At 42.4% G+C, this 71603-nt stretch overlaps 6 protein-coding genes across 6 annotated transcripts in view; 5 read left to right on the plus strand and 1 right to left on the minus strand.

Annotated features, from left to right (window-relative positions):
• The window catches only part of LOC306744851 (cingulin-like), a 2613-nt gene extending 2248 nt beyond the window's left edge, over positions 1–365 (plus strand). The window contains exon 4 of the mRNA XM_079227546.1: positions 1–365. This exon is cut by the window's left edge and continues 282 nt beyond it. The gene's annotated coding sequence lies outside the window, so the exon portion shown is untranslated.
• Positions 366–20783: 20418 nt separating this feature from the next.
• Positions 20784–23572, plus strand: LOC306745157 (cingulin-like). The gene is made up of 4 exons (XM_079227903.1): positions 20784–20971; positions 21650–21758; positions 21880–22041; positions 22592–23572. The coding sequence occupies exons 1-3, from the start codon at positions 20967–20969 to the stop codon at positions 22033–22035; spliced, it is 270 nt and encodes an 89-aa protein (XP_079084029.1). The 5' UTR covers positions 20784–20966; the 3' UTR covers positions 22036–22041; positions 22592–23572.
• Positions 23573–29796: 6224 nt separating this feature from the next.
• tuft1a (tuftelin 1a) lies at positions 29797–40356 on the plus strand. The gene is made up of 12 exons (XM_079227227.1): positions 29797–29929; positions 35114–35191; positions 36153–36254; positions 36353–36439; positions 36662–36712; positions 36853–36915; positions 37755–37865; positions 38012–38235; positions 38338–38443; positions 38545–38628; positions 38862–38956; positions 39315–40356. Exons 1-12 carry the CDS (start codon positions 29870–29872, stop codon positions 39385–39387), a joined length of 1134 nt encoding a protein of 377 aa, XP_079083353.1. The 5' UTR covers positions 29797–29869; the 3' UTR covers positions 39388–40356.
• Positions 40357–40516: 160 nt separating this feature from the next.
• On the minus strand, positions 40517–44195 carry ltap1 (lipid transport auxiliary protein 1). Its single transcript, XM_079227887.1, has 7 exons — positions 43961–44195; positions 42696–42797; positions 42494–42599; positions 42332–42385; positions 42086–42252; positions 41626–41684; positions 40517–41512 (listed from the first exon to the last, which is right to left on the minus strand). Exons 1-7 carry the CDS (start codon positions 44021–44023, stop codon positions 41296–41298), a joined length of 768 nt encoding a protein of 255 aa, XP_079084013.1. The 5' UTR covers positions 44024–44195; the 3' UTR covers positions 40517–41295.
• Positions 44196–54453: 10258 nt separating this feature from the next.
• aqp10a (aquaporin 10a) lies at positions 54454–57815 on the plus strand (the record flags this gene model as incomplete). The annotated part of the gene is made up of 6 exons (XM_079227894.1): positions 54454–54537; positions 55433–55559; positions 55906–56043; positions 56216–56338; positions 56438–56651; positions 57605–57815. 6 exons carry the CDS (start codon positions 54454–54456, stop codon positions 57813–57815), a joined length of 897 nt encoding a protein of 298 aa, XP_079084020.1.
• A 7041-nt stretch (positions 57816–64856) lies between these two features.
• Positions 64857–71603, plus strand: part of atp8b2 (ATPase phospholipid transporting 8B2) — a gene marked incomplete at both ends in the record, with an annotated part of 18783 nt that continues 12036 nt past the window's right edge. Inside the window, 10 exons of the mRNA XM_079226936.1 lie at positions 64857–64965; positions 68305–68363; positions 68494–68607; positions 69604–69702; positions 69837–69898; positions 69993–70065; positions 70260–70330; positions 70436–70515; positions 71091–71249; positions 71335–71423. Coding sequence (XP_079083062.1) covers positions 64857–64965; positions 68305–68363; positions 68494–68607; positions 69604–69702; positions 69837–69898; positions 69993–70065; positions 70260–70330; positions 70436–70515; positions 71091–71249; positions 71335–71423 — 915 coding nt within the window. The remainder of the gene's footprint in view (positions 64966–68304; positions 68364–68493; positions 68608–69603; positions 69703–69836; positions 69899–69992; positions 70066–70259; positions 70331–70435; positions 70516–71090; positions 71250–71334; positions 71424–71603) is intronic.

Raw genomic sequence — 71603 nt, forward strand, 5'->3', positions numbered from 1 at the left:
GGAGGGGTGCACAGATCTGGGATTTAAATTACATATCATAGCGATTTCAGGGTTGATATTTTGGGTCAAGCACTTACGGTACCAAGTCTGGCTTTGACTGAACAATCAAAAAGACTCTATGTTGTCAGTTTACTTCCCTGTAGCATCAAATGACTGTGCTCACAAATTCTGTACCCCAGCATGCACCCATAGGTAGAGCTACTGAGAAACATGGACCAAACATTCACATTGTGTGCATTCATGATTATAAGCAAAAACACACTATCATGCTGGTTTTTGGTTTAAAAGTAACATTTCAGTATTGCAAATTATTCATATTGAATGAAATCTGGAGTTTGTTTCCGTAAAATAAAATATATTTTCTCATGTTTTTTGGAATATGTCACTTGTGTGTTTATTCCTCCGCCCAGACTTTATTGTCACATGGTACAAAGTCTAGGAATTCAGAATGATAAAATATGATACCTAAAGCACAATATGAATTACTCTAAATTTGATAGAAACCTCCTGTTGGTGTGAAGGTTTTTATTATTTGTGTCTTTATTCACTGTATCTGAAACAGTTTCCCGGTAAAAGGGCAACAGACCTTTGTTTTGTGAGTTGTATACTTTTGAGGACAGAAGTGTCCTTTGTCAGAATATCTCATAATTTACAAAAGTGGTTTTCCACTTTTCAATTAAAATCATGGCCAAAATATCATCCTGTCAAATGATATCTTTACGTGTGTTTTTGTAGAAGCTGCACAATTTCTATGCATTCCTTTATCGCAAGTCACTGAAATATATGCCTTTAAAAAACAATGTTGTAATCCTTATCTACATTTTTTTTGTAAAATGTAACTATTTCACATTATAGATTTTTTTTTTAGTCTTGAGTTTTGAATACAATTGGAACAATCACATGGAGCGCTAATAACTGCATACAGTTTGATCAAATGTAATCTTTCTTCTTATTTTTTTCAGAGAAACTGGTAATGGTACTTCATATGATTTGTGAAACTATAAGCTGAGAGTATAAACATGTTGACTTTGAAAATGCTGGCATGTACTATAATGTTCCATCCATCCATTCATTATCAGCCGCTTATCCGGGGTCGGGTCGCAGTGGCAGCAGGTTCAGCAGGCCGACCCAGGCTTCCCTCTCACCCGCAACACTTTCCAGCTCTTTCTGGGGGATCCCGAGGAGGGACGCCTCCCATTAGAGGAAAACCTCTAATGGGAGGCGTCCAGGAGGCAGCCTGACTAGATGCCCGAACCACCTCAGCTGACTCCTTTCGACACGAAGGAGCAGCGACTCGACTCCACGCTCCCCCCTGATGTCCGGGCTCCTTACCCTATCTCTAAGGGTGAGCCCGGCCACCCTGCGGAGGAAGCTCATTTCGGCCGCTTGTATCCGAGATCTCGTTCTTTCGGTCACGACCCAGAGTTCGTGACCATAGGTGAGGGTTGGAACATAGACCGCCCAGTAAATGGAGAGCTTCGCCTTCCGGCTCAGCTCCCTCTTCACCAGGACGGACCGGTACAGCGCCTGTTTTATTGCTGCAGCCGCACCGATCCGTCTGTCGATCTCCCGCTCCACCTTACCCTCACTCGTGAACAAGACCCTGAGATACTTGAACTCCTTCGCTTGGGCTAGGCAGATTGTCACCACCTGGAGGGAGCAATCCACCGGTTTCCGGCAGAGCACCACGGCCTCAGATTTGGAGGCGCTAACTCTCATCCCTGCCGCTTCACACTCGGCTGCAAAACGCCCCAGTGAATGCTGGAGGTCACGGTCCGAGGAGGCAAACAGGACCACATCATCCGCGAACAGCAGAGAGGCGAGACTCCCAAACCGGATCCTCTCCGCCCCCTGGCTGTGCCTAGATATCCTGTCCATGAAGGTCACGAACAGGACCGGTGATAAAGGACAGCCCTGGCGGAGGCCAACACCCACCGGGAACGTGTCTGACTTATTACCGAGGATACGAACACAGCTTCTCCTGCGTACAAAGACCGGATGGCCCGTGCCAACGGGTCCGGCACCCCATACTCCCGCAGCACCCCCCACAAAAACCCCCGAGGCACCCGGTCGAAAGCCTTCTCCAAGTCCACAAAGCACATGTAGACTGGTTGGGCAAACTCCCAGGACCCCTCCAGTAGTCTTGCAAGGGTAAAGAGCTGGTCCACTGTTCCACGACCGGGACGGAATCCGCACTGCTCGTCTTGAATCTGAGGTTCGACAAGCGGTCGGAGCCTCCTTTCCAGCACCCTGGCATAAGCTTTTCCCGGGAGGCTGAGCAGTGTGATGCCACGATAGTTTGAGCACACTCTCCGGTCCCTGTTCTTGAAGATGGGAACCACCACCCCGGTCTGCCAGTCCATGGGCACTGTTCCCGACCCCCATGCAACACTGAAAAGGCGTGTCAACCAAGACAGCCCAACAATGTCCAGCGCTTTCAGCATCTCAGGGCGAATCTCATCCACCCCTGGCGCCTTGCCACCAAGGAGCTTTTTAACTACCTTAGCGACCTCTGCCAGGGATATGGGAGAAACCACCCCAAAGTCTTCCTGCGCTGCCCCCTCTCCGTGGGACATGTTGGCCGGGTTTAGGAGTTCCTCAAAGTGCTCTTTCCACCGCCCGACGATGTCCCCAGTCCGGGTCAGCAGTTCCCCCCCCCCCTGCTGAGAACAGCCTGGGGTAGCCCCTGCTTTCCCTTCCTGAGCCGTCAGATGGTTTGCCAGAACTTCCTTGAGGCCAACCGAAAGTCCTTCTCCATGGCCTCCCCGAACTCCTCCCATGCCCGAGTTTTAGCATCCGCGACCATCGTAGCTGCAGCCCTTCTGGCCTGCCGGTACCCGTCAGCTGCTTCAGGAGACCCTTGGGCCAGCCAGGCCCGAAAGGCCTCCTTCAGTTTGACGGCTTCCCTCACCCCCGGTGTCCACCACCGGGTTCTCGGGTTGCTGCCACGACAGGCACCGATGACCTTCCGGCCACAGCTCCGAGCAGCCGCGTCCACAATAGAGGCTTTGAACATGGTCCACTTGGGTTCCATGTCCCCAGCCTCCCTCGGGATTTGTGAGAGGTTCTTCCGGAGGTGGGAGTTGAAGACCTCCCGGACAGGATCCTCCGCCAGACGTTCCCAGTTCACCCTCACTACACGTTTGGGCTTGCCAGGTCTTTCTAGCTGACTCCCCCGCCATCTGATCCAACTCACCACCAGGTGGTGATCAGTTGACAGCTCTGCTCCTCTCTTCACCTGAGTGTCCAAGACATACGGCCGCAGATCAGATGATGCGACTACAAAGTCGATCATTAATCTCCGGCCTAAGGTGTTCTGGTACCAGGTACACTTATGAACCACCTTATGCTCGAACATGGTGTTCGTTATGGACAAACTGTGGCTAGCACAGAAGTCCAACAACAAAACACCATTCGGGTTCAGATCGGGCAAGCCGTTCCTCCCAATCACGCCCCGCCAGGTTTCTCTGTCATTGCCCACGTGAGCGTTGAAGTCTCCCGGAGAACTATGGAGTCGGCAGGCGGCGCCCTTTCCAGGACCCCTCCCACCGACTCCAAGAAGGCCGGATACTCTGAACTGCTGTTCGGTGCATAAGCACAAACAACAGTCAGAGCTTTACTCTCTGCAAACCGTAGGCGCAGGGAAAACTCCAACATAGCGGCGCTCAGCCTGGGGCTCGTGAGTATCCCGACTCCCGCCCGGCGCCTCTCACCCTGGGCAACTCCAGAAAAGGACAAAGTCCAACCCTTCTTCAGGAGCTTGGTTCCAGAGCCCATGCTGTGCGTGGAGGCGAGCCCAACTACATCTAGCTGGTACCGCTCCACCTCCTGCACCAGCTCCGGCTCTTTCCCCGCTAGCGAGGTGACGTTCCACGTCCCTAGAGCTAGTCTATGCTGCCGGCGATCGGCTCGCCCAGGTCTCCTGCCTGGCCCGCCGCCCGGTCTGCATTGCACCCGACCCCGATAATTCTCCCCGCGGGTGGTGGGTCCACGGGGTGATTGCTGCTCCATGTTGTTTCTTCGGACTGAGCCCGACCGGGCCCCATGGGCGAAAGCCCGGCCACCAGATGCTCGCCGACGAGCTCCCCTCCTGGGTCTGGCTCCGGGAGGGTGCCCCGGTTTCCCTTGTTCGGGCGAGGTAGCTTTAGACCGTGGGCTGCTATTCATCAGGGTTTTTTTGAACCGCTCTTAGTCTGGGCTCTCCCCCGAGACCTGTTTGCCTTGGGAGACCCTACCAGGGGCTGATGCCGCGGACAACATAGCTCCCAGGATCACTGAGCCACTCAAACTCCTCCACCACGTTAAGGTGCCGATTCAATGGAGGAGTACTATAATGCTGACTGGAAAAATTCACCCTGTGACTGTACTTCACTAAATAGATAATCTTTCTATTGCACATGAATTTAGCTCCAATAAAAGTTAAACGATTTAAGTTACATTGATCAATGTTTATTGTCCTTACAATATTTACAAAATGTTTATCAGTTACTTTTACTCCAACGTTTTGTTTGTGCATGTATCAGGATGTTGAGTTTCCTCACAGTTTTTGTTCTTTCTCTTTAACAGGAGTCAGATCAATAATGCGTATAAGGTTCTAAGCAGAATCACATTCAACGAATACTCTATTTGCTCCATTCCCATGTTTGAAGGAGCATTTATGACAAAAGAACAAGATAATAGAGATGGATCATGTTGTTGCTGCAGGGCAGTGCTTGTCTGGAGTTTGAGGTTTGCAATCTAAGCCTGAGTTTCAAAGAAGTGTGTTGCTGGAGCTCGCTAATAGTTATTATCATGGTGTCATCAACATGGATTATAATGTGTGTGTGTGTGTGTGTGTGTGTGTGTGTGTGTGTGTGTGTGTGTGTGTGTGTGTGTGTGTGTGTATGTGTGTGTCTGTGTGTGTGTCCTGTACCCTGCCACAACACCTGTGTGTGTGCACAGGGCAGTCTGATTACAGTTGTGTCTCATTCTCATCCTAAACACTGGTTTTCAACAGACAAATTACATTAAGAGAATCAGAATCAGAAACCGTTTATTTGCCAGGAATGTTTACACAAACATAAACATTAGACATGAGACGTTAGACGAGACAAACAACTATCAACGACAACGACAGTGCAATGGGTATTACATTAAGTATCAGATAAAGTGTAATATGTCATCAGGAAAAGCACAGTAACTTTTTCCATTCATTATTGGATTATTATTACACCTTTCCCAAGGTCCTGATATTGTGCATGCTGCATTGGAGCACTTAATGGATTTGAGCCATCCCGTGTTATTATTCATGCCTGTGTGTTTTATGCTGTCAAAATGTTCTGCTGTGGAAAAAAAAGGTATTTAGATTCATCCCTTAGATGTATAGATTTCTAAAATATTGACATGCCATTCACTGAGCCTGCTGCAGCCACAGCTGGGTGGCAGGGTTGTTGTTTCACCCTCTTATCTTTTGTTGCATTATTATTGTTGTTCATCATGAGTGATATAAGCATCATGCAGGCCAGAAATAAACTAGGCTGATGTGTTGATACAGGAGAGCCACATTCCTGTTTATGGACACAGGGATGTGATTATCACGCACACCTGGATAAATAGTTCCCTGTAGCACAGTGGTCAACGAACCAAAATAGCTAAATATACAATAATACATGCTGTCCCCCAACATGCACAAAACCAAACGACGGTAAGCGTATTGCCTCACTTCCGGCTACCACCTGTCTGTTATCCGATAGCGTACTAGTCCCAGCTGCAGCTGGGTGACTGAACAAAGGAAGCAGAAGTCGAAGCAGCCCACTGGACAGCACCAGCTCTTCACGTGTCTGACCGGTTCTCCCCACTCAGCGACACACCCGCTGAGAAACCAACTTTGGTTATCGGCAGCTCCATAGTCAGAAACGTGAAGATGACGAAGCCAAATGTATTTATGGGGGCAGAGCGGGCGACGTTGAGGCGTATTTCAAACTATTGGCCAAGGATACGCTTAAATACAGTAAGATTGTAATTCACGTCGGCGGTAATTTAATTTCGATACGCGTATACTAGGCATTACGCTTTTTTTTTTTTTTTCCCTCTCGACTTCCGACAAGAACTGTTGATAAAAGTGATTTGACGGTGTTTTTTTTTTTTCTCAGCTTCCATTAGATACTATACATACTTGGCTTGTACGGTGGCGTTGCGACTTAGTCCTGCGCCTGTCACACCAGCGGCCCGGGTTCAAGACGCGCTTGGGCCACACCTCCCTGTCGGGTTACTCTGCGGAGCAATCTCTAGAGTCCGAAGCGGGAAGAAATCGGGTGTGTGAGTAGCTGGTCGAGTCTGACTAGCCCCACAATTCGCAATTAGCCGGTGTGATTGCGCAATAAGTAAGTTGGCACCCAGACCGTGTATATATGTATGTACAGTGATTACACTGTATGTTTTCCAGCGTAAGAAGCCAGTGTAATATACACCATACCAGTGTAACATACACTGTATATATACCAGGGGGTAATAAGACAGCTTACAAAAAATACTTTTATTTTATAAATCTAAAATATAGATTTATACATTACTAATTATGTATACATTATTTATGTATGTTTATACATTATTAATTATTTATACATTATTTATTATATATATTATATATTTAAAAAAAGACGGTTGAGATATAATATATATGCAAATTAACCATGAACATTAAATATTACTACTGTGGCTCAGTGAGAAGAGCAATCTTTAACCACAAGGCCAACTTCTCTCTAAATCCACGCCGTCATGCCAAAACATGTATATGACTTCAGGCATATTTGAGACTTGAAAAAGAACTATTTGAATGGTAAAGTCTTTACTTGGAATAAATATGTTGCCATGGTGTCACACCTTCAATATTTGCTGTAGAACCAGATGCTGCGTTCATGATACTACAACTCCCGTCCCGTGTCACCAAACCTGTACAGTGCCAACATGTTGTGCACGGGACCTGTTTTGCTAGAAACTATGAGAGAACATACTTTCCAAATTCTGTACCCCAGCATGCACCTATAGGTAGAACTATTGAGAAACATGGACCAAACATTAACATTGTGTGCATTCATGATTCTAAGCAATAACACACTATCATGCTGGGTTTTGGTTTAAAAGTAAAATTTAAGTATTGCAAATTATTCATATTGAATGAAATCTGGAGTTTGTTTCTGTAGTGTTATGTGTATATAAGCTTAGGAGACCGTTGTATCTTCGGCTATCTTCATTAGCTCAACATTAGCACAACACCGAGACTGTGACTGACAGGTTTGTATGACTCCGACAGCGGTATGCGGACTGAACACGAACCCCATCCGATATCACACACTGATCACTCCGCTCTGTATGTCTATTAAATAGTACCATTACATTACATCACCCTTCCTTTGAGTCATTTAAGACATGCTGCAAAAGGGCGCGATATTATCATCGGTCAACAACTTCTGCATGACTAACTGTTCTTTGTAAAACTCAGAACACATGTTATATTAGGTAACAGTTTCATAACAACATACATTTACTTTCAGGATTTAAACTTAACAGTTTTATTGTAGCGATCCCTGTTACACCACGAGTCTCGGGCAGCACAAAGAAGGCAGCACACTGTAGTTGGCAGGTCTGTAATGAGCTTTATTTCGGACAGTTAACGTGCAGGTATGGCTGGTCGTCGTTCCCTCGACTGTCCGCCGTTCCACCGTCTCTGTGACCTGTCCCCACTCCTCCTCAGCCACTGCTTATATGGGAGACACAGCCCCCCCCCCCCCCACACACACACACACACAAACAAACAATTCCACACAGCTGAGGCTGATCACACTGATCACACCTCATCCCGGCACCTGTTCCCTGAGTCGCTTCTCCCCTCCGCCTCTGCAGCTGCGCTAACCACGCCCCTGCCACCACATACCTCCACCGCCCGTCTTAGGCCGGGGACCCATCCGGCCTCCCCCCGTGAGAGCGGGAGAGGAAGTCGGCCACAACCATCTGCCTCCCCGGCTTATGGATCACCTTGAAATTAAAAGGCTGTAAAGCCAGATACCACCGAGTAATCCGGGCGTTAGTATCTTTCATGCGGTGGAGCCACTGGAGGGGGGCGTGTTCCGACCAGAGGGTGAAAGAGCGTCTCAGGAGGTAGTAGCGCAGGGAGTCGACCGCCCACCGGATGGCCAGGCACTCCTTCTCCACTGTGCTGTACCTGGCCTCCCTCTCGGATAGCTTCCGGCTGATGTAGAGGACCGGGCGGTCAACCCCCTCTACCTGCTGGGACAAAACGGCCCCCAGCCCTCTGTTCGACGCATCAGTCTGCAGAGTAAAGGGAAGAGAGAAGTTAGGAGTGTGAAGGAGCGGCTCCCCACAGAGAGCATGTTTTACCTCCTCAAACGCCAACTGGCACCGCTCCGTCCACTGGACCGGATCTGAGGCACCTTTCTGGGTCAGGTCAGTCAAGGGGCTGGTCAGCTCTGCAAAGTTCGGGATGAAGCGCCTGTAATAGCCCGCCAGCCCCAGAAACTGCCTCACCTCTTTTTTAGTCTTGGGCCGCGGGCAGGCCGCGATAGCGGCGGTCTTGTCCACCTGAGGGCGCACATGCCCGCCGCCCAAGTGGTACCCCAGATACCGTACCTCCCTCCGTCCAACTGCACACATCCCCGGGTTGTGGGTGAGCCCAGCCTGCCTCAGGGACTCCAGCACCGCGCCCACCCGCTGCACATGCTTCGCCCAGGTGGTGCTGTGGATGATTACATCATCCAAGTAGGCGGCAGCATATGCAGCGTGCGGACGCAGCACCCGGTCCATGAGGCGTTGAAAAGTGGCTGGGGCACCGAACAACCCGAAGGGAAGCGTGGTGAATTGGTACAAACCAAACGGAGTGGAGAAGGCCGTTTTTTCCTTAGACTCTGGCGACAGAGGAATCTGCCAGTAGCCCTTGGTCAAATCCAGTGTCGTGAAGAAACGCGCAGTGCCCTGTCGGTCCAGGAGTTTGTCGACCCGGGGCATTGGGTACGCATCAAAACGTGACACATCATTCACCCTGCGATAGTCAACGCAGAACCGTATAGACCCATCCTTCTTGACAACAAGAACAATGGGGCTAGACCAGGCGCTGTTGGACTCTTCTATTACCCCCATCTCCAGCATTGCAGCCAATTCCCTCTGAACCACTTTTCTTTTGTGTTCAGGTAACCTGCAGGGTCGTAACCGCACCGTCACGCCCGGAGGAGTCTCAATCTGGTGAGTGATGAGGTTTGTGCGTCCTGGCAGGAGAGAAAACACATCAGCAAACTGATCTTGCAACTGGGCAATGTCTGTTCTCTGGGTCCCGGAGAGACGGTCTTAACAAAGGAGCGAGGCCGGATTGGTGGATTTTGGGACCTCAGGCCCCAGCTCCTCTCTCTCAGAAACCGCAGACACCAGAGAAACAGACTCCGCCTCTCTCCATGCTTTTAGGAGGTTGAGGTGGTAGCACCCCCCGTGGAGTCCTGCCGAACAGCAGTTCAAAGGGAGAAAATCCTGTGGAGGCCTGAGGAACCTCCCGCACTGCAAACAACAGAGAATCAAGCCATTTGTCCCAATTACGTTCATCATCATTAACAAATTTACGGATCATGGACTTCAAAGTCTTATTCAGACGCTCCACCAGACCGTCGGTCTGTGGGTGATAAACACTGGTCCGAATAGATTTAATGCCCAGCAACCCGTAAAGTTCTCTCAGTGTACGTGACATGAACGAGGTGCCCTGGTCAGTCAGAATCTCTTTCGGGATTCCGACTCGGGAGATGACCTGAAACAGAGCCTGCACGACACTCTTCGCAGAAATGTTGCGCAACGGCACTGCCTCCGGATATCATGTTGCGTAATTCACCAGGACTAACACAAAGCGATATTCGCGTGCGCTCCGGTGAAATGGCCCGATGAGGTCCATGGCTATTCGCTCGAACGGCACCTCCATTAATGGCAGAGGGTGCAAAGGCGCCCTCGGAATGGCCGGTTGATTCACCAATTGACACTCCGGGCAGGACGCGCACCAACAGCGCACATCCCTCCGGATGCCCGGCCAATAAAATCGGGTCATTATCCGGTCTAGTGTTTTTTCATATCCCATGTGACCAGCCATCGGGTTATAGTGAGCCGCCGGGAAATGATTTTCCAGGCGGCTCACTATAACCCGATGTGCTGTCCAAGAGCCAAAAGAAACCCCTGTGCAGTTTCTAATTCGCACTACGGACCTCAGACAGAAAGTTCTGTTTGCATCAGAAAGAGCCAAGGTAGGGCTGAAGTATAACCCTGAACTTATACAGACCCAGTTCTTGCATACATTGGTGACAGGATTACAAGACGATGCTGTACGTTCCGGTATTAAGCCTTACCTGCAGGATCCATCTGTACCAGATGAAGTGTTACTCGAGAAAATGAGCGCTGCTTACAGTATGGAACAGCAACGGAGAAGCAAACTCTTTTCTGTCTCTAAACAAAAAGTAGTGAGAGTGGCCATGGTTCAAGAGGAGAACACTGAAGTTGAACAGTGTAATGGTGAGAAGAAAAATAAAAGCCACACAGCTAAGCCCAACACCAAACTGGAGAAGCTTGATGCTGGTAATAAAGTAATCTGTGAAGCTTTGCAGAACCTCACTACACATGTTGCTAGTCTCAACCAAGGCCATACAAGAAAAGAAGAAGACAGACCATTTCAAACTATGCAGAACAACTCTGGTAGTGCTGTACGAAACCCAAGAAAGTGTTCTGACTGTGAGAAATTAAACCGTGAGGGCCGATGTACACACTGTTACAAGTGTGGCAGCAGTGAACATCGGGCCATTGGATGTCGAAAAAGAAAAGATATGACTGCCAGAACATGCAAAATAGAAGTGGCTGATGTTAAGTTGGACAATGTTGCTATACTAACTAGTCAGACTTCATTGACAAGAAAACAAGAAAGAACAGCAAAGTTAGTGGGACGCAAAAGTCTTGTCCAGTGTAACCTTGGTGGAGTTCAGACTACAGTGTTATGGGATACAGGATCCCAAGTTTCTATTATTGACATGGACTGGAAAAAGAGACACTTACCAGATGCTGAGATTCGACCTGTACAAGAGCTCTTTGATGAGGGAAAATTGGATCTTTCTGCTGCAAATGGTACAAAGATACCATATGCAGGATGGATAGGAGTGGAGTTCAGCCTACTAGCAAACAAGGACAGTGAACTACTAGTGCCGCTATTGGTGACCACTAGCCCACTTGCAAAACCAATAATAGGGTTCAATGTTATTGAAGAGTTAGCACAGACTAGCATATCTGCTGACAGAACAGTGGAAGGCAAATTTGTGCATAGTCTTGGATCAGCCCTGGATGTCAGACAAAAAACAGCAAGAGCAGTTTATTCTGTTTTGAAAAAGCAGGAAGGCTTCTCCGAAAGTCAGATTGCAAGGCTGGGAAGACAGGATCTTATTATCCCAAAGCACAAGATGGTAAAGGTGGTCTGTGGGAAACTCAACAAGAGCATATTATGGGAGCAGTATGCAATACTGGAACCGAATGAAGATGCACCATGGCCTGCTGGACTGGATATAAAGCAACCGTTAGTACAGTTACCCAGTGAAGATAAAGCTATCATTTTAGTTGTGATTGAAAACAACACAGAAGATGATATCTGACTTCAAAACAGAACTTTACTTGGCTGGTTGTATGCTGTAGATGCTGTAAAGGAAGCTGAGGAAAAAGCCACATCTGATCCACAAAAGGAAAATGCAGGTTTGAGTGAAAATTAACAAATAAAACCATGTCAGAAAACAACAGTCAGAGGTTTTAATGAAAGTAAACCTGAAAAGCAACTCTGGGACCCACCTGTCAATCTTTCTCATCTGACATCAGAACAGCAACACAAAGTGACACAGATGCTGAGGGAAGAGAGTGAAGTTTTCGCAAGGGATGATTGGGACACTGGATGTATTCCTGATCTACAGATGAAAATACGTTTGAAAGACGACATCCCAGTGACAAAGACATACAATTCCATCCCACGTCACCTGTATGAGGAAGTGAAAAAACAACAAATAAATGATCTCTATAGATTATATGCATCTAGAGAGAAGCAAATGGGGTGTAGAATACATTTTGGTAATAGTTGACCACTTTACAAAGTTCGCACAGGCTTATGCAACACCAAATAAGTCAGGCAATACAGCTGCACGCAAGATCTTTGATGACTTCATTTTGAGATTTGGCTTTCCTGCCAAAATTCACCATGACCAGGGAAGAGAATTTGAAAATGAGTTGTTCAAGAAACTGCAATGCTACAGTGAGATAAAACATTCAAGAACGACTCTGTATCATCCCCAGTCTAACCCAGCTGAGCGATTTAACAGAACTTTGTTGAGTATGCTTCGGACACTAGAAGAGACACAAAAACCTAACTGGAAAGACTATTTGAACAAAGTGGTTCATGCATATAACTCCACTGCCCATGAATCAACAGGGTTTTCCCCTTTTTTCTTGCTCTTTGGTAGAGAGCCTACCTTACCCATTGATCTGATGTTTCCCAGAGAAGAAGCAAGTCCACAGTCTCATGCTAAATATGCTGAGAAATGGCGAGAGTCAATGCAAGAGGCCTATAACATTGCACAGGAAAACATGAGAAAAGCTTGTGAAAGAGGACAAAAACACTACAACCAGAGAGCATGGAGTTCTGTACTTGAGCCTGGAGACCATGTACTAATCCGGAACCTATCCGAGAGAGGAGGACCAGGAAAGATCCGAGCTTATTGGGAAAACAAGGTGCATGTGGTCAAAGACAGAAGAGGAGCGAACAGTCCTGTGTATGTGGTCGAACCTCTGGATGGAGAAGGTAGAGTGAGAACCCTCCACAGAAATATTCTGTTACCTTGTCCTTACCTTACTGATGGACAGAGCACCAAAGATAATAAAGTAAGAAATGAAGATCAGAAGAAAGAAAAGGACAACACGCTAAAACCAAGAGTAAAAACTCAGACTTACCATGGAGACTCTGAGAGTTCAAGCGGGGAAGAATATGCTTTTTGGGTGCCTGGACATCGTCAAAAGACTCACCTTAACGCTCAAGCCCCAGTCTTCAAGTCCACAACGAGACGACTTTCCAGAGTAGAAACTCAGGCTGAAAGACCCATTCAGAACGAAAGGAGCCAGCCACAAGAAGAGGACACTACTCAGGACAGAGGTCAAATGGAGGAGACAATGCCTCAGGAGCAGGAGATGAGTCAACACTCTGATGCTGAGGAAGTACCAGAACCAGAACACCAAGTGTATGAAGAAGATACAGTGTCTTCAGAGGACGAATATGAACCTGAGAGAGTCAGACGTTCTACAAGGACACGCCAACCAAGATGTATCCTTATGTATAATGAGTTAGGGAAACCTAGTTTTACACACCTGTGAAAGGAATGGAAATTAAAGTGTTTGAGTTCATCAAAAACACAGCTAATGCTAATTTGAATATTCATATTTGTTTGAATGATATCTGTTCGGTAATACAGTTGCAGTAAGTCATAAGTCATTATTCAGAAATCCATTTTTGGAAACTGAAAAAAAAGGTTATTTGCAGAAAAGGTGGTGTTACAATGTAACAAGGTGACACAAAAGGTATTCTGTAAGTAATAGTACTACACATTGAAGCATGTATAATGTTAAGGTACATTAAGTACGTTGGAATGATAGATATTGCCAAATGTGACTTAATGGATTTGGGAGGCCTGCCAACATACCTATAGATTAAGACAATACAACCAGACAGGAAAATAAATAGTTGCCTATCTATCCTGTAGTCATGCTGTGATAGTCATCAGATGTGTAGCTATTGACATGTATGATTGTGTAACTGTATACTAGTCAGTACTCATCTCATGAGGTTCAAAAGTGTTATCTGGTCGTTAAACTAATGTTGCAAACTCATGAGGGGATAAAAAGGGTGACACCAGGGTGGGGGTGCGGCGGCGCGGCGGCGTTAAAGCACGGATCATGACAAATTGTTTAAACATATTGGTTTAAGTCACCCACCCTGTAGGCCTAGAGGTAAAGGCTAAACCACAGTATCCTGAACACATCCATTGGAATAGAATGGTAAGAACAATAATTACAAGTATACATTTTCACTATATACAATCAATCATGAACCAACTTTCTTTTTTTGGCCTGAACAAGTCCTTCAAGTACTCGTTTGCGCTTCTTAGCCATGTGTCTTTTCATTGCAGTCTTTTCTGCCTCTACCTCCTGCTTCCTTTTGTCTGCAGCAGTTGATGTTGTGGGCTGACAGTCAAGCACCATCCTCCTCTCTCTGGCTATGCGCAACTTTATTTGTCTCTGGGCCTTGTCCCTTGTCCCTGCTGTACTGATGTTGCTACAGAGCTTCCTGTCGACTGCCCCGTACTTCACTCTGCTGTCTGGACTGCAAAGTGTACTTTACCGTCTGGATGGCAGAGAATGTAGAAATGCTCATAGATGTGGATCTAGGGTCGATGACATCCCCCATCAGGTTGAACGATGCCTCCACCAAGGGACCGTGAAATATCGAAAAGGCTGATTTTACAGCCTGGCACAGGCCTGGATATTTCCCAGAAGAAAAGACAGAGGACCACCATGTAACCACATCTTCTTCCTCTTTAAAGGTGGGCAGGGTTTGATACACGTTGGACTGCAGGATCTCCTGGTGCGTGTCAGCAGTAGGCGGCAGCAGGTGTGACATCATGCGAGTCAGCTTCTTCAGTTCCATCCCAGTCTTGGAGTGCCCTCTCACAACAGGATCCAAGGCAGACAAGCACTGCAGAATCTTGCTCTGCAAAGGCAGCTTTTTCTGCAGGTATTTGGCACACGTACTGTATGCCGTGGATACCTTCTGTAAGAATGGCTTCAGCAGCTGAAACAGAGATCAACAACAGTTAGCACACATACACTACTGTACATGTAATTATACAAGCCTGGCTGATGTTCCAAACGATCATTCTAATCACAGTATTTTAAAGTACTCACAGGGTGTTGTGGATATGCCACCCTGAATCGATCAGCCTCTTGTCCCACATACATCTCTCTCAGAGGTAGCAGCTTATGATCCAAGTCCAGAGTGGCCAGAGCTTTGGGCATCGAGTTCAGATGTTCTGATTTTACGAAACATGCAAGAAAGTTGGTAAAGACTTGCAGTTGCTTGTCATGTAATTTATGGACCAGTGTCTGACTGCCCCGTGAAGAAAATAACATGAAGTTGTGGTTAAATTAACATACATGCACATGAGAAATGCATACAGATGTTAACTCAGGGTGTTGGCAGGTATCACAGTTATATTTATAGTTAAGATCTGTGTAGCAGTAATTTGTGATCTTTGGAAAACATTTTTTACCTGGAACACCATGACATACTCTTTCAAGATTGGCAGCACTACTGTGTAAACACTGAGGTGCAGCTCAGTTGTGGTGGCTTCATGCCACACCTTCTGAACCACCCTCCTCTTCCGCTCTTTTCCCAGCTGTGTCATTCCTGGAAAAATCAAGGGCTCAATTAAAAACAAAATACAAATGCTTAAAACTAATTTGGTTAGCATAGTCCATGTAGGCAATAACAGAACCAAGGAGAAACAACTGTGATGAGTTACCTTTTTTGCTGAGGTCCTCATGAAAGGACCGAATCTCTGCCTGTGCCCTTTCACTGACGCTGTAATCAGCAAACAGCTGCTTCAGGGGGTCCTTGTAGAGAGCCTTGTCCTCCTTATCCATGAAGCCATAGTAAAGGACTTTAGTACAAATAGCAACATCGTACGCGAATAGCCAGCGGTGCTGAACAAACCTTTTTGGGACTGATCCAGGAATGCTCAAGATGTTGCATATTTCTCTGAGGTACGTCAACTGAGAAAGGATCAACGGTTTCCTTGTCTGTGTTGAAGTAGCTAACCAGGATGGAAAGCACTTTTTTGTTCCCATTCGTAGTGCTCTCATCCAGGTTGATCGAAAATGGATACCTCTGCATGTTGCCGAAGATCCTTTGCGAAAACGTGTACCCCAATCCATGCACCATTTTGTATGCTGCTGATGTGCGTGACAGCTTCAATCCTCAGAGCTACCTTGTCTGAAGCTAGAGCCTGAGCCAGCTTTAACATCACAGGTGCAAAGGTAAACGGCAGCGAATGTTCAGCAAGAGTAGCGAGAACCATCGCCTACACACAAAAAAAGTGATTAGTTTTCATTGGTAAACCCTGTTACTGTATGGCTTAATATTAATAGACTTCCACTATTACTATACAGCTGTTAGAATTGTGACCAATCTTCTATTCACAATTAATATGCATTCAATCCAGTTATATTAAAATGATCATCTACTCTGGCTAAGGTACCTTATCAATAGTAAAATAACAGCTGTGATTTAACTGCAAGCTTCCAATCTACACACCTCTGCATTTGCAATCTGAAATGTAACCTCTGGCGCCACTCCGGCCACTGATCCGGGCGAGAGAAGTCAAAGTTTTCTGGAGGTGGGAATTTTGCCATCTTCTGACACCATGTAGTGTTATGTGTATAATAAGCTTAGGAGACCGTTGTATCTTCGGCTAACTTTATTAGCTCAACAATAGCACAACACCGAGACTGTGACTGACAGGTTCGTATGACTCCGACAGCGGACTGCGGACTGAACACGCCCCCCCTCCGATATCACACACTGATCACTCCGCTCTGTATGTCTATTAAATAGTACCATTACAATACAGTTTCCGTAAAATAAAATATATTTTCACATGTTTTTTGGAATGTTTTTTGGAAAGCACAATATGAATTACTCTAAATGTGATAGAAACCTCCTGTTTGTGTGAAGGTTTTTATTATTTGTGTCTTTATTCACTGTATCTGAAACAGTTTCCCGGTAAAAGGGCAACAGACATTTTTTTTGTAAAATGTAACTATTTCACAATATAGATTTTTTTTTTAGTCTTGAGTTTTGAATACAATTGGAACAATCACTTGGAGTGCTAATAACTACATGCAGTTTGATCAAATGTAATCTTTCTTCTTATTTTTTTCAGAGAAACTAGAAATGGTACTTCATATGATTTGTGAAACTATAAGCTGAGAGTATAAACCTGTTGTGTCACGGATTCCCCGCCATATTAAGTGTTTTCATCCTGTCTGTCAGTTCTAACCACTCTCCTGTCATTCCAGATCCTGCCACTCACACCTGATTACCCCTCATCACCGTCACCTGGCCTTCACGCCCATCTCACCTGCAGCCCGTTCCCTCATTAGCTCACTATTTAGGTCCCCTCACTTGCATGTGTCCTCTGCCAGATTGTCTTGTCCATTGTGCCGAAACGCTCCAGCGTATCGCTGTACTTTCTGCCTACCTGTTCTGACCCTGTTTTTGCCTGTCTTGCCGACCTTGGATTTTGCCTGCCCCTTATCGGATTTGTTCGCCTGTTTGTTTGATCTCCTGGTTTTGACCCTTGCCTGAATACACGACTAAAGAACTTTGCCTGCCACCTGCCTCTGAGTTGTGCTTGTGAACTCGATTGTCCACTGTGCCTCACATGTTGACTTTGAAAATGCTGGCATGTACTATAATGTTGACTGGAAAAATTCACCCTGTGACTGTACTTCACTAAATAGATAATCTTTCTATTGCACATGAATTTAGCTCCAATAAAAGTTAAATGATTTAAGTTACATTGATCCATGTTTATTGTCCTTACAATATTTACAAAATGTTTATCAGTTACTTTTACTCCAACGTTTTGTTTGTGCATGTATCAGTTTTTGTTCTTTCTCTTTAACAGTAGTCAGATCACAAATGCGTATAAGGTTCTAAGCAGAATCACATTCAACGAATACTCTATATGCTCCATTCCCATGTTTGAAGGAGCATTTATGACAAAATAACAAGATAATAGAGATGGATCATGTTGTTGCTGCAGGGCGGTGCTTGTCTGGAGTTTGAGGTTTGCAATCTAAGCCTGAGTTTCAAAGAAGTGTGTTGCTGGAGCTCGCTAATAGTTATTATCATGGTGTCGTCAACGTGGATTATATTGTGTGTGTGTGTGTGTGTGTGTGTGTGTGTGTGTGTGTCTGTGTGTGTGTCCTGTACCCTGCCACAACACCTGTGTGTGTGCACAGGGCAGTCTGATTACAGTTGTGTCTCATTCTCATCCTAAACACTGGTTTTCAACGGACAAATTACATTAAGAGAATCAGAATCAGAAACCGTTTATTTGCCAGGAATGTTTACACAAACATAAACATTAGACATGAGACGTTAGACGAGACAAACAACTATCAACGACAACGACAGTGCAATGGGTATTGAATTAAGTATCAGATAAAGTGTAATATGTCATCAGGAAAAGCACAGTAACTTTTTCCATTCATTATTGGATTATTATTACACCTTTCCCAAGGCCCTGATATTGTGCATGCTGCATTGGAGCACTTAATGAATTTGAGCCATCCCGTGTTATTATTCATGCCTGTGTGTTTTATGATGTCAAAATGTTCTGCTGTGAAAAAAAAGGGATTTAGATTCATCCCTTATTTTCTTAGATGTATAGATTTCTAAAATATTGACATGCCATTCACTGAGCCTGCTGCAGCCACAGCTGGGTGCCAGGGTTGTTGTTTCACCCTCTTATCTTTTGTTGCATTGTTATTGTTGTTCATCATAAGTGATATAAGCATCATGCAGGCCAGAAATAAACTAGGCTGATGTGTTGATACAGGAGAGCCACATTCCTGTTTATGGACACAGTGATGTGATTATCACGCACACTTGGATAAATAGTTCCCTGTAGCACAATGGTCAACTAACCAAAATAGCGAAATATACAGTAATACATGCTGTACCCCAACATGCACACAACCTAACGACGGTAAGCGTATTGCCTCACTTCCGGTTACCACCTGTCTGTTATCCGATAGGTACTAGTGACTGAACAAAGGAAGCAGAAGTCGAAGCAGCCCACTGGACAGCACCAGCTCTTCACGTGTCTGACCGGTTCTCCCCACTCAGCGACACACCCGCTGAGAAACCAACTTTGGTTATCGGCAGCTCCATAGTCAGAAACGTGAAGATGACGAAGCCAAATGTATTTATGGGGGCAGAGCGGGCGACGTTGAGGCTTATTTCAAACTGGCCAAGGATAAACTTAAATACAGTAAGATTGTAATTCACGTCGGCGGTAATTTAATTTCGATACGCGTACACTAGGCATAAGGTTTTTTTTTTCTTTTTTTTTCTCGACTTCCGACAAGAACTGTTGATAAAAGTGATTTGACGGTGTTTTTTTTTTTTTTCTCGGCTTCCATTATTTTATTTTGAAAAATGCTCGTTGGAAAACACCAAAGCGGTTGAATTCGGTGAAGCGGTGAATTCCTTTTGGTTCTCCAGGTTAAATGTCACAATGATACTATACATACTTGGCTTGTACGGTGGCGTTGGGACATAGTCCTGCGCCTGTCACACCAGTGGCCCGGGTTCGAGACGCGCCTGGGCCACACCTCCTTGTCGGGTTATTCTCCGGAGCATTCTCTAGAGTCCATGCCCGAAGCGGGAAGTAATCTGGTGTGTGTGTCTAGCTAACCCCGTTCAAGGTGGGTTTCCTGGTCGAGTCAGACCAGCTTTCCCCCACAATTCGCAATCAGTCGGCCTGATCAGCTGGCGTGATTGCCCAAGTAAGTTGGCACCCAGACCGTGTATATATGTATGTACAGTGACATGGTAAGGTATATGGTATGTGACACTGTATGTATTCCAGTTCGCACTGAATATATACCAGGGGGTAATAAGACAGCTTACGAAAAAGACTTTTATTTTAAAAATATAGATTTATACATTATTATTAATTATATGCATTATTATTTATACATCATTTATTTATATATAATATATATATTATTATATATATTATTATATATTATATATTATAATATATAATTATATATATTATATATTATATTATATATTTAAAATATATATATATAATTATATATATAATATTTATATATATAAATATATTTAAAAAAAGAGTTGATATATAATATATATGCAAATTACCATGAACATTAAATATTACCACTCCTGTAGTCCTTTTTATGATAAGTACAGACTGAAACATGTTTTCTGCAGTAACCACACAACCATAAGGCAACATATTTCAACTAAACAGTAGCATGACCTATCTCTAGCAATGTATCTGCAAATGAATCTGTGGAATTTAGTGAAATAATAATAAACACAATAATAAACACGCAGGAAAGATTATATAAACAAAATAAGTATACTGGCAATTATTGTATATTCATTTTGTTGAATTAAATCCAGTGAATCTCCACTAATAAATGTTTTTTAAAAAACATCTTTGAAAGTGCTTTGAATGTAGCAGCGTGTTTTCATTGTTTTGCAGGTCAATAGGAGACAAACAGGTTCAGTCAGAGGTTAAACCTTATGAATAAATTACAAAGGCCTTTTGGTAAACTGAGCAGTGTTTGCGCAGCATTAAGCGGGAGTTGACCATCTTGTACTGCCTCTCACCGTAAAAGGATTTCATCCAGTCTAATAATGATACAACCACCATGTGAGGCTCATGATTTATCGATGCAGAAGTTGTGGTACAGGTGAGTCCTCTCGCCCGCCCCTCCCAGAGATTCCGAGTATCCCCAGTTCCCTATTTGGCTGTTTCGGTCGGTTTGTGGGCGAGCTGGTTTTTGTGTGTCACGCCCACAGTGACGTGATGAGAAAAGTTCGTACGGGAGGGACACACACAGGAGCAGCCCGGTCTGAAGACTGCTAACAGCAGCAGCTACAGCGGACGAGCAGCAGAGAGACGGAGGGAAGTTCTTCAAACAAAGGGAGCTTCATAAAGTTAACTTTTATTTATTAATTTATGTGTTTGAGTCGTGTTTATTTCTATCAAAGATGAACGGAGTGACGAGAAGCATGTGCACATTTGAGGACATCAGAAATCAAGAGCATGGGGTAAGTTACTCCTTATTCACATGTTTGTCGCTTTTCTTTCTTATTTAATGGTGAAGATAATGTTAATAGTGTTTTTCAGTTTTTCAGTTTACTTCCTGTATGGGTGCATTATGTTTAAACAAGCAATGTCTGAATCATGCAGAAATGTAGAGGTAAAGAGCTCAGTTGTTATTTTTGTCCACTCTGATTTGTGGAACTGCTGGTTCCTTTTTCAGATTCAAGATATTTCACTTTTTGTTTATTTTCTTATTTTTCTTTGCGTGACTCTTCTCAGTTGTGTTGCCTCTATTAGATGATCTGTGTGATTGCTTGCTTCTGTTCAGGCTTCATCTCCTCTAAGTGGTGTATTTACTATTAAGTCTCCGGCCTGGTTCTAATTAAAGTATTAGACCCTAAACCTCCCAAGTCCCAACACACATAGACAGCAGCTCAGATTCAGTCCTGATAACATCTGTGCCTGTCACAGTTGCCTTGTGCCCTCATCATTTAAGGGCTTACAGTTGCAGTTGTGACAGACAGGGAAGGCAGCTCCAAATCTCTAAACACTTTTCTTGTGCAGTGGATGCACCACCTGTGCGTGAGACGTTTACTGAAGCAAGATTAAACATTAAGATAGGGTTAGTATTACTCATGAGTTATTCATGTCTTATGCTCTGTTCCTCTCTTTTATATGTAAAGGGAGATGAACTCAGTGTTGGCATCTCAACAACGTCTGGAGAGGAAACTAAAAGATCTCAACATGACGTTGGATGAGGAGAAACAAACACACACCAAACAGAGGGACCAGGTAAACAATCTTCACCTCAAAATGCGTGTCATATTTGAATTTACTCTTTGTCATGGGAATACATCAAAATCAAATGCACACACTGAAAAAAACTATACTTTAACCTCATCCTGTGTTGCAGCTCACGCTGAGAGTGAAAGCTCTAAAGAGGCAGGTGGACGAAGGAGAGACGGAGCTGGAAAGGATGGATGGACTGAGGAGAAAGGCCCAGAGAGACATGGAGGAACAGATGGAGCTCAAAGAGGCCTTGCAGACCAGTCACAGCTGTGGAAATTGAGCTCAAGTAAGCATTTCCTTTTCTTTGTATCCAATTTTGTCTCTCATCCAATCTGTTACTCACTGTGCGCTTATGCAAGACACTTTCTGGCAGCCACATTTTCCCAGCAGTTTGTGAGAGTGAGTAAGAGAGAGAGAGAGATCTCCTCCTATTTATGTCACAGAATGAATAAAACTGCACGTAAATTACGTTATTACCAGCAATTCCAGATTCCTTATCGGTTACACACAATTAACAGGCACCTGGTTGAGATTCATAGAGCACCCTGAGGTGCAGTATTTCACAATGTGATGTGTGTAAAACACATCAGCAATCACTCACTTGTGACAAGGTATTTAATTAGACTAAAAAGGCTCATTACTCATGTACCACAGGGGGAATTATATGACAGACACACTCCCACTAGTAGCAAGGAAATGCATGTGGTTCCCTTTTATTGTCAGCAGAGGGAGCACTATGCCCACCTAATATTTGTGGATAAAGCAACTGTGAAATAAAGTGGGTTTGAACAGTTAATGATGACATTGGAAAAGTCAATGATGATTATGTGTCACAGGAGAAAAACCCAGGCAGCAATGCGCCCAGCTTTGGATTCATCAACTCTCAGTTCAGATGATGACGACAGCCTGTATGATCCCTCCGCCATCACCTCCATCCTCACTGAGAGCAACCTCCAGACCAGCTCCTGTTAAAACGGCACTTCAGGGGCAGGATGAGAGTGGGGAAACATAGCACTGTTAAGGAAAAACATGGAGGGGCGTGTAGGTTGCTTTTTAGACTGGGAGTAAAGACAAAAGACAGAATGGTACACTACAGGCAATGACTATGGTACACTACAGGAGGGGTGCACAGATCTGGGATTTAAATTACATATCATAGCGTTTAGCAGGGGGATCAGTTTCCACACCAGAGTGAATGGAAGGAAACAAAACATCCTCTGCATTACAGGGTACGTCCTTCAGTCTACAATGTACTCAGATGCACTCCATGGTACGGCTGGAAGACCTCCAACATACAAAAACTCACTACAGCACTCGGAGAGTAACTGAGCGACATGAGGCGAGAAGCACAGAAAAATATAAATAAAAAATACCTCTTGCATTTTTTTAATACAAATTCAGTCTGTCAAACCTTTTCAAGGTTGATATTTTGGGTCGAGCACTTACGGTACCAAGTCTGGCTTTGACTGAACAATCAAAAATACTCTATGTTGTCAGTTTACTACCCTGTAGCATCAAATGACATGTCATGCTGGTTTTTGGTTTAAAAAGTAAAATTTAAGTATTGCAAATTATTCATATTGAATGAAATCTGGAGTTTGTGTCCGTAAAATAAAATATATTTTCACATGTTTTTTGGAATATGTCACTTGTGTGTTTATTCCTCCGCCCAGACTTTATTGTCACATGGTACACAGTCTAGGAATTCAGAATGATAAAATATGATACCTAAATTACTCTAAATGTGATAGAAACCTCCTGTTGGTGTGACGGTTTTTATTATTTGTGTCTTTATTCACTGTATCTGAAACAGTTTCCCGGTAAAAGGGCAACAGACCTTTGTTTTGTGAGTTGTATACTTTTGAGGACAGAAGTGTCCTTTGTCAGAATATCTCCTAATTTATAAAAGTGGTTTTCCACTTTTCAATTAAAATCATGGCCAAAATATCATCCTGTCAAATGATATCTTTACGTGTGTTTTTGTAGAAGCTGCACAATTTCTATGCATTCCTTTATAGCAAGTCACTGAAATATATGCCTTTAAAAACTAATGTTGTAATTCTTATCTACATTTTTTTTGTAAAATGTAACTATTTCACATTATAGATTTTTTTTTTAGTCTTGAGTTTTGAATACAATTGGAACAATCACTTGAAGCGCTAATAACTGCATCCAGTTTGATCAAATATAATCTTTCTTCTTATTTTTTTCAGAGAAACTGGAAATGGTACTTCATATGATTTGTGAAACTATAAGCTGAGAGCATAAACCTGTTGACTTTGAAAATGCTGGCATGTACTATAATGTTGACTGGAAAAATTCACCCTGTGACTGTACTTCACTAAATAGATAATTTTTCTATTGCACATGAATTTAGCTACAATAAAAGTTAAATGATTTAAGTTACATTGATCCATGTTTATTGTCCTTACAATATTTACAAAATGTTTATCAGTTACTTTTACTCCAACGTTTTGTTTGTGCGTGTATCAGTTTTTGTTCTTTCTCTTTAACAGGAGTCAGATCACGAATGCGTATAAGGTTCTAAGCAGAATCACATTCAACGAATACTCTATATGCTCCATTCCCATGTTTGAAGGAGCATTTATGACAAAATAACAAGATAATAGAGATGGATCATGTTGTTGCTGCAGGGCGGTGCTTGTCTGGAGTTTGAGGTTTGCAATCTAAGCCTGAGTTTCAAAGAAGTGTGTTGCTGGAGCTCGCGAATAGTTATTATCATGGTGTCATCAACGTGGATTATAATGTCTGTGTGTGTGTCTGTGTGTGTGTCCTGTACCCTGCCACAACACCTGTGTGTGTGCACAGGGCAGTCTGATTACAGTTGTGTCTCATTCTCATCCTAAACACTGGTTTTCAACAGACAAATTACATTAAGAGAATCAGAATCAGAAACCGTTTATTTGCCAGGAATGTTTACACAAACATAAACATTAGACATGAGACGTTAGACGAGACAAACAACTATCAACGACAACGACAGTGCAATGGGTATTAAATTAAGTATCAGATAAAGTGTAATATGTCATCAGGAAAAGCACAGAAACTTTTTCCATTCATTATTGGATTATTATTACACCTTTCCCAAGGCCCTGATATTGTGCATGCTGCATTGGAGCACTTAATGGATTTGAGCCATCCCGTGTTATTATTCATGCCTGTGTGTTTTATGATGTCAAAATGTTCTGCCGTGAAAAAAAAGGGATTTAGATTCATCCCTTAGATGTATAGATTTCTAAAATATTGACATGCCATTCACTGAGCCTGCTGCAGCCACAGCTGGGTGCCAGGGTTGTTGTTTCACCCTCTTATATTTTGTTGCATTATTATTTTTGTTCATCATAAGTGATATAAGCATCATGCAGGCCAGAAATAAACTAGGCTGATGTGTTGATACAGGAGAGCCACATTCCTGTTCATGGACAGTGATGTGATTATCACGCACACCTGGATAAATAGTTCCCTGTAGCACAATGGTCAACTAAACAAAATAGCTAAATATACAATAATACATGCTGTACCCCAACATGCACACAACCTAACGACGGTAAGCGTATTGCCTCACTTCCGGTTACCACCTGTCTGTTATCCGATAGGTACTAGTGACTGAACAAAGGAAGCAGAAGTCGAAGCAGCCCACTGGACAGCACCAGCTCTTCACGTGTCTGACCGGTTCTCCCCACTCAGCGACACACCCGCTGAGAAACCAACTTTGGTTATCGGCAGCTCCATAGTCAGAAACGTGAAGATGACGAAGCCAAATGTATTTATGGGGGCAGAGCGGGCGACGTTGAGGCGTATTTCAAACTATTGGCCAAGGATAAACTTAAATACAGTAAGATTGTAATTCACGTCGGCGGTAATTTAATTTCGATACGCGTACACTAGGCATAAGGTTTTTTTTTTTTTTTTTTTTTCCCATTCTCGACTTCCGACAAGAACTGTTGATAAAAGTGATTTGACGGTGTTTTTTTTTTTCTCGGCTTCCATTAGATACTATACATACTTGGCTTGTACTGTGTCGTTGCGGCTTAGTCCGGCGCCTGTCACACCAGTGGCCCGGGTTCGAGACGCGCCTGGGCCACACCTCCTTGTCGGGTTATTCTGCTGAGCATTCTCTAGAGTCCATGCCCGAAGCGGGATGTAATCGGTGTGTGAGTAGCTGGTCGAGTCTGACTAGCCCCACAATTCGCAATTAGTCGGTTTTAGCCGGTGTGATTGCCCAATGTGTAAATTGGCACCCAGACCGTGTATATTTGTATGTACAGTGATGCCAGTGTAATATACACCATACCGGTGTAACATACACTGTATATATACCAGGGGGGGGGGGGGGGTAATAAGACAGCTTACAAAAAAAGACTTTTATTTTAATTGATCTAAAATATAGATTTATACATTATTAATTATGTACACATTATTTATGTATGTTTATACATTATTATTTATGTATACATTATTTATTATATATTTTAAAAAAGACAGTTGAGATATAATATATATGCAAATTAACCATGAACATTAAATATTACTACTGTGGCTCAGTGAGAAGAGCAATCTTTAACCACAAGGCCAACTTCTCTCTAAATCCACGGCGTTATGCTTCATGCCAAAACATATATATGACTTCAGGCATATTTGAGATCCATTTGAGAAAGAGATGAAAGTCAGCACCCTGAAGAGACTTTACCAACTCCTGGGGTTATTTATAGGTTTACATCCTATTTGGCACACGTAACCAGATTGTGTTTGACTATTTTCAGACAACACTGTGTCTGCGCCTCAGACGTGTTCAGATCTCTTGCTGGTCTGTGACCTCCTGTGGTGCTATTGTGTGATTGATCTACAAAATACCTGAAAAACAACTATTTGAATGGTAAAGTCTTTACTTGGAATAAATATGTTGCCATGGTGTGACACCTTCAATATTTGCTGTAGAACCAGATGCTGCGTCCATGATACTGTAACTCCCATCCCGTGTCACTTAACCTGTACAGTGCCAACATGTTGTGCACGGGACCTGTTTTGCTAGAAACTATGAGAGAACATACTTGCCAAGGGTGGGATTTGGTTTCCATACTATTCCAGCTTTCCAGGCACAACCCCGAGAGCTGATTTGTCAAGAGCTGGGTGTGTTGTGCTTTGAAATCATGGTGTGTTTGCCACATATGATTGCCCAGAAAGAATGCAGCCCTACCGTGCACATATTTCCACCTGCCTCCAGGTGTTCTGCATTTGAGAGCACATGTCCCTGAGGCTTGGATGCAGTTCAGACATAATAACAACATTCTTTACTTTATTCATCTGCAGTATGATTAAGGAGTGGTTAGTGCTAAATATAAATATATTGGTCATCAACAGTATGAAGTGTCGCAGATATTTTTTTACACTGAGGTCATGACAACACAAAGAAAGTCTTTAAAATGTTTAAATATTTGTATTTTTTATCTAATTTGATTAGCTGGGTATTACAGTATACCACACTACTCACTCCAGGAAACGTACTAGAAAATTATAAGGAACATACAAACCTGTAAAATGAAGGAACTGTTTTAATCCAATATATTAATTTCTTAATATACTTTATTCTATGAATTATATTTGAGTGGAAAATTAAGCAACATTAAAAAGATTATTAAATAACTCCATCCATGTTGCTGAAACTCCCAAAGTCACAGAACAAAACATACAGCAATCCTCAGTGTCCTCATTGCAACGGAAGGTCGGGCTCAGATGATAATAATAAAGGAGTGAAAAGAACTATATGACTATAGTTATAGTGTCATACTTGTTTTCCAGAAAGCAGCATCATTATTTTACCGCACACTGACTCTGTCACCATAGTGCACTTTTGACACTTTGTTCCCACACAACCAAAATATGAGCTTTTTCTGCCTTTTACGCACTTCGGTTCAAATCATCTGATTTGATCTTTATAATGATCCCACCCATAGTTAGTGTTTTCTGCACTAACACCAACAACACACATGTTTACTTACTATTCTTTGATTGTGATCCTCTATCAAACAATTGTGATTTCCATTTACAGTAAAAATGCACATTCAAAAATCTCCTTCTTTTCTCTCCATTGAGAGGTGAAATGAAAGACATTTGGGGTCTTTTTATTGACGTAAAAACGTTAAAATATCACTAATGGTCACACTAAAAGTAAAAAAAAAAACTGTTACACGTAGTGCACTTTTGTGTGGATCAGATTTGCTCTTTTGTGTGGTGGTGAAAAAGTTCTTCTTGTGGTATTCTACAAAACACTTCTGACATTCAAACACAATGAAGTGTTTCCTATACACTTCAATCGGTACACACTTTTTATGTTTGTAATTCAGGAAACTGCAGTGCACCATGGGATTTTTTTCCCACAGAATGCAAACTTCATAAAAAAAATTAAGGACTAATTCCCATTAACACAGCTGTAGATCAAACTGTACCAAACGGTTGAGAAGAACATTGAGTGTGGACACTGGATTGTGACTCACGGTGTATAGTCTCAGACTTGTGTGTATGTAAACACACAGACCGCTCACAACTGTCTGATTTGTGGATCAGTCCGTCTGAGTGTGGTCACCTGTGGGATGTAAACACATAGTTATGACTCATATTATGGTTTAGTCCCTGAGACACATGAGGACATATGTAGCACGGTTTAGGTGTGTGTGTGTTGCATGTGGGATAACCTCATTCCACTTGATAAATCATCCATTAAACAGCAACGCCCTCCCAAGAGTAAACCACATTCTTGATTAGTAATCTATTGCACTTTTTAGGATATTTTGTCATTAGTGTCTATTGGATATACCATAGAAGGATTTATTTCTATCTGTGTGTGATTTGATTCTCGCCCCTGTTTCTAATTCACTTAGTGTCATCCCTTGTCTGCCACCACGAGCTGTTGTTTGCTCCTCAACAGCCAGTAATGCCGTTAAGGTCTTTATCCAATTTGAGGTCTGTTGGCCTGGATCAGCCGGCAGAGAGACACGGTCTCTTACTTGTGCTGTGTCAGCTTTTTTCCTTTAGCGTGACCTCGTTCAACTCTGGAAATATGCCGTTTGTCTTGTGTAACATTAATGCTGTATAAACATAAATAAATATAGACAAAAAAATTCACATCACTGATTGATTTGGTATGTTTTACTACATATTTTTCATTTTTCTGTTGACAACTTACCAAGTACAGAGTTTAATTTTTCTGAATGAGTTTCTAGTGGTTTACATTTATTTTTCGTTCAAGTTGCATTGTCCTTTTTATGATAAGTACAGACTGAACTGAAACGTGTCTGCTGCAGTAACCACACAACCATAAGGCAACATATTACAACTAAACAGTAGCATGACCTATCTCTAGCAATGTATCTGCAAATGAATCCTATAATCTGTGGAATTTAGTGAAAGAAAACACAATAATAAACACGCAGGAAAGATTATATAAACAAAATAAGTAAACTGGCAATTATTGTATATTAATTTTGTTGAATAAAATCCAGTGAACCTCCACTAATAAATGTTTTTTAAAAAACATCTTTGAAAGTGCTTTGAATGTAGCAGCGTGTTTTCATTGTTTTGCAGGTCAATAGGAGACAAACAGGTTCAGTCAGAGGTTAAACCTTATGAATAAATTACGACAGTCTTTTGGTAAACTGAGCAGTGTTTGCGCAGCATTAAGCGGGAGTTGACCATCTTGTACTGCCTCTCACCGTAAAAGGATTTCATCCAGTCTAATAATGATACAACCACCATGTGAGGCTCATGATTTATCGATGCAGAAGTTGTGGTACAGGTGAGTCCTCTCGCCCGCCCCTCCCAGAGATTCCGTGTATCCCCAGTTCCCTATTTGGCTGTTTCGGTCGGTTTGTGGGCGGGCTGGTTTTTGTGTGTCACGCCCACAGTGACGTGATGAGAAAAGTTCGTACGGGAGGGACACACACAGGAGCAGCCCGGTCTGAAGACTGCTAACAGCAGCAGCTACAGCGGACGAGCAGCAGAGAGACGGAGGGAAGTTCTTCAAACAAAGGGAGCTTCATAAAGTTAACTTTTATTTATTAATTTATGTGTTTGAGTCGTGTTTATTTCTATCAAAGATGAACGGAGTGACGAGAAGCATGTGCACATTTGAGGACATCAGAAATCAAGAGCATGGGGTAAGTTACTCCTTATTCACATGTTTGTCGCTTTTCTTTCTTATTTAATGGTGAAGATAATGTTAATAGTGTTTTTCAGTTGTTCAGTTTACTTCCTGTATGGGTGCGTTATGTTTAAACAAGCAATGTCTAAATCATGCAGAAATGTAGAGGTAAAGAGCTCAGTTGTTATTTTTGTCCACTCTGATTTGTGGAACTGCTGGTTCCTTTTTCAGATTCAAGATATTTCACTTTTTGTTTATTTTCTTGTTTTTCTTTGCGTGACTCTTCTCAGTTGTGTTGCCTCTATTAGATGATCTGTGTGATTGCTTGCTTCTGTTCAGGCTTCATCTCCTCTAAGTGGTGTATTTACTATTAAGTCTCCGGCCTGGTTCTAATTAAAGTATTAGACCCTAAACCTCCCAAGTCCCAACACACATAGACAGCAGCTCAGATTCAGTCCTGATAACATCTGTGCCTGTCACAGTTGCCTTGTGCCCTCATCATTTAAGGGCTTACAGTTGCAGTTGTGACAGACAGGGAAGGCAGCTCCAAACCTCTAAACACTTTTCTTGTGCAGTGGATGCACCACCTGTGCGTGAGACGTTTACTGAAGCAAGATTAAACATCACACTCGGCTAGATAATTGTACTGTAAATGAATGATCAGCTGCCTGCGTCACGTACCGCAGATGAGCTTTATCCTCTTTTGTCTGTGGCAGTAGAGGTTTAATCATTTACCTCGCCTGAAAAAGGAAACTGTTATCCTGCTATGTAGTTTATGAGGTTGCAGAGCAACATGACACTTTCACCTTATCAGCAGCCTGCTGCTGAGTTCAATACCTGTAGCCGCAACAGATCATATCAGATGAAATTCTCTTAAGAAGGGCTTTACAGGGAATGTTCTCCACCATGATTATGTTAGATTAAATAACTGAGTGGGATTCAAACAGAATTTGACAGCCAGATTTTGTGTCAATGGTCTAGACTTAAATATCAGTTACTGTTGTGTAACTACAAAAAGGTCAGAGTGTACAAAGGGCAGCGCCACTCGCACACCTAATAAACTGATTATTTTGTGTGAAGAAATATGTGAAACTCAGCTTCTACTTAATCTATAATACTTCACATTTTAATATGCGACTGACATTTGCATGAGCGTCATACATAAAACAAACTCATATTTATCACAGTCAAATAGTCCACCACCTTCAGTTATTTACATATCTGATAAGGTTATTCAGGTCAGCCTAAATGAAACAGCAGAACTATTTAACCTCTACATGTAACATTTCATAGTGACTTATTAACAAAAACATGAAACCCTTCCTGTTTATCAGGCAAGGGAGGTCAGTCCATAAGGATACATGAGGAGAGGAAATGTGCCTTCAGTGGATGTTTTGTTGAAGGGTTTCCCAAAACTGAGATGATATGATCTGGACACAAATTGTTACTTTACACTGTATAAACGCGACCAAAATCCAGTTATCATTTTTGAATAATTTGAAACTTGTGGTACAATCTTTCCTCCCTAAAATCCCAGTGTATTGAGAAGATTGTTTTCTTCTGTGAGGGCACTTTTTGAGTAATGCCCCAATTATCCCTCCAGACATTGCATCTCCCTGTGACTGAACACATTCCTTCTGTCTTTCCTCATCCTCAGACACCATCTCAGTCAGGAGTGAGTGACGTTACTGGCTGGGAATGAGCCAAACATGACATATCCTAAATGCGCAAATGTAGAGGAACGAATAGAACATGTCAGATTGCACCCTAGAGCAGGAAAAAATCCAAAGACAAAATAATTGATAGTAAGATGATTGTAGAAATTAGAAAATGTGAGTCTGTCCTGATGACTTCATGACTCAGATCCTGGATCTCACCTGTGGTAGTTATACACACGCGATAGTTATACACATGTGATAGTTATACACACGCGATACTTATACACACGCAAACCTCCCAACGCTTCACTTAACACCTCAGTTTGTGTCTGCCCTTTAAAATGTACTTGCTCTTTAACTTAACGCTTCAGTGTGTACAGACTGCTGACTGCCTGACGGTCAATAATACCCATCACTATACTGGCAACTACAGCTCAATATAGGTCTAATCTCAAAATAGGATAAACTAGGGCTGCAACTAACAATTATTTCCATTATTGACTGGATGATTTTACTTGACTAATCGATTCATTATTGAGCCACTGAAATGTCAAAGGTGGAAGGTGAAAATCACAATTTCCCAGAGCCCAAAGGCCCATTTTCAAGTTGCTGGTTTTGTCCCACCAACAGTCCAAAACCCAAAGGTCATTAACCATCATATACAACATAGAAAAGCAGAACATCCACACATTAAAGAGGCTCGAACTAAATAGTTGCCAATACATTTTCTTTCAGTTAACTGATAAATTAATCGACTGATAATTGCAGCTCCTGTTAAGCAGTGGCTATTATTATTATTATTATTATTGTTATACAATTGACTGTCAGTAACGGTTAAGTATCAAAAGTTGGCATTGAATTCTTACATTCTTAGTCTTGTTTCTTATTCGTTAATCAAATGTTTCCTCAGCTTAGTCATAACGTTGACGTTTATTTCCGCAGTTTCTCTAACAGCTAATGTTAAGACGACTTTAAACTCAAATGTAATGAGGAGTTTGGCAAATTTTGCTAATAAAAAGGTATTGTATGACATGTTTGTATACCTTTTCCTTGTATAATTCAGGTTAAAAAAAAACCTCAGGTATCATGTGGGCACTGGTTTTGAAACATGACCTGCAGCTCAAGTGTTCAGCCCGATCGGCTCGCACCTGTGGCCTCAGAGGCCGAGGTTTGTAATGTAGCTGGACAGAAGTAAAGGTGGCATCTGTGTAGCAGGTATAGGAAAGCAGCATTTGAGAGGGAAAGAGTGATTTAATGTGTGATGAAGGACACACATTTTTTTGTGGAATGCAGGTGCAACACCAGCAGGCACCAGAGTGTGTTGCTGTTTATGGGCATGATGCCTGCTGCTGCCTGAGTTCAGAAGTCTGAACAACGGGTACTTTTCCTAAAGTGGCTCAGAGCTGCAGCTCTGTCTGTTTATCAGCAACATTGGCAGGTTGGCAGTCTCGCATGATTTACAGGCCTCAGGAAGCCAAAATCCAAAACAAAAAGCGGCTTCATACCTTAAAGCCTTTCAGCCCGGCCGTACCCGGTGATCTATTGTGCTCTTTGTCCGTACACCCAGCAGTGCGGACACTGTGTGTGCGTGCTTGGTTTCAGGTTTCTGCCCTTTTATAGAGGTAGTGTGTACTTTGTGTTTGTGTACTTTTATCGTGTGTATATCTGTGCAGCAATTTTCCCGTGTGCGTGCACACGTCACCTTTGTCTGGGTTCCCGGGAAATCTAGTATGACAGGTTGTCTTTGAAGGTGGTATAGGCAGCATTTTTGAGTGTGTGGATATAAAAGAGAAAATAAGCAGAGAGACTAGTGTGTAAACAGTCGATGGCAGAGTCAGGATTAGCAAAGTCTTTGTTAGGTTGTTTGGTTAGGTTGTCTACAAAGAGCCAGAGAAGTTGTATAATGATGGATTCCTTCTTAACAACCCTCCCACTGTTCTCCCTTTTTCTCCCCTCCCCTCTTTTCCCTTCTAATGGCTGTGTTCGGGCTTACAGGTGTCTGTAATCTGAGAGAAAAGCATGTTGTACAAGAGGGGAATGTTTGGCTTTCTCTGAGTTTTGTTTGTCGTAGTTGGGCCCACAACTAGGCTATTTCCTCTGCCTTTTTAATTGTTTTTCAAGAATTTCAGTCCCATCTGTCTCTCTCTGCTTTCTCCTCCATTACATCTCCCTGAACAGATAACCAGCTATAAAGGCTCTCTGTACACATGGCCTTTCATTTATAGCCTCTCTCCGGTCTTTATCTCTGCATTACACAACACGACCCAGTTCACTTCTGTCTGGCTCATATCAAGGCTGGAGCATTCTGCATATCAGACATGGTTTATATGCAGAGGGAGAGATGCACACTTTGACTGCCACTTGTATGGTCAACTGCAATAATAGAACTGCTGTAAGAAATATTTCCATTATTGATTTGATGGTTTCGTCCATCAAAACCTTAAAAGTCCTTTTGTACTGCAAGTTATGTACCAAAAGAAAACTAATAAAAGTAATACTGTTCAAAAGGTTCAAATAAGGACAAATTACGCTGGACACACACACACACACACACACACACACACACACACACACACACACACACACACACACACACACACCCACACACATTGTTAGCCTACCAGACTCATTACCTATTAAGCTTAAGTATAATTGACAGTGTTATAGTGTGTGTGTGTGTGTGTGTGTGTGTGCGCGCGCGTGTCTGTGCGCGTGTGTGTGTGTGTGTGTCCGTGCGTACACATGCGCATTCTTCTGTGTAATTGGTTTGCGTGTGCGTTTGTTTGTGTTGAAAGTATTTTACCGCTAGAGAACATTGCAGGCATTTCTTTGGCTCTCTTTGCCTGTTCTGTGTCTCAGAGTTGACATGAATTAGACTCCAGGAGGACACAGAGAATGCATGCAGAGAGATAAACAGAACAAGATGTGTTTGGCTGGAACGAGTTGTGTAATGTCCCTGACCTTCTCTCCCTCACATCCTCTTACGTATTCTTGCACACACACACTGGGTATCACATTTAAGGGGGTTCCCTGTTATGGAGGACACACACCCAGGCACATCCTGCTCAGGACTTTTGTTTTTGTGCATTATTTTGCCTCTGACTTACTCCTCCCTCTCACATTGTTGGCGCGCCAGAGTCTATGGCTACTGTGAGGATTTGTTTCCATGGAAATGTTCTGCCTTGCTTGGCATCACATTATCTGCCCACTTTCCCAGAAATCCAGCCACTGCTTCCAATTGGCTGTGAGCGCCTGGAGAGTTTACGCCTAAAGTCCCTCTGACGTCCGCAGCACACAATTTAATTCAAACAATCTGTCTCTGTGCAGCTGTGAAAGCTTTTGCTTTTTTTTATTACGCTCATATCCCTCTCTCTAACTGGTTAGACTCTCCCTCCTCTGTTTCTGTCTGTGAGTATGACTCAGTCTCTCCTCCTCTTTTTCCCCCTCCCCGCCTTAAAATATTCCTCAATCAGTCTCTCCATCACATAACGGTCTTTTTGTGGATTCACTTCATCGTCTCATTTCTTCGTTGCCTTTTTCAGGAGGGGTGCAGGCGACTGCGGCTCACTCTGCACGACCAGAGGCAGGCATCTCAGAGCACGGAGCAGCACAGAGACAAGGTAAGAACTTCCTGCACCTAATAACTCGGGTTATTACCTGGACTGTCACACCAGCGGAGAGAGGGAATCAGAACGGTAGGAGATAGAGGAGAGTAGCAATGCAAAGAATTGCATGTAATAACATTCATCACTGTTTTAGATGCATGATTTGGACACTTATATTATGTTTTGCTTTATATTTAAATTGACCTTTAATCTTTAATGGAAGACATTCGGACAGATTTGTTGTAAGATAAAGGGAGAAGGATCTGTGAGAAAAATAAACAGAAGCAACAGCAGCAGGTGAAAGTGCTATCATTCAGGCCATATTTGGATCTGAAAGTTCAGACGGTTGACCTTCCCAATGATCCTCAGAGCTGCCGTTCATCCACTCAAGTATCACGGCACATTCCTAGATTCTCAAACAGCTCAGCTTTTCAGTTGCACGATTTTAACACAAACCACCCAAAATGTTTCAGGACAACCCTTGTTTTCCCAAAAACAATACCAAAATTAGATAAAAAAAAAAAAAACTGGACCACCAGAGCAGCAGAGTTACATAAGGTCTTCTTCTGCGTGTCTCTGCTAATGGTTTAGCCTGAATATTATTTCCAAAAAAGGACCAGATGTTTATGGGTTCGTCTCCATAGTGATTATGGCGAAATGTTTCTGCCTACTGATTATAGGAGACTCGCATTCAGTCACACGCAAACATGAATAATTTGCTCAGGAAAAGAAAGTATGTATTCAGTTTAGCCCGTTGGTAGTTTAATAACATTGTTTATAGTCATTTTTAAACAGCTCTATTCCTGCCTGTCCTTCAGAATGTAGTGTTGCAATATTCATTAGAAACATGCTCCAACTCCTCTTCTCTTCTAGTGTTAGCTAAACACCGTGACGATGTTCGGTAAATGTATCACACCCATCCTAACGCCACACTGTGCACGCCGCATTGTTAACGCCTCTACTCTGTAATCTCCAGCCAATTGGACGTGCGTTTGCTCTGGTGCAGCCGGCCACTGACCGGACATCTCTGAACCCTGAAGCGGTCAAATCTAAGGAGGAGCAGGTGGAGGTTATTAAGGTGGGCGAGGCACACCATTGGCAGTTGCTTTTGAAGAAATAAATGGTGTGCGTTTGTTTCATGGTCCTGTCGGTGTTTAACATCTGTGTCTGTTCCAGGTTTATCTAGAGGCCCGTAAACAAGACCAGCAGAAACACCAGCAGAGCCTGGATATGCTCTCAGACGAAGTTTCCCAGATACAGGAGGTCAGTCTCTGGACAGTCTCCACTGTGGCTCTTACACATTTTAAACCCACACACACAACCCCGACTCCTGGATCATGTAACAATTTGCATATTTGCAACATGTAAATTCCCCTTGTCTTCCAGAAATATTTTGTCTTGTGTCTTATCACTTCATAGAGAACATACACATGTTAAAACATTATAAAACATCAGTAACTCACAACATGTCTGTATTTCTAACAGGTGAGGTATTGCCTGAAGACACTGAGGGAGCAGATGGCGGCCAAAAACAAGGTATGTGTATTTTGAGCTGCTTTGTTGTGCCCTTTGTCATTGTGAACCTTGCATCCTGTGTGCTAAATGGCATTTCCTCAACCTCTTTCATTTCCATCATTCACCCTTTCCTTGCTGACTTCCTCCTTTTCTCTCCCCAGCCACTCACAAACGGGTGGAAAGTTGGTCTTCCCTTCAGAAAGAGTTCTAAAGCGGACACACAGGTGAGCATTCAAAGTTAATAAATAATAATAAAGTAAATATACAGCATGTGCGTCAGCAATGCACATATCAAATCGCGCCTGCATATCATAGCCGCTGTGTTTTCCTCTAAACAATGTGTGTTCTGTGTGATGCCTGTAAAGCGATCGCCTGCCAGAGGCACACGGGTATTAAGGTATTAAGTTAAAAAGAGAGACAAACAGAGATGTGATTTAGGAGAACAGCAAGAGTATATAGCACCCCAGTGTGTATCAAAATGTGTGAGAGAGCCGTACCAGCACACTCTGTTCCTCTCCCTACATGTGTTATTGTGTTCAGGCCCGCCTCATTGTTCCCAGCATTCCACAGATACCTCTCCTTTAATAGTTTTGTTGCTGTCGTTGAGCCACACACTTGTTGCAACTATCTGCACGTCAGTAATGTTGTATACAAATACAAACAGAGCTGGCACCATTGTGTTTGTTTCAATAGTTTTTGAGCCAATTATAGCATTTATCTGTGACTCACGCTGTGGTTCGCTCACAGAAGCGTTGCACAAATTAGGAGTAAACCGCTGGTCGTGATCCAACTGCTCAGACACGCCTGGTTTCTTGTGACAGCCAAACCCACTGAGCTCATATGAAACAAAAGCCATATTTTACATTATATCATCATGAAAGCATCTATCTGTCTATCCATCTTGAATTGTTGTTTTTTTTCCCCGTTCCTGTGTACAATTAACTATATCAAATTGTATTGTTTTACTGTTTTTGAGAATAGTTAACGGAAAATGACCTCTAATAAATAACAATATTGACAAGGAGATCTAAAATACATATAATCTTCATTCTTTCTCTTTCAGGAAGCAGATGAAGAAGCCGAGAGAGCCAAGCTGAGGGAAGTCAGTAAGCGTTTATATGCACAGCTAGAGGAAGCAGAAAAAAAACACCAAGAGGACAAAGAGAGGCTGCAGGTAACACACATATACAGAGCTTATTTTTTACATACATTATGAATCATCAAAAATAATGTACACTGCATTTTGGTTGCACTGAAACTACATTTTAAACTGAAATAATTAAGCAACAAATGACTCTTTTGTCTCTCTGTCTCTTCCAGGCTGAAAGCCGCAGGCTGAGAGAGTGTCTCAGCGACGAGGAGGAGAAGTTGAAGATCACAGAAGAAGCCAGCGAGAGGAAAGACCAGCGCGTAGACGAGCTCCAGAGGTTGCTGGGAGGGATGGAGCAGGAGAGCGCCAGCCTGCGAGAAGCGATGCGCAACCGCGAGGACGAACTGCGCGAACTGAGCAAGATCAGAGAGGAGGGCCAGAAAGGGGAGCAGAGGTCAGCGAACACAAACGCGTTAACAGCACGAATGATTCAACTACCAATCGGCGACAATCAGATCATGTGGCGCTTGTTCTAACTCTCTGCGTGTATTTATAGGACTGAGCAGTTGGAGAGGGAGGTGGCAATTCTCAAAGAAAAGATCCACCATCTGGATGACATGCTGAAGAGCCAGCAAAGGAAAGTCAGACACATGATTGAACAGGTGAGGCGCACATGTGTGAGGCTCTGTAAAGCAAACACATTATGTCTGTGTTCGTATTTGTGCAGGATTTACTGACTCTTTGACTGTTTTCTTGTCTTTAGCTCCAGAACTCTCGCATGGTGATCCAGGAGAGGGACCGCGTGATCAAAGAGCTAGAGGAGAAAGTGTCTTTCTTGGAGGCTGAGGTGAGCACTGCTTATTGTCTTCTCCTAGAAAGAATATGTTATTGCTTATTAGTCAAATTTAGACCCAGGAGGCGCGGTTAATGGAAGTGATGGACGGAGAAAGGAAATCAAATATCCGCAGATAGAGCGGAGATATGAAAGGGAAGGAGATGCAACCGCTGTCTGTTTTATGGCCACATCAATTATTTCTATTGGTGTTATGGTGACTGACCCCTGACTTCCTGTTTGTGCAGAACCGAGAGATGCATGACCAAATGGATTACTTCCTGGGAGGGCAACGGTCAAATTCCTACCTTTCATCAGAGCGCAACCCCCAGATTGTCTACAGGTAGGTTTCACCCACTTTTGGTGAATTTGGTCGAATAGCTCCCAAAATACAGTACATGCTAACACACATGATAGGGTGCCGCAGGGATGACATATTTTTGTAAGCCAACCTCGAAAGTTGGCATCACCCTGGTTCCCTGAATAAAAAGCCAATGGGATTTTTCATTGGATTTTGGATAATTGCAGATAATACTGCCTTTTTTAAGACACGAGGAAACCGGTTGTTTTTTCCGGTTTAAGGACTCATTCCTGCTGCACTGTATTATACTCGAAAATCTGCATGTGATGCAAACCGATTACTAGTTTGTATACTGTTTCAATATACAAACGACTCATGTCTCTTCCTCCTGTCTCCTCAGTAAACCAATCAAGTTGTCCAACTCATCCAACAAACAACTACCTTTCATCAAAGTCATTGAGATCAAGTCATGAAGTGACTGTGACAGAAAGACGGAAATTGTCAAGAACCACCATTTGCAATGCAGACTAAAACTGAACAGCAGCCCTACGACCACATCTGATCGCTTTAATAGTTGTGGTGTCAGAGTTGAGCTTCCTGGACTGTAACTACACTACAACACTACAACACTTACACCACAAACACTCTTGAAGGAAACTGTGTGGTGTTTGGCGGCACACACGCATCGGGGCTTGCTGTGCATCTGTGCATACTGAATGTGTGTGTGTGTGTTTCAGCTTTAATGTAGATGCATTAAGCACACTGATTTAGCTGATATGCATTTGAAGTTTATAAAAATAGTACTGCGTGCTGTGTGCAAGTGTTTCCTTGTGCTGCCCTGTTTTGATTGCTTTTTAAACCTTTGGAGTTGAGCAAAGTGCAGGATGGCAGACCTTTTGCCAAAGTGGGTTCTGAAATTATCAAGAGGATATACAGTTATGTAGCAAACATAGCTAACTAAGCTAAACGTTTCATGTAAAAAACTGATCATCTAGTTCCTGTGTAAGCATTAGTCACTCACCCATGAGGCTGTTCACTTGTGAACGGGACTTAAACATGTAAATATTGAATATAGTTTATATAAGGTCAACACCCCGTGATATTGATAAATAATATGGTTTTAAGCCCCAAACAACAATAAGGCATTTCATGAGACTATGATGAAGCAGAAGGAAAATTACTTCATAGACGTTTCACTATTTTACATATTTCTGGTAAAGCATTTCCGTTCCCTCTTATTGATTGTGTAAACAGCCAGCTTGTGTTGTACTTAATTTTAATGAATGTGATTTCATGTTTTAATTTCTACCTAACAACTTTCTCCTTTGTATTTATTTATATATGAAAAACACCTTTAGACAGATTGTGATAGGAGGCTTTTTTATGAAGGACATTCTAATCTATTTGTGTATCTGTGTTTGTGGTTCTCAGAATAAATCACTGAAAATGAATGCAATGCTTTCTTTGACTTCTTACTACAATGAAGCAAGCTTTAAGAACTTGTAAAAAGATTACTCAGAAAGGACCGCCCTCTGCTGGACTCACATTGCCATATTATGCTGACCAAATGTAAGAACATTGTGCACCTTCTTGTCTGTATGTCATTGTTTTATTTGGATAGCAACTTAAACAATAACAACAACAAATACAATTATTCACCTTATGGGAACCCTGAATCACAAAGGAACCTCATAGTTCAGGTATCTGGAGGCCAGTCTACCTTTTACAAAAGACAAAAGTCAAGAGAAGACTTCCCCTGGTGCATTAATGTACTGGTACTTTTGAATTGCATTGCACTGAGAGAACTGATACACAAAAATGTAAAGAGCACTTAATCATCAAAATTCATTAAGTCAAGTATGGCTTCTGTAAAACAGACGTTTAAGGCAAAAAGAAAAAACAGGCTGTCAATTTTTACAGAAAATGAACAGTAGTGACATACATGTATGTAAACATAAGTGACATAAACAGTGTGTGTTTTTCAAACACTAACACTGGGTTTCTCGACAAACATTTTTTTAACAATAAGCCTGTTTTAATCCAGTTGGGTCATTTTAACAAGTCTGCATAGGCCTTTACATTGTGCAATAAATACTGATTGTCTTATGCCATTGCTAAGCCCCAAAGCGCTGGTTTTGGTCAAATCAACCATACTTACTTACACTGCTTATGCATTATTACAGGATATATGCATAGGCTACACTTAGATAAAGAGCACTGAGTCTGATATGCAATAAGCTGTGAAGTAGGAAATACTTTTGGGTATATGAAGGCAGTGTTTTTATCATTACTCTGAACTATCTGGTGACCTGTCGCCATCCGTAGTCACTTTAATCAATGACAGCACTACGTTGTCTATCATCTTTCTTTTGGACAGTATTTCAGAACGAACTGTCCAAAGTGTTGTAGTTGTCTTTGAAGTTCTTCAGCTCCAGGAAGTGTCTGGGCCGCTTGCTGCGCTGCTGCATTGAAGATGTGAGGTAGGTAGTTTGGGTGGGGGAGGAGGAGGAGCTCGCAGGCTCCGTGGTACTGGTCAGGTCTTTGGCTGCGGACTGGTGGTACTGGCTCGGAGAGTTGCTACTGCTGTGAGACTTGACCCTGAAACAGCAAAGGGAGAAACAGATTGTTCCCATAATTAACATTCCACAATGGGATTAGCATCAAAGTGAAGCTGGAAGGGAGCACTGTGAGGAAATAGTGGTTTTACTCACACAGAGGTCAATTCAGTCAGAGCTTTGTGGTATTTAAAGAATTCTGCTTCACCAAAAGCCTTCAGACACAAACAAAAGCCGATGACAAAACATCCGACATTTGTCAACTTTTCATGCAATCACAATATACGGAACATACCAGGATGGGTGACTTATTCATTTATGTAAAATGTCAATATAAATGTGTAAAGACTTACAGAAGTGTGATGTACGGTAGGCTGCAACACATGCACTTTACTGATAACCATTACATATGCTAAATCAAGTGCGCCATATGGAAATGGATGCTTATGGTATTGAACTACAAGGCACGGTGACATCATACGTGACATGATATTTCCACATATTTAAACTCAGTTTTCTTGTTATCGCTTTAGACATGCGGACCGTGTCACACAATATCACAATATCGGCAGGATGTGTTTGATGAGAGACAACCGCACACAGAGACCACACTGACCTCTGCCCCGTGACGTGCTTTGTTGTACCCGTCCAGCACCGTGTCGATGAGCGAGCTTAGGCTGTCTCGGAACACGCAGTGGGAGTTTCTCAGCTGGAGAAGCCACGTCCGAAGTCTTTTACCCGTCACGGCGGTGGATGTGCCGCCGAGTTCACGGAAAGGGAGATCTAAAGTGCAGGTGGTATTGTCACAGTATCATGACAACAAAACAAAACCGGGACTCAGTTAAGTGACGGCAAAGCTCACCAGTGTCTCTGACGGCATCCAGTGCTCTCATCCTGTACAAGTAGTCATGGGAACCTGCAACACACACACAGATTGTTGTGTACACTTGTGCATAAACATGATGTGTGTGCGTGTGAGTGCGTGTGAGTGTGAGTGTGTTTGTGTTTATGTGCCACTAACCACACAGTTCTCTTTGCTTTAACCGGTCGTCATCTGGGTACAGCAGACGAGGCTCAAAGTGGATTTTCTGGACTTGGCACAGTTTGGCTTCAATTTCCTGTCTCAACTCCTACAGCACACACATAAGAAACACTAAGATATAATAAATAATCAGCAAAAACCTGTACAGCCTCTCACTTCTGGTTCATTATAGTGTGTGTGGTACCTTGGGAGCATTGTGGCCAAGGGGAACATGTGGTCCTCTACGAGACTTCATGGCAAATCGCATTATTTGTCTTTTGACGAAGATGAATAGCAAAACAAACACCTAGAGGGAGGAGTTAGTAGAAAAAACAGAAACAAAATATTAAAACAAGAGACACACTATGTAATGAAAATACACAAAACATTGATATATTATACGAATGAATGTAACAAATTACATACACTCATGTTAATCGAACAACATATCTTTTTGTGTAGGCTTGTTCTTGTATTTTTTTTATATTATCTTACTTCAGTAGTATTAATACGTTGCTATATTTCAAGTCATAGGAGATAATTGAGCACAACAACACACTGCCGAAGTCTCCGGACGAGAAGGTCAGCCACCACTTTGTTGTCTAGCGACGTAGTACATGTGTGTCTCTGCTTGGCTTTAATGTAACTAACGTTACTGTTGATCCTAACAATAGTTTCGTCGTGGTGTCCATGGCTCGTTTTGTTTATTTGTCTTTTTATTTGTTTGTCTAAGTTTAGTCTCTTTTTTTGGTTAGTATTTTTGTATTGTATCTAGTTTATAATCAGCCGCCCTGTTGGTTTGGACAAAAGGGTTCTTGTTGCTGATGTTGTTCCACTTGTGCATAGTGAGTTTGGCTTTCTTTTTTAAAGTGTTAAAACAGGGCTTGACTTTGTTACACTAGTTCTAATGAATGCGTCATTTTGAAAAGATTATCAGGTTATGAAGACAGTAGTGCATATTTGTTAGTATGTATATAGATCTCAGACCATATTGCTATGTTTATCAGGAAGAATAATAGACAGGACATCATAACTTTTAAACTTCGTATGATAAAACTCGATGATACATAATGTGCAAAAAGTGCAAAATACGTTAAGTTACTTTTGAAATGATGAAGAGTAAAATATTCTTTTTGAAAATATCATTTCATTTATTGATCATATCTAGTAAAACATTATGTGGTTTCAACACAACAGGAAAACCATTCCTTTACTGCATAAGCAATGTTTGCAAACCTGTGTCGCATTGATGTTAGTGTGTATGTGTGTGTTTGTTATAATGACTCAGCACAGGATTTTGTGTTGTGTACTTAGTGTGTTGCATAGTAAGAATGCAGTCAGTCTGTCTCTTAGAAGCAATGTTAGAAACGGTTGTAAAATACTATATTTAAAAGGGCTGTCAACGTGAGATTTACCCTAAACCTAAACTGGACTTGGACGTTACATCGTTACAAAGTGAAGCAGACTCACCAGACTGCTGTAGGCCATTACGAGCACCACGTTAACGCTCGAGAGGAGAGAATCGTTCCGCATTGTGACACGGTACGTTCAAAGTAAACTAACTAACGTCGGCTCACTTAAATGACGGAAAGTACGTCCAACATGACATTTGAAAGGCAAGTGCTCGTTTTTTACAACGCATTAAATCCGAAAACGTTCAACGACAGACAGAGAACAAGGAAGTAAACAAAGTAAAGTGCTTTTCGTTTTTATATTTCGCTGCCCGCCCGGTTTGTTGACTTCCGCGGTGGTCACGTGACCGGTAGAGGCAGGAGTGACGTCAGATCTGACGGTTCCCTGGCCTCTTCTGCCATCTGCTGTCGAAAGCGACTTCACGACGATGCAACCAGCAAACAAATCAACAAACAAACACAAATGTCAGAAAATAAAGGCCAGTATCCATACATTTCTAGCTCGGAAAAGTTAGAGATAATTCAATTGCTCTATTCCTGCTGTTTATTTCTCTGTTGATTGACACTGAATTGCCTGCAGGCATATCCACTGTGAGCCCTCACAAAGCCCTCTGAGTCCTACACCCTATAGAATGAATTTGCAGAACCAGTGTGTCTCTGTGAGCAGGACAGTGGTTTGCATCCATCCTGCAGAGACACTGAGAGCCATTCTTCCGTCAGGAACAAGGGTGGGTGTCTGTGGAGTCGCACTGGAGATATTTGTCCCTACTCACAGACTGATCTCTGTCCTGAGAAGACCATGCAGCCCACCAGCCCTCTCTACGGCTAATCACTAATTGGATCATTAATGTCCTAAAACTTGGCCTTGGATTAATGTCTCTGACTCTGTTTGTCTTGGCTTTTGACAGACACAGGGAGACGTTAAGACACCCCTTCTTGTTGCAGCGCTCTGATGTAGCAACCACAGTTTCCTCTGTCTCAAAGGAAGCAGGTGCATGCAAAAAGCACATGAGCCTCTGCATGACAACCAAAACTGTAAGTGCTTATTAGATATTTTAAAATGTTAAATACATGTCTGCTTCCGCTTTGAACGACCCAACGGCTGTTTGTTCACATTCCCACTGTGCAGAATTTAGTTTTTGAAAATAAAATTCTTCTTCTTCTTCTTCTTCTTCTTCTTCTTTGTGTTTTCTTCTTCTTCCTCTGTGTGGATAAAAACTATCAGCAATCTCAGGAATGTCTCTCCTTCAGTGGGCATTACAGTCCCACAGATTCTCAGTGTGTCTGAAGTTTTGTTTTCTTGAACACATGTCATACGAGAGGTGTACCTTTTAACAATAATAATCCCTGCTGGTATTTCTGGGTCCACATGAGCTCTTTGTCATCTCTGGTCCCAATTAAAGGCACTCTGTTATTCTGTATTTTGATACCTGCTCGGCCTAGAGGATTTAACTTTGGTTTGTCTTTAGGTGGGGTGATATAATAAGCCTGGGTTGGGAAATGTCCTTCTTGTTCCGTTTCACACAATCATCTCTTAAACTTGCAGTGTCAAAAGGGTGTTTGTGTGTGTGTGTGTGTGTGTGTGTGTGTGTGTGTGTGTGTGTGTGTGTGTGTGTGTGTGTTTATGTGTGCGCGTGTGCGCGCACTCCCTGTTGAGCAGTTTAGCTGGTTACGCACTTAACTGAAGTCAGGAATGCTACCCTGTGAGAAGAGGAAAAGAGGGAGAAACAACAAGGGGAGGGGTAAGAGAGAGAGAGAGAGAGAGAGAGAGAGAGAGAGAGAGAGAGAGAGAGAGAGAGAGAGAGAGAGAGAGAGGATAAACCAGTGTGGCAGGTTTGCGTCACTGTACTCCCTCCATCATGCAAAGCTGATGGAAAGAGAAGAGGGGAGTTACTGTAGGAGCTGATGTCACTACAGAGCGCTGCCTTCATTATGAACCCGCGTCAACGCAGTGCTGTAGGACAGATAACGAAGTCCCTCCAAGAGAAGGTAAGGCGCATGTGTTTGTGAATAGTAAGATCATTTGTAATCAAGTGGGAGAGTAAATGTGTTGGTTTATTTTTTCGGATGTCTGGGTGCATTTGTATCTTGTTTGCTGTTCAATCGGAGTTTAAAGAAAACTGTGCTGTGTTGCCCGGGTTACCCAGATGGGAGTCTTTGTGAGCTCGCCGAACAGGTGTTTCTGTAAACCGACACTCGGACTCACCTGCATTGGAAAGCACCAAAGCTGTCGCCAAAAGTTACACGCTGTAACCCACATAAACGGCTTCATAGCACTTCAGGCACTGCTTATTTGATTCTTTTGTCCTATTGTGTTTGTACAGTAAATCAAAAGCTTCCACTATTTGTGTTAGATTTAAAAAGAGATGATTAGATCCTAATTCTGACTTGACGAATGATCAACAATGGTTTCACTGCCTTTCAGACAGTGTCTGTTGTGTGTGGCTGTGAACTCCCTGATGAGCCATTGTCCATCAGTAATGCTATCGCTCTCTCAGCAGGCTGTATGTAAACCAAAGTGGCGCTTATCTTTGTCCTTCTTATCTGATAATTTCACCTGAAACAAAGGTTTCAGTCTGTCATTGTTTTTCTTTGGTTTTATGAGACCGATACGCGCTGCACAGAGACTCATAGTGGATCTTTAATGCATTGTTTTTGCTGGGTGGATTGCTGTTGGGTGAGTTTTTCCAGTTTTTGGTTCAGGTTTAGCTGACAGTGACAGGTAGTCATGAGTATGTTGCTTGTGTAAACATCTGTTATGATGTGTGTGTAGAACAGAGGGCATTGTTTATCTGAGTCCCACTGTTCTTTGAATGGGCTCATTGAGTCAGCGTGAGGGGACTGTCAGAGGAGCACGGATGTGTTGTAGACCGGCTTGAGGATATTGTCGTGTTTTTGACTCTTCATGCTCTTCTGTTTCATTTTCATATCTCATCCGTTCACTGTTCACTTTATGCTTCCCTATAACGTGTTGTGTTCACTGTTCTCAACCACTCTGTGTTTCTGTCTGACCATTTCGAGGAGCCAGAGCAACCACAATCCACGTATCATAACATTCCAGCCCAACCCGTTCTCAGGATGTAAATTTGTACATTTTTTATGCTTGGCAGGCAACGGGAGCTGTTTGCTAAAGTCGTGCTGAGGGAACCAAAGACTGCAAGGGACAGAACAACAAGAGATCAAGAAGAGGAGCCCAGAGGAGTCCTCTCTTGGGGAATACAAAACAGAGAATCATCAGGAGCGCCGCTGGAATATTACTTTTTTTTTTTTATGCAGCATTTGTTTCTGTGCAAGAAACTGATGAGGGCTGTACTTGTGCCACCTTTTCACAGCGTTGTACACACTCGCAGCTGCTGAATTCAAACAAAGTGCTTCTAGATTTACGTCTAAAGGACAGTTGCTTGGAATTGCTTCAAGATCAAGTTCACTCTTCCACTCTCTTTTGGGGATTTGGCACTTGACAGGAGATCATTAACTTTGTTTACTCTCAGACAATGGACCTGTCCACGCCGCCTCCTGCGGTGAGTGAGTATGACAACCAGAGGACAGAAGCACGCTTCACTGTGCGCTCAGCGAACTCTCCCTCGTACAGCCTCACTTCCAGGCCAGATGTTAGGAAACCTCTTTTTTTTTCGGAGGAGGGGAAGAGTGCTGAGGAAGTTGACAAGAGAGAGAGATACACGGGCACAGATGGTACAACCAAAGTGGAGGATCACACAGTCACTGGTTATCAAGCCAGGACTGGGAGTCGCAGCAGGGTCAGAGGTCAGTGTGAGAAAGAGGATACCTCAGGCTATAAAATATCTCCCGAACTGAACCAGAATGGCACAGCAGTCAAAACTATCACAGAATTTGGCACTGACGGAAGTAGAAAATGTAACCCTGGGTCTGAAAGCCGAGGCAGGACAGACTGGAGGAGATACGACCTGCCAAGTAGAAGTAAGAGTCTAGATTGGAGAGCAGGGACATCAAGCCCTGATAGTGGCAAAATGCCCGACATGTTCGTGTTGCCAACTAAACGAGGGATGGACAAAAGAAGGATTGGAGTTGAAGGCTTAAGGGCCAGGTTTACCTCTACAATACAGTCCCATAACTCCGCTGGTACAAGTAATGTTGAGAAGAGCCCAGGAAGTCACATGCGTCAGACTTTGGACAGGGTCAGTAAAGGTCATTCTCTCCCCACTAGGTTGAGGTCCCTGTCTGGACCTGGCTCTTGTGTCAGAGACACAGCTTCTTCGTTTGGGCCCAAAGGAGGTCAGAGTATAGTGGAGCGGATCGAGAAACTCTATGGGTCAGCTGGTTTCAGTAAAACAGAGGATTTCAGTACAACTAGGGACTTCTCAAACCCTGCAACGTCCCATCACAGAGAAACAACCACTGACTCCCTCATTTCGCCACAGCAGAAGTTGAACGATTGGGCTTCCGGGGGAACCTTCCCCAGGCGTCTCTCATCCGGAGAGAAAAGGAGCCTCAGTCCAGGGCAAAGCAGGACATCCTTCACCTGGACACAAAAAGACACTCCAGGTTCTGAGACGTCACTTTTACCACAGACAAGCAGGACCTTGGGGAGATTGTCAGGGATTCAGTGGCAAGGACAGATACAGGGCAGGTACTCAGAGGCAGGGGGAGTTAACTTGGGCAGAGGGTTCGAGGAAATGGGCACAAGGTCTCTAGATAGAGCCAGGAGCAGGTACTCGATAGCAGCTCAGATACGAGCTGCAAGGGCTGCAGCAGGAATTACTTCACCCCCACATTCAAACAGTTTTGTAGAAGAAGAGAGATCAGTTTCTTTGAGAGATTTGTCTGGTTTAAAGGAAGGACGAGCAAGTGGGGATGGGAGTGCAGATCAGGACGAGATGAAGGGCGAGACTAATGGAATACGAGGGACATTGAGAGAACGAACAGAGTGCCAACCAGATGATGTAGCAAAAGCAAAGACGGAATTAAAGAGTAGCTGCACTGATGAAGATGTGTTTGATCTTGACCCGCAGAACGTGACAATGAAATCAATAGAGAGGAAGAAATTACCAGAGAAATTGTCGGCCAGTGTGAGAAATAAGATCAATCAGTTTGAGGCTCTCGCACAGAGAGCCCATGGTTTGGCTACAGAACAGCCCCCGATGCCCAGAAGGGCCTTTTCAGTTCCAACACATCTCAGCTTGGCTCATGATGGAGTGAAAAAGAGTGCGTCAGAAAAAGCGATAGGTGGATTAAGATACAAGTGGGAGGGATTAAAAGAGGGAGGGGAGGCAGGTGATGGAAGTGAGGAGAAAGTGACAGGAGGAAGAAAGAAGCTCGGGGCAAATAGATCTTTATCAGTGGATGAGATTGGACTAAGATTAGGGAGGCAAGAGAGAGAAGGGAATGATTTGGTTGAGAGTGAAGGAAAGGAAATGGATAGCATTAACAATTGTGCAGATTTTGATAAACAAAGTCACAAGACAACCCTAGAAATCCCAATAAATGGAGGCGCTCAAAGAAAAAGTAGAAACTCTTACATAGACGAGATAGATTTTTGCAGAACCTCAAGCCCTGAGGATGCAAGTGAGAGACCACCATCCTCGCGACTGTCCAAAACAACATCCCCTCGGGTTACTTCACCTGTTAGTGATGAAGACAAAACTCCAACGAACTCTCCAAGCAACTCACCCTTTCTTACACCTGCCACACAACCAGAACACTTCATTCCCATTGCTCACAGTACAAATGAAAGTACTTCTATCCTCACACAAGCATCCAAAATCTCCAAACAAGATTCAACGCTTCTCCATCGTCCCCTTGCCACCTCCTCCCACAGCAAACTCCCTGATCTCATCTCCCCAGGAGTCAACACAGCCCATCTAAATGGGAAGAAACAGCTGATGGACCTGAATGCCTGGGTAGCTGGCTTGAAACCAAATATTATGATCTGGAATGATGCTGATGAAGATGGTTATGAAGATGATGACGATGATGATGAAAGTACACAGAGGGATGAGGATTCAAACTATGATTCAGACTCCGGAGAGTCCTCGGTGACCATCACTAGTAACATGAGCCAGTCAGATCACAAGAGCTTCTGTGTCAGGTGGGTCCTGTTATACATCACATTTCTGGTTGGGATTATTCCTTCCGACAATTTCTAAATAATTATAAACTCATAACTCTCGTCTGTAATCCCTGCAGTCTTTCAGACCTGTGTAACTTTGCTGGAGTTGACTACGAGTCGGAGAATGATATCAATGAGTGGGAATCTACCAGCCATCGTCGGACTGCCTCGCTGAGCTCAGACATGTCGGCCATGTCCTGTGTGTCTGTGATGCCCAGTGAGGACCTCGACAGGCTGCTGGAGGACGTCAGGAGCATGGGGGACAGCACTCTGCAGGTACAGTGTAACTTTTTGTAGATTCGAGTCAACAGTTTTAACATCGCCATGGAATAGGGTCAATTTCCCCATGCAAGACACCCCAAATACATCGGACAAAAAGAGTGTAACTTTCGTCTCATTCTCGCTGCCTTCTCTCTGTGCAGGACTATAATGATGTGCAGGTGGTGGTTCTCCATAAGGACATCGCTGTGGGACTGGGCTTCAGTGTGGCGGGAGGTGTGGACCAGAACAAGCCAGTCACTGTGAGCAAACATCCCTTCTTGCTTCTCTTAAAAAAAATACTTAAAAGCATCGTCCTCAGTCAACATTTTTTGTCCATCGATTTCTTCCTCTCAGGTTCACAAGGTGTTTCACTCGGGTGTTGCAGCCCAGGAAGGCTCCATAAGGGAAGGGGACCAGGTCCTGTCAATCAATGGCACAGTACTGTGCGGCTATGCCCACTGGGAGGCCCTGAGGGTCCTGAGGAGAGCAAAGACCCGGGAGATGGGGGTGGTGGTCCTGAGGAGGGGAGGCATGAGCAGTGTCCGTAAGGGTAGAGCGCAGACGGATAAGCAGGGACAAACACAGACTCAGTTCACTGAGACAGGTGAGAAGTGGTACTTTACCAGAGTTTAGACATTAGTCGTAAAGCTGTTTAAAGTTTAAAGTGAGAAACTTCTCACTCAATCTGTGTTTGTGTGTGTTTGCTGGTGTCAGGTCAGCATGTGTGTGTGTGTCTGGAGAAGAACACCAGGGATCTGGGCTTCAGCCTGGAAGGAGGTGCAGACTCCAACCGTGGGAACCGACCACTCACTGTACAGAAGATCTTCCAGGGTGAGAACTGAAGCGCAGTATTTCAGATCTTCATTGAATACAGAACTGCAGAGGAATGCAGAGATTTGGAAATAATTTTTAAAACACTTGCCCTCAACTTACCCCTCAAAAAGTTGGACATTTTATACGGCAGAGCATAAAAACATCCGATTGTAGTGGGCCATTCGGCCACAATAGCATTAGTGAGGCCAGGCACAGACTTTGGGTGATGAGCTTTGCCAATTCATCCCAAAGGTGTTGGGTGAGGTTGAGGTTTGGGATGCCTGCAGGACATGCAAGCTCTTCCACTCCCAACTCAGAAAACCATAATTATGGAGCTCACTCTGTGCACAGGATCACAGCTATGTTGAAACAGAAAAGTTAGAGATATCCCTTTTATAGTCTCAAAAAATGAAACAATGATGTGTTTGGTTTATTAAATTAGTAAAGTTACTCTAGTCTATTGCCAAATTAAGTCTTGAAAGAAAGTCATGAGGAAGAGACATGTGACTATTGCCTTTTTAAGTATTTTTTATTTTATTTGTTTTGTTACTTGGATATGGTGGTTCTAGTATTTTTCAGATTCGTTCATTACAGGTTAAATCAAATTTGACATATTTTATGCAACCCATCAGGTTAGGTGTCCATATTTAGATATCATTATAGACATGCTGCATTACCCTTTCTTCATGACGGCTGCGAGTTTACCTCTCTTGTACACAACCTGTTTCAGCTTCCCCATTCTGGGAGGCGCTACAGGACATAAGACAGTTTCTTTCCACCCGTCACTGATGAACAGTTTAATAAGTCTAACACCAACATATCCACTGCTGCCATTATAGATTATCATTTTACAGTTTTGAATGCACAATTTGTTCTTTTAATACGTACATAACACCTGTCACTGTCAATATATATCCTATATGGTGTATATACAGTATATAAATATATTTTCAGCATGTATATTCATTTATTTGCACTATTATTTTAAGTTACAGAGTATTTGACATATAGATGTTTTTTTTTCCTATTTTATAATAATGTCTATATTAACACCTATTTTAGCTACTTGTGTAGATAACTGTCCTGCCTACTCTCAACATGTATCTGCCCAGCTGGTACCTCGCTGTTATTTCTATTTCTCGTATATACATCATGAGAGATGGAAAAAAAAAACGAGTCAAATTCCTTGTATGTGCTCGGCCAATAAAGCCGATTTTGGATTCTTTGTATACAGACTTGTTCATTAAATCCACCTTTTCCCTTCAGGAGGTCCGTTTGACAAGGTGCGTCCTGGTGATGAGGTGGAAGAGATTGAAGGAACGAGCGTGGTGGGGATGAGGCGCCTGGAGGTCTGGACTTTGATAAGAAGACTGCCCCCTGGGCCTGTGGACGTGGTGCTTCGTCGCCCTGTTAAACATCTGGAAACATGAGGATTGTTGAGGTGCTAAAGGTGGCTAAAAACCAGACATGATTAAAGTCAGATACCTGGGCCGTATGCCATTAAAACTATTGAACAATTTGTAGCCATTAAACAAATCCCTAAATTAAATATAATCTTACAGACAAAGTCAATTTTTTTTACATTTTTCTCACTTTATCTACAGGATTACATCTACCTCAAGGCCTGTGATATTACTTTACCAGCCCATAATTAAAATGCACTGATCGCTCATACAAACATTTATCAAGTCAACCAACCTTTGTAACATAATGTGGCGCCTGTACATAAATGCCTGTGTTGTAATATATTGTGAATAGAAGAAGCTCATTGCATTAAGGGTTTTTATTGCTTTTTAATAAATCATAACTTAAAGTGATGCTTTTTGTTCTTATGTCATGTCGAGGTTGATAGTGAGATATGATGTTATCTTTCTATCAGTTTGCAAAAAATAGACAAAACTCCAAAGCAGGGTAAAGGTATCTGTCCTTTTACACATTACCAAACAGAGATACTCAAAAGTTGATGCAATAATACAAGATACTCCACACACCATGTCAAGGTTTATGTTGTCGAAAGATAGAATTCACTTCACTTTTACTCAGATTCCCAAACTCAAAATATACCCTTATAGTCGGTTTTCAGATGAAATATAAATTTGAGTTCTCACCAGTAAAGATGTAAGATCAACTTGTGTCAAATAGTCTTCATAGCTCATCTGATTTTTGTACATGCCACAGTCGTGTGCCTATCTGCAAATTATCAGCAATAAGACGGTTGTTTCCTCCTACACAGCATTTATTTGGGTTACACAATCCATTAGGAGTCCAGAGTTCAGTGAAGAGCAGTTATGGGAACATCTTCCCTATCAACCGCCTTGCCCAACACCAGAAGGTTACACCACACCATTAGATTTTGTATTACATGTATTTATGGCTTCTTTTTGGACTGGAATTCCATAGAGATAATTTACCAATTTTGACATTACAATTTCCAATACCCACAAACCAGAGAGGTTAAAGCCAGACTGTATTACATTTTGGGGTTTAAACACAAAACTGTATTTCTGTGTGCTTTTATTAGTTTATCTGATAGGGACAGAGAGAAGTTAGGAACATCAGCATTAAAATAAAGATGTAAACATGCCAGAGTTAGCAAGCACGCTAATTTACATCTGTAGTCCATAGGCAGGTAACAAAAGCAGAAACATTACAATATAGTGACAATATACAGATACAAATATATGTATAATACACAAAAATAAAATACTTTTACTATTGAGGTATACTATTTTTTCATAAAGACTGTACAAACAATTGTATGCACACTCAGTTGTCAAATAGGCACCAATTATTTTACATAAATTACTCTCTTAGTTGGTTAGGCATTCTGACGAGGAGAGTCATAATAAGGTAAATAATTGTGCTGGTGATTTTGAGTGCTAATAGATGGTGTATTCTAATTTATTCCGTATATAATTGTTACCTACCGGCTTTCTTTCTCATGGAAACACAAACACCAGATGTGTGTGTGTGTGTGTGTGTGTGTGTATATAATTTTACGTATATACATATACATTCTGTGTGTTAATGGCCTCTGTCACTACTAGCAACACATAATCTGACTGTTTATGGCCTCTGCCGATGTAACCTCTAACAGGTTAGACACATTACGCGCTTTGCTCCAGCCAATCCCAAAGTGACTACCTAATAAATGGGTAATAATGTTTGACCAGCTGTGGATAAAGACAAGGCAGACAAGAGGAAGAAGTGAGATACAGAGCGCAGGTCCTTAGATGCTCTGGTGGAAGTTGTGACAGAATATTTTAAAATTGCATTAGCGCTGACACCTCCACTCACATCAGCTCCTTGACAGACAGACCAGCAGCTGGTCCATCTGTCAACAAAATCAGACTTTAGTGTGAAATGAGAAAACGGATTAAACTCCAGCAATGTTGAACAGACGTGTGGTGAGAGTCAGGAATGCCCTGGTGCGAGAGTGCCTGGCTGAGCTCTTGGGAACTTTTGTCTTACTGGTAAGTGACAATCAGATTTTTAAGTTGTCTATTTGGATATAATAGTACAGTTAAAACTGTTTCGGAGCATTTGGAATTTCTTGACATGTCTTAAATTTACAAAATGTTCCGCTCTGGAGAGAATGCTGTATTAACAACAGGCATCAACAGGCATCCACATGATCATATTAAACAAAGCCATAAAGATACCACAAGATAACACTTTTAACTGGTGTACAACAATTAAGACACTTAAAAAAAAAGAAAAGTTATTATGTTTCCTCTAAAAGAGAAAGTATATGTATAAAAAAACATTTCTGATTTAACAAACTATAAAATTAATGAATTTTCATGATCCATGTTTCATTTACATGATTATCTATGCAGGCCTTCCACATGTCATTATGTCACCGGCACGTTTTTCATCAAACTACTGTTCTACTGCAAAAAACTTTCATCGCCTCAGCATTTAAATGACTTGTTAAGATACCATAACTTCCTTTAATGTCACCTTGACCCATAATAAATGTATACAACTACAATGTTAATTAGTAATTAAAGTCATAAAGTCGTACTATCAGATATTTATTGCAGGTGTGGTTATTATGAGCTAAACACATAAAATGCATGTGTGTGTCAGGACATCTTTGCATCTGTGCGCATTTAGATGAGAAGTAGACAGTTGCATTGCAAAGTCTACATTAATGAGAGGATATTATATTATTATCACACTTTAACAATCGCAAGTGTGTATATGACCACTTAATTGTTTGTTTGGCTTATAAATAATTAATCACTCAGAGAGCAATGCGGTATTACTTAATGTGCACATGTATTTTTGCCTGTGCATGGATGGATTGTTTCTTGTTTCCTGACGTTTCATTCCTTTTGGGTTTTCTCTTCTTCTTCTGTGAAGCTCTTTGGCTGCTCTGCTGCAGCGCAGGTGAAGACAAGCAGAGAAACTAAAGGCCAGTTCCTGTCAGTCAACATGGCCTTTTCTGTGGGTGTGATGTCAGCTATGTACCTCACCAAGGGCATCACAGGTAAATTCTATTCACTCAATAATATCACAACACCAAACTGGCAGCCTTGAAAGATGAACACACAGTAAAATGCAGCAGCATTCCATGTTATGCCTCACACTCTGAGTTAAGACTCACTGCAGTGATTCACTGATCTGAGCGCTCTAGATTTATCACACTAATATCTGCCGCTCTCTGAAAAGAGGCCTCGTCCATTTTTCCAAGGTCTTCAGTCGGATATCTAGTTAGTTGACACACTATACAGCTACAAATAATCTAATATTTAATTACCTTCCAGTCTCTCGAACTGTAAATCACTTCTGTCTTCCTCTTTCCTGTCTTCTCTCTATCTCCTATTTTCCTCTAGGTGCTCATCTGAACCCAGCGGTGACTCTGAGTTTCTGTGTGTTGGGCCAGGTGCCCTGGGGGAGGCTGGTGCCATACTCCCTCAGCCAGCTGCTGGGGGCTTATCTGGCCTCAGGCCTCGTCTACCTGGTCTACTACGGTTAGTCTTTCTGGCTCTTTAAACACTTTACCATTGACATGAAGATAGAGTGATTCATTAAAGAAAAGACCTCAATAAATGTGTGGAGAAATATAACAAATGCAGAAGCTTTTTTCATATTTTCATTCTCTTTGTTTTCTTGTTTTCTACATTTCTCCTGTTTCTGTCCCAGATGCTATAATGGAGTTTAGTGGAGGAGTATTGACTGTTTATGGCCCAAATGAAACAGCATCTATATTTGCCACATATCCTTCAGAATTCATGAGTTTGGGCAGAAGTTTCCTTGACCAGGTCAGTGGGAGGATTTGTGTAAACTTAAATCAGGACTTTAACGGCGGGTTCTTTACTGAACTCGTTATTTGTTGCTTTTATACTTGTTCATTTTATTAGGTAGTGGGCACTGGCATGCTGATGCTGTGCATCCTGTGTTTGAATGAAAAGAGGAACACTCCGGCTCCCTCAAAGCTGATTCCTCCTATAGTAGCAGTGATCGTCCTGGGGATCTCCATGTCAATGTCAGCCAACTGTGGTGGTGCAATAAATCCTGCACGGGACCTGGGACCACGCCTCTTCACACTGACGGCCGGCTGGGGCACTGAGGTCTTCACGTATGTATCTTATCAGGCGCACATGCACAGCACCAAACACATACAACTTTACATGTTGATAAGCCAAGAATGCATATTTCTTATCAATCATTTTAGGGCCTTACTGATGGAGATACACAATTCATTCAAACCGTTCAAACCGACAATCCAATGGGGACAATGTTTGCCTTTCTTACAGGTTCACCTTGTGATTCTCAGACAATCACATATGTCAGGGTTTATCAGTGGCAGAATCAAAGGAACAAGTGTCAGCTTGTTACAGAACATCTGATTATGACCTTTTGTTTCACGATGCAACACGTTGCTCTACCTTGAAGATCCTGTGTTTGTTTTTTTTTACCTCTGCCTCCACAGCTGCTGTTAAATATTCTGTGTGCTTAAGATAATATTTAAAGCAGCATTAGTGGATTCTGGCCCACTAGGTGGCAGAATATCTCCAAAAGGTCCTGGACAATTGGTTCAAACACACATCCCTAACATAGTATGGCTTGCAAAGCTGTTTTGAGGAAGGTCTTAGGAAATAATTGCATACTTACACACATACAGCAGACAGAGAGCAACGTTTATCATCCCATCGGCGTTGTGTTTCTAGGCACCTGACAGGTGCAGGTCCAATACTCACTGGTCTTTTTATAGCAAATTGCCACCAACTGAAAAAAATAACTGCATGCTAATATTGTTTGATATTAGCAAGCAGCTGATTTATAATTATTTCTATATTAAACAACAAGTCAATAGTTTGTTACGTAACTTTGTTTGGTGCCAGGCAGCTTGATTGCTTAAAATAGCTGCTTCGGCCGCGGTAGAAGCGCTATGTGTTTGTTAGCAATCCCTTTTAACACACATCCAGTGTCAAGATAGCAAAGTTTAATAAAGGCCAATTTAAATAAACAAACCCTAATCTATTTAAATAAACAAACCCTAATCTGAATTTCTCTCTGTTTGCTTTCCAGGTGTTACAACTACTGGTTCTGGGTGCCCTTGGTGGCTCCACTTATTGGAGGTGTTATCGGTACTTTCATGTATTTGATCTTCATTCACTGGCACCTGCCTGACCCAGAGCCCCCTGAGAGCCTCTCCATTCTCTCCACCATCAGTGACAAAATCAAGCAGCCCGGTGTCACGTGGGACGACGGAGTGGAGTTAAAGGCTTCACATCTCTAAGTGTTACTGTCATAAGAAGATGTCACCATGACCAATACTGACAGTTAAACAGTTATCTGGTTGAATTATGATTGAGAAAGCAGAATCTGAGTTTTGCCGTTGTTAAGACGCACACACATACTGTGTATCTGTTTTCTTCTGTTGGAGAAATAAGAGGAATGTCTTATTTATTTACTGTATGAGTGAGCTTCCTTGATACGGCCAGTAGACTGGAGGCAACTAAGACAGATTGTATTAAAATGCTGTTTACATTGATGTCTATATTGTTTATAATAGAGATTGTATAAATTATATTCCTGAGATGTATGTACTTTTTATGAAAAACGACTATTGAGCACAAGTTAAACTGCATGATGAAATAAAACTTTACCGTGAAAAAAAACTCTAAAACTCTAAATTAAAAATGTTATATGTTATAATATCATGTTATTATACATATTAGACAAAATATGTATATATATATGTATGTATATATATACATATATATGTATATATATATATACATATATATGTATATATATATACACCCACACATGCTATGCAGTGTTGCTTTATTTCTATTGCTCTTATTTTTCTATAGAAATATTACATTTCATCGCTTCACCCTGATTGTTTGTCTGACTTATTGTTTTAGGTCTCTTAGGATGTTTACTCTACTTTATGTAATAAGAAGAGGGTCAGTTCAGAGAGCCACTGCAAAACACACATGTCTACATTGTGAATATGTGATTCCTCTCATCAGTGTTTTAGATTGGTTTGGTCACTTGAGTCAATCTGGAATACATTCAACAGAAGATTGTGAAATAGGTTCTTTACAGAGGCATGTTCACAAAGGTCAAGACTGTATTGAATTGGTGGTCTGTACCATGTGACAGAAATGCACAAGCAATAATGGAACAAGAGAGCAGAAAATGACAAGACAACACTGTCAATGTCAAGGGTGTTTGATAGCCTGTACGTTTTTCTCAAAATATATTTTTTTAAACCTGGTTTTACGTGACCGTGTATACCTCCTCAGCGTTAAACAGAATACAGGAAAGAAATATAATGAAAGCAACATGAGACTATCTCCATTGATTGTCAATGAACATATTTCTGCATGCCACAATATTATTAAACAATAACTTTATTTGAATTGTGATAAAGATTTCTGATCTACAAAAATTAATATTAACGTAATTGTAATCTTTAATGAAGTGTGGGTTCCCATAACAGTGTTTTAGTGAGTATTGAAATATGTTGGGCATAATACAGATTTAGCGGTGCACAGATCAGATAATGCTGAAAAAAACAGTAGAGGTCAGTATGACATAAAAGGAGAGAAAAACACACATGGCTATTCATAAATGGCGAGTGTGTGTTAAAAGATGTTGTAGCATGTGTAGATAAAAAAAACATGCCGCATATATTTAAATAATACAACTGTTGTGTTTGCTTTTATTAAAGTGGTGTTTGCAGACAGTGGGCATACACTACTAGGAGATAGAGAGCAAATGTCAGATCCTCAGTGAATGTGCTTTAAGGTATTAAGTGCGGGAGGTTCAGATGGAGGTGGAGGGGGAGCTGGAGGTGCAGCCCCTCCTCTCTCCTATCTCCTCCCTCCTCTCTCCTCCCTCCTCCCTCCTACCCCCTGGCCGGAGCCAAACCCTCCCTCACCTCGACACGGTGTCTCCAGCGCATCCCGGGTCCCTGCTTCACCCTCCCACCTCAGTGACCGTGTCCCATCACGGGGCCAACGTCCAGTTCAAGCCCGAAACCTCACCATGACCCCGGCGAGAGAAGCAACGAGGACGTCTCCACCAGAAACACATTTATAACGCCAACTTTGAACAGGTAGGTGTGTGTTTCCTGAAGTGTTGTCGCGGTTTTAGCCGCCTCCATCATGCATGGCCAGCCGGGTTGCATGCAGGTCCAGTATACTTAATCAGCAGAAAAATATTGATGTTTCTCTCGGTTTTCATTGTGAAGTGTTCAGCTCGTATTACTGCGCCAGGCAATGTGATTTACAATAAAGCTGCTCAGTTCATACAGGAGATATACAGTTCTTAGTTTCCGGGGATCTTAAACCTCTCTGTCGCCTGGTATTAGTCAGAACATTTCCCAAAGTGAAAGTTAGAGATGTCGTTGTGTGCTGACCCCAGGCATCACCGCATGTCTTGTTGTGTCTACCAGAGCATTTTGACTAATAGGGGTATAATTCAATTTCTCCTTGTCTAACCGGCCAATTACATGATGTCTCTTCCTGGAGAAGGGAACTATAGCGACCAACACTAAAGTTATAGTTATTTTTACAAGCTGTCATGCAGATATAACAACACAAAACTCCATTTGTATATTGTTGTAGTATATCAGAAGAGATTTTTTTTTTTTAATCAAGAAAAGCACAACTCTTACAGAGCATAATGACTTCACTTTGTTCATTCATATCTTTTGTTCTTTAACTGTATTGGTTGGCTTTCTTATGATTGTAGCAAATCTATTCTTTGGGTTTATTTAATAGGATTTCATGTAGGTATCATTAACAATAACATTTTTTTACACAGTAGAAGCAGATATTAACAAACCGGTAAATAACCCCAAGGTTACCATTGACAAACGTATTATTATGTGAGGACAGATGCTCGGTAGAAAAAGTGCAAAATCAACATGAATCTATATCCATATATGTGTGTTTTTCTGCTCAAGGAGACTTGCCTACACTTGCCCTCAGTGCAAGGAAATGATATAATGACCTACAGTAACCAAATCACTCTATAGGAATATTATATACAGTACACGTATGGCTTTTCTGTGTAATGTTTAAGATGTGAGGAACTGAGTTTTGGTGTTGCAGTTGACACATCTCATCAAGGATTTTTGCTGCTCCAAATCCTCTAAAACATCAGCCAGACTCCAGTGAGATAGATGGAAGGAATTCTCCACAGAGGGCATGAATGGTGCTCAGACATGCATTGTGCCCCCGGTTTCCCAGCTTTATTTCATAAGGGCACTGCAGGATAGCGGGTTATACAAGACGGCAGCCACAGAAGGAGAGCGAGAGATGTGACACCTGAAAGACTGGAGAGAGGCGAGAGAACATTGCAAACGGTGAAGACGTAATACAGTGTAGGAAGTGATTAGAAAGCATGCGCTTCAAGAGAAGAGTGTATGACGGGGCAAGAGACGATGCTGGAAACTGTAGCTGAAAGCTGATAGGCCCAACTCACATGAAGAGAGGCAGAGCGCTCTTTCTCAGGAGTATTGATTGGAGGTTCGCTGCCTCGAGCCCCAGTCTCCTATACTGTTTGTACCTGCTACAAACCAGAGGCTGGGATGTATAACGCCTCGCCTCTGCAACATCATCTCGCCCACCCTCATTATCTTCCATTACTTAGCCGAGATACAAAAAGTGAGTGAAAGCAGTGAGGTGTGTAGTATTAACAGCTCAGCATAAATGTGGTGAAAGTGAGAAGAGAAGATAAGAGTGCCGCTCCATTACTCTTTCTCCTCCACTGTAGGAGGAGACTGACAGTGGATCTGGCCCGAGCCACCAGTCCCCTGACACCGTGAGAGCCACAGAGACTGATGCGGCTCTCTGCTGAATGTCATTTCCTCATTATGGCTCTAACAGACCAGAGATCGTCTGGTGTTTGTGTGTGTGTGTGTGTGTGTGTGTGTGTGTGTGTGTGTGTGTGTGTGTGTGTGTGTGTGTGTCCTGTGGTTGTAATGCCTGATTGATTTAGCACTTTCTCTCTTATATAAGAAGGCTTTTCACACCCCGAAAACAAAACAAAAGACATGAAATAAATAGTGCATCACTTGAATACAGGAATGAGCCCTGTTTGGTTTTCAATAAGTGAGTCAGAAGAAAAAACATGTTTATATGTTTCTCACTTCAACCTTCCTCATCCCTTCACATGTAATGCTGCTCCTCTTCTGCATTCTTCATTTCCTCTTCTTTCCCTCTGCAGACTATCCCATGGGCCCTAGTAGAAGGACGCCGGCAGAGTGGAGATGTTCAGAAAGAGGCCTCATCCGGGTCAGTACCAGACACCCAACACACTCATCACTTGTGCATTCAGGTAAACTAGGTGTGTGAGCATCAGTGGTCCTGATGGTTTAATGATGGTGAAAGAGGTGAGTATCTGTTGGTAGGAAAGTTCATAACGCCCCTCAGAGTTTTCACTTTTACCTGGTGATAATAAGTGTAACTGGATTGTTATCAGATAGCACCTCAATACGCACAGGATGTACAGAGGATATATTCAAATCGGATTTTCCAAACCATGATGTTCTTCAGCGATGCATTGAGAGCATGCTGAGCATACTATAATTATTATATGCATAATCCATGCATGCATTCTGTATATTGGTGGTCCAGATAAACAGTGTCATCTGTGGTGATGGCTAACAACACTGAATGGAGTTGCATTATTCCCTATAGTGCTGCTGTAAGCACCTATTCTTCGGTTTTAAAAAGAACAAAACAACAGCATAACTTCATGATTAAATGCCTCACATGTAAACATATACACATGTTACTGAAGAGTAAACTAGACATGAGAAACTCAAAACAGATCTCAAGAGAGAACGACAGACATACAGCATGATAATGCCAGTTGTAAATGTAATCTTGCAATATCCACAGTCAGTTTGGATACAAGATGCACATAATTGCCACAGTGATGGTCCTTTACGTAAGGGGCCCACAAAGGGTTGGAGGACAGAGCCTCGGAGATCAAAGCGTCAGTGACGCATTGCAGGGGCCTCATTAATTGGAGTTCTACATGTTAAAATGTGAAGTTTGATTGTAAAGTTGATCTTTTATATGCTGTACTGTCATCAGTATTTGCATGTTGGAGACTTGTGAATTTAGTCAAACTTATGCACAGCTTGTAGTTGCAGTGTGCAATTGATTTTAGTTGGGTTTTGGCCCCTGTGGATGTTATTCATTTATTTTTGGGGTGGATATTTTATGCCTTTACTTGAAAGTTATAGTGGAGAGAGACAGAAGAAACATACAGCAAACAGTCTGGCCTACTCATCAAGAGCCTAATTGTGAATCTGGGTGAAACCACATAGGCTAATCAAAATTGCGTGCCCTCATTGGTGTGACATCATGTGGGGGTGGATCTAGAGTCAAACAATTGTCCTGGTTAATATATTGGAAAAACGTTTGATGCAAACATGGTTATCACAATCGACTGAAACAAAACCAGTTAAATAAATGTGTTTCTATTTATGAAATTAGATTGTTTTTATTTTGTCAGCATGCTTTTGGGTGATTGAGGCAATGCTGAAGTGCTTAACTCTTAATTAACCAAAAACAAATGCTGAATTTCTTTAGCTGGATTTGCTAGCTGGACTAACTTTAGCCTTGACCTTTTAATCAATCCCTAACTAATTCTGATTAATCTATTGCAGTGTCGTATGGCACCATTGAGACAAAGTTTTGGACTTTGAACATGTTTACCTGAATTAAATATGTTAAATTAAATTTGGGGGAAGAGAACTATAAGGGCGAGGTTGTTGTGTCGGCGAGCAAAGGCATGCGTCTTTATAGGCTGCTGTGGACTAACTTATAACTTTAAGTAATACGGTTTAACAGAAATGATGGATCGAAATGATGGATCCTAATTCATAATGGACAGAAATGATGGATCCTAATTCATAATAGACAGAAAAAGGAAAATGTGCATGTGAAATTACATTAAAGTTGGAATTAAATCACGCTATAAATAGGTCATATTTATCCTTAATCAATATAAGGTGTGTTTTAACATCCTCTCAAAGGTCCTGTCCCAAACATCCAAATGTTATAACAATTTTTTTTTTAATGAGTTTGAACAAAAGAGCATTCCAAACTTCCTCAAAATATCATATATCTTATTTCATATTAAAATATTTAAGTGTTACAGAAATAAAGCCTATGTGTTCCTGTAATATTTGTAAAGTATTTTAATCATCCTTAATTCGCCCTATCCAATTAGATATCTGAATCTTAGGCTACTTGTCACAGTACTTAACATGGTGAATATGTCAGCCACACGTGCACCTGTAGAGGTGGGAATGGACGCTTCAGCTCTCTCAATACCGTTTGTTATGTGTTCTTTTGCGCGCGCGCGCGCGCGCGTGTGTGTGTGTGTGTGTGTGTGTGTGTGTGTGTGTGTGTGTGTGTGTGTGTGTGTGTGTGTGTGTTTGTGTGTGTTGAATAAGTATTCTGCATATCGCCACAAAGCACAATCGGGGAATGCATATGAAAAGTGTGCGCAAAAGCTTGCAGTCGGCAAAGTTTAACTGTACGCACGAGGCTCGCCGCACAGCACGTGCACGGGCACCTGCCTGGCCCTGCCCACTGCAGTGCACCTTCTCTCTTAAAACATGCAGGAAACTGGACACCTGCTCACGCCATTTTGGCTCTAAACGCCACAGCCATGCTGCAATCTGCTCACGCTTAAAGATCCAAAATGGCACCCAGTTTCCTCATTCGCCGACTCGCTCATCTGTAGAGTCCCTGCAGAGACCGTTGCCGTGGTAACTGCTGTCAAACCCAGAGTCTGTGTGGTGACGTAATGCTTCCAGCAGACAGTGTTTATGTTGTGGATGAGACTTAAAAGCTGACGGTGCAGACTTTGCACATGGGTGCGTCAAGTTGATTGATGAGACCGCTGTGGCGCAGAATTGACAACACGTTTCGTATGTGCGTCATCGAACACTTTACAACCTTTAGGATAGGTATCAATAAGTCTACATGTTTTATAATCAATATAACTAGTAAGCAGTCTGCGCCTAGCGACACATTCGACTGTAAAGTTTGCTGAAAAAAATGACCTCAGTGTTTCTGCGGCAGGAGAGAGAGAAAACAGGACCAATGAGCGAGTGCGTGCATGTGCGTGTGTTTGGCGAGAGAGGAAGCCAGAGAGGCAGGGACGGGACGCTGCGCGGTTATTCCAACTTGACCGAAGTTGGAAACGGAGCTTCATCCCCGCGTCCTTGCGGAGATGCGGCGGTCATTGAAAGAGCGCACATTTGAACGATAATTCAGACGGTGACGAAATCAAGATGACAATACCGAAAGAAATCCCGGAGAAATGGTTTCCACTCGTTCTTCCCCTAAAAAGAAAGAAAGAGAAAGGACTAAATGGAGTCAAATCGAAAAAGAGGTGGACAGGTACGAGTTTGTGTGACAGTTCAGGCTGCGTTTAATTGACCTTATTATATTATGATTCTTATTATTATTGTGCCACATGTCTTCACTGTCATCGTCATCACCGTCGTCATCACCATCATCATCGTCAGTAGGTTGTTGATTGCACAAACTGCATCTCAAATAAACATCATTTTTCATCCTCATCCCAACTGAGTCCAAGTTTCATTCCTGCTTCTTCATCTCGCTGGCCCCATTTCTTTACTGAGCATTGTGCGCGTGTGTGTGTTTGTGTGTGTGTGTGTGTGTGTGTGTGTGTGTGTGTGTGTGTGTGTGTGTGTGTGTGTGTGTGTGTTTGTGTGTGTGTGTGTGTGTGTGTGTGTGTGTGTGTGTGTGTGTGTGTGTGTGTGTGTGGCTTTCACCTTATCATAAGTGCGTATTACAGGCCTAATTGGCTTATACTATATTATAGTTTATATGTATATATTGAGCATTTCACTGTGTTTATTAGACATCAGCATCCAACATTAGTCAATTAAATAACATAAATAATAATAATAAGTATCATTCTTCATACTGAGATAGTTGTTAAGTCTTCACTGCCATCCAGTGTTTTGGACCAGCGTCACCTTTGTTTTTCTTGTTTTCAGCTTTATAACCCATCATGAAGAGACGACCTGTATAATGTTCCTCAAAGTTTTCTCCTGTTTTCCTGATGTTTAGCACTGACTATGAATCCGTGCATATGTGTAAACAAAACGGAGTTTACCTGAATCTGAATTTTGCATAAATAACTAGGATGATGTCCTTGTTGTCTCTGCTGGCTGAGACACTGATCAATCTTCCAGGCGCCAGCCTCCGCTGTCACTGCACTGCCTCATCTGTATCCTCATTCCTTTGCTTAACTATCACAAATCCCACTGGATGTGCACCTTGATTTGACCTCCAGCCCACCAGTCTGTCACTGTGTCACCCGCATTGTTTTTGTAACTAATTAGATCATTGTGTGTGTGTGTGTGTGTGTGTGTGTGTGTGTGTGTGTGTGTGTGTGTGTGTGTGTGTGTGTGTGTGTGTGTGTGTGTGTGTGTGTGTGTGCATGTACGCACGCGCATGACTGCAGAAAATTCTACCATCCCATCTTCATCTAATTAAATCAGGCACAGCGAGTGATGATCACGTCTGCGCAGAAGCTGATCCTGCCTTAGGTTCAGTCATGGCAATGACAATAGCATTTTCCATCGCTCAGGTAGCTCTTTGCTCATTATTGTTATGACTTCAGTCTTTGTTCACTGTGTTGTGAGAGTGTGTGCTGCTCACAGAGACATACGGAGGATGTGTGCTGTGTATCCGTACATGCCCAGCCATAGGGGGGAGAGTGTTAAAGCGACAGGAATGAAAGAAAGTGAGCCAGCTAGTCATTCTGTGTAAGATTGTTTGGAATTGAGTATTTTATTTTGAATCTATATTTATGTGCCCCTTTATGTCCCAGTTGTTTATGGAAACCTTACGCTCACAGCAGAGTGCCTGCAACTGAAAGTTTCCTAGTAATGGAGCTTTATAGATTTATGCAGACTTGCTGTATAGCATCTACTCTGCGTCAGGGCTTCTAATGCCCTTGAATCTGTCAGAGACATTAAACACTTAATGGGCAGTTTGCTAAAGATGCTCATGCATTCAGCCTGGGTTGGTCCGCTTGCACAGCTGGACAGACACTGCCTGGTCCTGACATCAGATGCTTGGAAGCCTCAGTGTCTCTGTGCTTACCTTGCAAAAGCATCTTGGCCTCTTCATGGAGGGTTGCAGGTTTTTTCGCTGCATGTCAGACAGATCTGTCTGGTGAACACTTCCCCTAGAAAGCAACGTAACGACCTTCGGGTAGCTGGGAGAGGTGCCAGAAGGAAAAGGAAAGAGCCGGGATTCAACAGAATAGATGTGCACCTACAAGATCAGACAAATCTGATATAGTGATGTTAACCAGAGTTTAGAAGAGAGGGCATATCAAATACCACCAGCAGAGAGAGAGAGAGAGATGAGAGAGAGATGAACATGGTCCAGTTCATCATGCTATAGTCCAGAACATCACAATAATGTCTAACTTGCTCTCTGATTTAGTGCCATATATATTGAAGTCGCCCAGCAGTTGTATCAATGCCTGTAGTAGTATTTAAGATACAGTATATTAAATGCATTATGCATCATTATTGCAATATAACAAACAAGATGATAGAGGATGTTGTTCGGTCATTCTTCTCATAACTCTCCACCTGATAGCAACTTAGAATGTAAAACAAAGAGAGAAATAATTTGTTTTCTAAGTTGACTCATCCCAGCTGGTCTGAAGTCGTCTGGAGTTGTGACAAAATCTGTCTTATAATGTGCAACAACAAAGAGGAGTTCTACTGTATCTCTTTTAAGTGGCCTGCGTTTATTTGGTAGAGCAGAAACAAAGATAAGACCGGGCTTCACAGTGCTGCAGAAACAGGAAACCACATGGTCTTTGTTTATGTGTGTGCATGTGATTATGGGGCCTCTGCTGTGTGATGTCCCTTCCTGTGGCGCCTTGTTGCCTCTCAGTCAAAGGTGTGTTGAGGATCTTGTGGTTTCAGTCAGAGCTACAGTGTGTGTGTGTGTGTGTGTGTGTGTGTGTGTGTGTGTGTGTGTGTGTGTGTGTGTGTGTGTGTGTGTGTGTGTGCATGCACAGCCCTGTGCAAAACAGGCCAGTCATTTCATTTAAAAAGCCGTCTCGTCAATATTAGAGGAGACAGGCCTGGTGGAGGAGGGGGGGGAACTCCCAAACTACCTTGCTTCAGCATAAACAGAAACCTAAAAACAGCGAGAGGATAAAAAGCAGGGTCAGGAGAGTTAGACATTTTGCTGTTTTACTTCTATTCTCTGTAGATTTAAGTCACAAGTGTCATGGATTTAATTCTTCATCTGTGAATACCTGTAACGGGTCTCAGCTCTCCTGTTGATTCATACAGATGCGCATCTGTGGTTATGTGATCATTAAGAGACAGAGGCAGCAGATAATTAAAGATTAGAGATAATTGGTCTGATTATTAGTTCTGCTGTGTGTGTATGTGAAACACAATGATTGAGTCTGACCAAATACTAATAACTCAACCTCCAGCAGACTACACCAGCTTCATTGATTAAATAATAAATGCATAAACATAGTGTACTGTCTGTCTCCTTCACTCTCTTTCTCTGTTCAGGTCTCCGGAGGATTTCATTGTTATAGACATTCTTAAGGATTTACAATTGGTCCTTTTATCCACTTTGACACACAGAGATGCAGTGCTTTCTGTTATTTTAGTTGTGATGTCACCCTCTAATGACTCATGTTGTGCCTTGTTTCTTCAGAGGAGGAGAGAAGGGCCAGAGCCAATGACAGAGAGTACAACGAAAAATTCCAGTACGCGGTAAGACCGTTTTCTCTTGTCCATGTTATAAACTATGTTCATAAAAGATGAGAAAACATGTTAATCATTGAAGCAGTTTGACTGAAATATTGTGATAATCCATATACTCATTTCTCTCCTCCTCATCCAGAGTAACTGCATTATGACATCCAAGTACAACGTTGTCACCTTTCTGCCCGTCAACTTGTTTGAGCAGTTCCAGGAAGTAGCCAACACCTACTTCCTTTTCCTGCTCATACTACAGGTGAGTAGAGGAGGTCAATGGGGGATGTAACGAGGGATGTAAGTGAGGCACATGGAGAGAGAGAGCAGCTGGAACTTCAAAGGCTGGAGAGTTACTGCTTTACATCTCTTAAGGACAGAGATGTGTCAGAAAGTGATAGTTGGCTTGAAACACGGAAATTCAATGAAATGAATAGGTGACAATAGTATTATAAAAGTTGACGGACGTATGAAACTATAACAATTCAAATTCCAAGAAATTGTGTTGAAATCAGTTCTGTAAGAATGTGTGACCCTGTTTATAAAAACAAATTATGACTTTACAGCTCTCTGCAGCTGAGAGCACAGCTATAGAAAACACATCTGACCAAACAGTTTCACATGGTCACCTTTCAACCCCAATTGATCATTCACAAGTTGCAAAAAGGTTTCAAAGTTAAGATGTTCAGCCTTTTATTGATTTTAAACCATGCTAGCAGGGTTTGCATTTGCAATGTCAGTCCACCACTTTCATCCAGATGGAAATGTCACAACAACTCTTTGTAAAAATACATTTACAAACTTTTATTGAATCCTCCAGTCTCTGGTGAGCCTCTGACTTTTCCTCTTGTTTTTGTCCACTACTAAAATGTTTGCAAAAGTAGTGAAATACCCATCACCCTCAGCTGTACTGTGTATTGCACTTAGTGCCAACATGCTAAATTAAGATGTTAAACTTAAATTGTATTTTAATTATACCTGTTCGCATTGTCATTGTGAGCATATTAGCATGCTGGCATTAAGTGCAGCCTCACAGAGCTGCACTTAATGCCAGCATGGAGGCTGACTCTTAGTCTTGTTATATTTTAATCCCAGGTGAAGGAATGTATACTTTATAAACTGTTGTAGTCAGTTGTACTTCCACTTGCAGACGCTGAGCGTGTAGCTTGGGCCAGATGTAGTTGTCTCTGAATTGCACACTGCCTTTACGTCCCTTGTCAAACTAATCTGCACACCAACCTTCTCTGTCTCTGTCTAGCTAATACCTCAGATCTCCTCCCTCTCCTGGTTCACTACCATTGTGCCTTTAGCTCTGGTGCTGAGCATCACCGCAGTAAAGGATGCCACAGATGACTATGTGAGCATGTTTTCTAATCACCATATACTTACATATATTTGTGAAATACAAATAAAGAGCAGGGGCACCTGATTATTCCTAGTAAAAACTAATAAGGGTCCTGAAAAGCTAATATTGATCTTTGTCTCCTGCAGTTTCGTCATAAGAGCGACAACCAAGTGAACAACCGTCAGTCTCAGGTCCTCATCCGTGGCTCGTGAGTTTCCAGTCAACTTAGTACAGTTTTTCTAAATCACAACAATTTATTTGCGTCTCTAACTCACTGTTTTCTCTCTGTTTCTCTGTTTCAGGCTACAGAATGAAAAGTGGATGAATGTTCGAGTGGGTGATATCATTAAACTGGAAAACAACCAGTTTGTGGCAGTAAGTGTGTGTCCAACCCATCGAAATACATTACATACACACACACACACGCACACACACACACACACACACACACACACACACACACACACACACACACAGTGCCTTATTAGGGGATACTACCTACTATTGCTAGTTACTCTTTTGCCGGCAGTGCAGTGCACTGGATGCTCTCATATTGTATCTATTTTCAGGCTGACCTGCTCCTGTTGTCCAGCACTGAACCGCATGGACTCTGTTACATTGAGACAGCCGAGCTGGATGGGTCAGAAAACACACCACATTTTTACCATAGACTCACAGTTCCTCACAATCTGCAGAAGAAACTGGACACTACATCTAAATCGCCGTGTGCTGTATTATCTTGCAGAGAGACCAATATGAAGGTCCGTCAGTCTGTTACAGTGACGTCTGAACTCGGAAACCAGAACAACTTGGCTTCATTCGATGGTGAGTTTTGAGAAAACTCCTCCTCTTATTTTGATTTCTGGTTTGGTTCATCTTCCGTTCTTGGTAATTTATAGGTCAACAGGTTTCAGTGTTTAACACAAACGTTATCCAACTTCACACCCTCGCACATCACACAATATGTACACGCGCACACTTTCTTTCTGCCGTCCCCTGCCAGCATTAAACAACAGCCTATCATCACCCACTACTACTCTCACACAACAAAATGCTTGTATGTGAGCACAGCACGCCCACACCCACACACTCTACACCTGCAGCAGAAAATGCATTACTGCAGCAAATTTACCCACACTTCGCAGGTCTTATCAACATATGAAAGATGTGTGTTTCAATCTTTGGGTTTGTGTTTATGTGTGTGACAACGGCCTGATGTCACATGGATGATTCATTCAGCGCTATATCATACAGCTAGGAAAATAAACCTAATACTGTAATTGGATTTGGAGGACATCCATGATATAGCATATGATTTATATGTGTGTGTGTGTGTGTGTGTGTGTGTGTATGTGTGTGTGTGTGTGTGTGTGTGTGTGTGTGTGTGTGTCTGGGTGAAGGTGAGGTGGTGTGTGAGCCCCCCAACAACAAGCTGGATCGGTTCTGTGGGACTCTGTACTGGAGAGACAAGAAAAACACCTTGACGAACCAGAACTTGCTGCTACGAGGATGCGTCCTCCGCAACACAGAGGCCTGCTACGGCCTGGTCATCTTCGCAGGTCGTGTGTGTCCGTGAAATATTTGTGTGTGAAAGTGTGTATATAATGTGAATATCAGGTCTAACGTTCCCCGTTTTTGTTTCAGGCCCAGATACCAAGCTAATGCAGAACAGCGGTCGCACCAAGTTTAAGCGTACGAGCATCGATCGCCTGATGAACACTCTGGTCCTCTGGGTAGGACACCCCAAACTTCTCACTTTCATGGCTCACACAGCCACTATTTCAGGACATGAGCTCAGTGGCTTAAGTCTAGTTTCATATATCTCCTGATTTGTGTTCAACTGACTGACAGATCCAAACATAAAGGATTACACTCCTTCTTTCTCTGACTCTAAAGTTTCTCCATCTGCATGT

This window comes from Taurulus bubalis (assembly GCF_910589615.1).
Source record: "Taurulus bubalis genome assembly, chromosome: 12".
Taxonomy (NCBI): domain Eukaryota; kingdom Metazoa; phylum Chordata; class Actinopteri; order Perciformes; family Cottidae; genus Taurulus; species Taurulus bubalis.

Excerpts from the sequence above, each read along its gene's own strand:
- tuft1a (XM_079227227.1), top strand. The coding sequence starts at position 29,870 with ATGAACGGAGTGACGAGAAGCATGTGCACATTTGAGGACATCAGAAAT. Across the intron at positions 35,192-36,152 it reads CGGAGCAGCACAGAGACAAG|CCAATTGGACGTGCGTTTGC; the intron begins GTAAGAACTTCC and ends TGTAATCTCCAG. Across the intron at positions 36,713-36,852 it reads AGATGGCGGCCAAAAACAAG|CCACTCACAAACGGGTGGAA; the intron begins GTATGTGTATTT and ends TTCTCTCCCCAG.
- LOC306745157 (XM_079227903.1), top strand. Across the intron at positions 21,759-21,879 it reads ACACCAAACAGAGGGACCAG|CTCACGCTGAGAGTGAAAGC; the intron begins GTAAACAATCTT and ends CCTGTGTTGCAG.
- ltap1 (XM_079227887.1), bottom strand. The coding sequence starts at position 44,023 with ATGCGGAACGATTCTCTCCTCTCGAGCGTTAACGTGGTGCTCGTAATG. Across the intron at positions 42,600-42,695 it reads TTGGCCACAATGCTCCCAAG|GAGTTGAGACAGGAAATTGA; the intron begins GTACCACACACA and ends TGTGTGCTGTAG. Across the intron at positions 41,513-41,625 it reads CTGACTGAATTGACCTCTGT|GGTCAAGTCTCACAGCAGTA; the intron begins GTGAGTAAAACC and ends TTGCTGTTTCAG.